Source organism: Atractosteus spatula, unplaced genomic scaffold, assembly GCF_055471065.1.
Source record: "Atractosteus spatula isolate fAtrSpa1 unplaced genomic scaffold, fAtrSpa1.hap1 Scaffold_23, whole genome shotgun sequence".
Lineage (NCBI taxonomy): Eukaryota > Metazoa > Chordata > Actinopteri > Semionotiformes > Lepisosteidae > Atractosteus > Atractosteus spatula.
The window spans coordinates 153,559-217,500 of record NW_028296797.1 but is presented as its reverse complement, the minus strand read 5'-3'; the positions used below and the strand labels follow the sequence as shown (position 1 = coordinate 217,500).

The following is a 63,942-nucleotide window of genomic DNA, read 5'->3' as shown; positions in this document are numbered from 1 at the left end:
TACTACTGTTGTATTTATGAAAAAGAAACAAAACAAAAAACATACTAACAACTGTGACATCCTACTCCTTAGTTAATACATTTTATTATTCATAAACAGTTAACATTGTTAGCAAAATATTTTGAATTATATTTAACCCTATTTTTTCTTTAGTTTTGTATTTAACTTATTATATGATAGTCAGACTTAATGTATATTTGAACAATGAAAATATATTTTTACAAGATGTGGGGGAAAGTGCAACAGCTTATTACAGTGCTAAATTTAATATTATTGATTGCTAATAGTTTATGCTAACACCTAACTTTCTTAATTAGATGTATTTAAAACAGTGAACTAAGTGTAACATACTATTCAGAAATACAACCGAAAATAGTTTTGTGGTGTTTGTATGGATGAAACGTTTCTAAAATGTATAACGTAACAAAATTAAAGACGATTAAAATCTGTAATCTTTCCACTTGTAATGTCATTAGACAGAACAACACGTTTCTGGTTTGTTTTAATTAGTATTAGTTAGTAGTTAGTAGTTTTAATTTAATTAGTATTGCAATTCGCACTGATTCCCTTGCGAAGATATGGACTTAAGAATATTCGTGCCTGGTCAAAAAATGGCATTAAGCACTTAAAATTAATATGGTTAATAATAGTAAACTGTAACATGCTGTAACAAGATCGGTTAAACTGCGAAGAAAATGCTTTCAGAGAAAATGTTTCAGGTGTGAAGAACATAGATCTCCAATGCAATTTCAACCAAACCTGTTCCCACACACCCTGCCCCCACTACCATTAGAATATACACAAAGCACTGAAATCTTTCGAGCTAATGATCAGGTGACCCGAGAGAGAGCGAGAGAAACACCAAGGGGTGCATGGAAAACGGGCGATCTCCCCAGACTGTCCGCCCGTTTCACTGTTACCTGGATACCTCTTTATTTAGAACTCACTAACACTGATTTTTAGTTTCGAAGGATTCAAGTAGGGTTTTAGATGAAAGGCAGCGACCTTAATCAAGCCCAAATCATAATTGAACCCATTCAGAGCCTACATTACATTTTAGCGTTTCATTCTGAGCAGAAGACCCTCACACCTGAAGAAGGCTTGCATTTTCTCTCTTCTCTTTTAAGCATGTGTACAATGTGTAATACAATTACAATGTGTAATTACAATGCTGTAATACAATGTAGCGGCGAGGCTTAATAATAAGGCAGAATTAAGTGTTTCTGAGCTTCCCAAATGAGGCCCCATTTCTCTGTTCATCTCTGTGGTGCAGCCACAGAGAGACCATTAGTGAAGGGTGATTTAAGGTTTCCTAGGACAGCTCCCAAAGGGGGATGCACTTAGCTAAGTCTGGCTATCATGATCAATGGTCATCCATTGGCGCCTATCTGTCTAGGGAGTGCCAGTTGGACATCTGGACTGCATTACTAAGTGTCAGGAGTAAGTGACTCATATCTCACCTTGATCAACCAATCAGGGACTGGTAGGGCTGAGTAACCCACGTGGGACTCTGATGCCCATGGAACTTTCAGCCAATCAACGAGCTGAAGTTCCTCCAGGTAAAAACAGGCAACACAGGCCTGGAGATTCAGAAGGGGAGATTCAGTAAGATTCAGTAAGATTCTGGAGAGGATTCTGTGGACTGTTCTAAAGGGAATTCAAAGGAGAATTCCAGGGCAGGACGGCCCAGGAGCAGAAGGCTCCCAAGGGCAGGACATTCTCGCAGCGCGCCTCCTGACCATCCTGAGACTCAGCCCGGACAACCACGGAACGGCCAGTGTGTCCGAGTGCCAGAACTTTCCTTTGTTCTAAGAGTCTAGAGTGGAGGTTGCCAGAGAGTAACCAGCAGCAGGCCTCGTGAACAGGTCAGAACTGTGGACAGCTGAATCACTATTCAGAACTAGCTCTTCGTCAGGAGCGAACCGGTCCTCTTCCTGACTTGCTGGGACCCACAGTCATCTTTTCTCCTGTGCACAAACTTTGCTAGTTAAAACCAACACTAACTAGCCGGTCAGTGAGCATCAGCAGCGCACCGTCGCGAGCCGCACAGCACAACCTGGCACCGAGCCAGACAGCGCGGATTGGACAGCAACAGCCTGCAACTGTTTCTTTGTGCCCGCAGGAGATCTGAATCCCCAGAAATTGGATGAGTATTCAACTTCAATGCATTACAGCTCGAGAATTCAATTGTTATCCCAACCAGTTGATATCAATTTAATTCCTAAGAGTTATGTACTTGTTTTGGGTATCTAATGTAGAAGTTGTAACCAAGTTCACTTTACGAAACGGTCTTAATGAATGATATACTGAACGTATGTCCTCTTGATATATGTAACTCTTTGTAACTGATTGAATATATACCTTTTGTATTCTGATAACCCTCTCGATAAGATCTGTTAGGTTTACATGCATATTCTATGTATTAATAAATGTATCCTCGTGTATTAGTACCTGTGCGTGTGCGTTGTTTGAGTTATGTCGCATGGTTGGATTCTAAAGCCATCAAAAGAATCAACTTTGTGATTTACTGCTACAATTGATAATTGTCACAGTAAATGCCCAATCCCTACAGAACTGGTGCCTTCAGAGAGCCACTATGATTACATATTTGGCGTCCCTGAACGGCTATGAAACACTACATATTTGGCGTCCCTGGACCGGCGTGGCAAGACTGAAATGAATCAACCAAGCGGAATAATTCATATAAAACGCCGCGGGTTTCATACACGACAATACAGTGTGCTGAAAGCCGAAAGGAAAAAAGTTCCCCTTGCTCTTTAAGCAGTGCTTGATTGTTTTGTGATCTTTTGCAATCTACCGGGTTGATTGCATACTTGATCTTGTGGTTTTCTGTGGTAAAACTGTGATTTCGTACTGAAAAGTAATACTCTTTAAGTTTAACGATGGTTGCTAAAAGGTCTGAATTCGAGTCGCTATTAAGCACTCTCTCTAGCAGTGACAAGTCTGACCACGATCTCCGTCATATCTCCGTCAGCGGAGAAGCTAGGAGAATAAACCTCCATTCTCTGAGAGAGCTAGCGAAGGACATAGAGAGATTTGACCCCGCAGTGTCAGAGAATAATATCGAGAGTTATATTCAGGACCTCAGGTATACCCTGCAGTACCTGCCAAACGCCACAGAACAGGAGAAAGTGTTTCTGGTCAGGAAAACTACCAGCAGAGCCGTACATGAGTGGATGGCTAGGCAGATGAAAGAAGTCTGTAATGACTTTGAAGAGCTGTGTCAAGCACTTATCGAAGAATACAGTGCGTTTATTGACCCGACTGCCGCGATAGCCGCCGCCCTTAACATTAAGCACGAGAGAGCAGAGTCCCCTCGCGAATATTACGAGAGACTTAGACGAACTTATTTTGCAGGGCGAAATGATGAGGGTTGCGAAGAGAACACACATTTCAAGGGTTTATTCATTGCGAATCTCCACCCATCAGTCAGAAAGATGATCTTAATGCATAAAGATGCACAGACCATGAAAATGACTGATATTAAGAGATTCGTGCAGAAAGCCTGGGAGTATGATGTCCAAAGTCGCTCTGAGCAAAAAGCTGCTAAAGCGACTGTGTTCGCCGTCAGAGCCAGCAGGGTTAATTCCCCCCTGCTCGAAGGAGCACAGGCTCCTGAGCTGGCTAAGCCCCGTTCCAAAGCAGGCACACAGGACCGCACCCAGCGTCCTAAGTGCCATGAGAGCACCGGGGGAGGGAAAGGGCTAGAAAAAGCTGAACAAAAGGATTCAGTAGCCACCCGCCTGGCCAGGCTTGAACAAGCTTTATTAGGACAGGGACAACCGCTCCCCAAGGCTGCCGGAAGCGTGAATGAGCTGATACTCTCCACTGGAGGAGGCGGAGACCCGCCCCCTCCCACTCCCTCAGTCTATCTGATTGAGCGGAAGGGTTCCTGCCTGGATGAGGCCAGCCACTCCCAAGCGAGTGCTGACTCCACCCCTGAAGTCACAGAGCAGGCAGTAAAACACAGAGGAAAAGCAGGAAGCTTTTACCTCAAGGCTGCCATGGGAGATGTCTTACCCAGTGAGACACTGATTGACACTGAGGTTGAAAGGTGTTTGATGTCACACGGCAAGCTCAAACGGGTTGAAAAAGAAAAGGGCATGTGACTCAGAGTGGAACCTTTGGTGGATCACCAGAAAGGCAAAGTGTGGAAACAGGTCAAGGCTCCTAAGCCTTCTGTACAGAAGGAAAGGGGGGCCAAGAGGCAGACTGTGCTCACACAGTGCCCACCGAACACAGAAGCCTATGCGGAGATTCCTTCTGTTCCCTCTGGACAAGAAATAAAAATATTATCTTGTTTCCCAGATATACAGGGAAGTCGTGCCCTGGCCAAGGTCACAACAGCCTCCATGCCACAGGAGCGGTGCTCCAAGCAGCCGCCTGATCCACCAGGTAAAGCACACCCCTTTTACATCCCTAAAGAGGAGCAGATCTCCCCACCTGGCGATGAAAAGGAGCTTTCCCTGTGCACCCTGGCACCCAAGAGGGGTCAGGACCACCACCCCGCAGTGGTGGAAGGGATCCAGATGGCAGGAGAGCAGGTTGGTGATGTAGCCCTCACCCTTAGCCCTGAGAGGTCCTCTATTAGTGAGGATCTGCTTGAGCAGCTGTCACAGGGCCACCACCAGGTGCCCCTGGTGCAACATTCACAGGTTAGACAGGAGGTCCAGCTGGACGCTGAGACTACTGCGCTGTGGACACACCTGATCCCAGATGCCGATTCCCTCTGCTGTGACCCAGGGAACCTGCAGTCAGGTAACATTATTTCTCACAACTACCAGGTAGTGAGTGAGACTGACCTGATTGTTCCTGCCTCAACGGCAGGGTTGCCAACACACCCAGTCCCCCAGAAGGGACAGGGAATGAAAGCCGAGCCGGTTTTCTTACAGCCACCAGCTCAGTCTGTCAGTCTGAGTCTGACCAACAGTGGTTCAGCCAGACTGGAGCTGGATGGTCAAGTCACCCGCCTGCCAGTGCAGGACATCGCAAAGAGGGGTGTCAGAATCCCTGCCTGCACTGACATGGGCCTGGTGGGTGATAGTAAGTTCAAAGACAATGAACTAGCTATCCCAGTGCTGGGGCAGCTCCCTGAACCCCTAGCGAGGGAAGGGGGGAGCGAGCAGGTGTCCTACACCCACGCCCAGCGAACGATTGTAAACATGCCGATAGAGGGATTCCTCAATCAGGAAGTGTGCAGGGTGGACCTGAACAGTGAGAATGGGGTAACAATCCCAGATCACTCAGGTGCTCCAGATGACCACTCAGCCAAGGGTCAGGCATGCTCCACCGCTGCACCGCCCCCTGCAGGTTTCCTAGAGCACAGGCATGAACAAATCGAAAAAGCAGATGCCCTGGAAATGGAGGAGCAGCATCAGCCGCTGCGTCAGATCTCCCCAGATTTCCAGGATGTTGGTGCCCAAGATGCCACATGGCATACTGAGAAAGACACCATGTACATGCTGCGCCAGCTTAGAAAGACAACAGTCACTCAGAAGGAGATGACTGGGGTCAGCCACCCGAAAAGACTTTTGGGAGGACTGATTGCTGCCGCCACTGTTGCACGTTTGCTTTTTCTGGTAGGTTTGTGTGCTACTGGCACTCTCACCCTGACTGCCCCAAGAAGGCAGGTGTCAGAGATGCCAGAAGGTAGTGACAGACTGTATCAACAGCAGCAAAAGTTGGAAAGCTTAGGGAAAATCCTACAGGCAACTTCCTATGCAACAGGGTTAAACCTTATTCCCCAACCAGTGGACATGATTGTTGGTGTTATACAGTGGGTTTATGCTTGTGTGCAACAGGCCAGAATGTTGACACAAGACCTGTTAAGGGAGCTTGGTGCCACTGTAGCCAGTCTAACCACGGCACAAAATCCCAACCCACTTGATTCCACTCTTCTCAGTAGAGGAGTATGTGACATTAACCCCATCGCTCATAGCTCACCCAGAAGGCAATCCAAGATTGAATTTGGTTCCAAATCTTGAGATGGGTATGGCTACCAAAGCTATCCATTGGCTGTGTCTAAACGATTCACCAATGAAGGGTGTAAAGCTACTAACTAGCAGAGGGAGGTTAATGAACCCCATGAAGAGCAGGTGGGAAGTAAATGGCTGGTCAGCACACCACATTTAACTGACACTATGACTTGTGACAGGTATGATACAGCTACCACAAAGCAGCTACCTAACCAAACAGTTTCCTGTAAGTTCCCGAGGAGGCCATAGTACAGCTTGGTGACTTAACACTGTACTGTCTGGAACCAGACAACATAAGACCATACTTGAGGTCATGGATACCTTCAGGTGCCACACTATTGAATTGGATAGAAATCCAAGAAACAGTAGGCCCTGAAGAGGTACAGGTAGTTGAGTTTGCTTTAATGGAACAAACCTCCAAACCACCCTGGCAGGTGCCCAACACAGGTGTTGTGGTTCATCAGGGGGGCTGGGAACAGGAACCGGTGTTATTGTAACACTGCTGCTGGGAAGCTGGATAATGACTGACAGTGTACTCTGAAAGCTGTACTCTTACATCAAGATGTACTCTGGGTAGCATGAATGAGTCAAAGGTAGCATGTCAAAAGAAAGGAAGTGACTTCTCCCCAAATATCTACTACAGAGGTATCAGATATTGACAGTGAGCTTCCTGATGTGTAATTCCTAGACTTAGATAATGTCTCCTACCGTGTTTATACATACTCCAGATGTTATTCATCCTGTTTGTATCCAATGCTGGTTCTGGTATGAATTCTCGAGGAGTAATGTGGACATTTAAGATTAATGTTCTAATGGCAAGGGACATCACTTAACTCTGTTTTGTTTTGAAGGCAACAATGCCTCAGGACCTCGTGACCTTCAAAAAGGGGGGATATGTAGCGGCGAGGCTTAATAATAAGGCAGAATTAAGTGTTTCTGAGCTTCCCAAATGAGGCCCCATTTCTCTGTTCATCTCTGTGGTGCAGCCACAGAGAGACCATTAGTGCAGGGTGATTTAAGATTTCCTAGGACAGCTCCCAAAGGGGGATGCACTTAGCTAAGTCTGGCTATCATGATCAATGGTCATCCATTGGCGCCTATCTGTCTAGGGAGTGCCAGTTGGACATCTGGACTGCATTACTAAGTGTCAGGAGTAAGTGACTCATATCTCACCTTGATCAACCAATCAGGGACTGGTAGGGCTGAGTAACCCACGTGGGACTCTGATGCCCATGGAACTTTCAGCCAATCAACGAGCTGAAGTTCCTCCAGGTAAAAACAGGCAACACAGGCCTGGAGATTCAGAAGGGGAGATTCAGTAAGATTCAGTAAGATTCTGGAGAGGATTCTGTGGACTGTTCTAAAGGGAATTCAAAGGAGAATTCCAGGGCAGGACGGCCCAGGAGCAGAAGGCTCCCAAGGGCAGGACATTCTCGCAGCGCGCCTCCTGACCATCCTGAGACTCAGCCCGGACAACCACGGAACGGCCAGTGTGTCCGAGTGCCAGAACTTTCCTTTGTTCTAAGAGTCTAGAGTGGAGGTTGCCAGAGAGTAACCAGCAGCAGGCCTCGTGAACAGGTCAGAACTGTGGACAGCTGAATCACTATTCAGAACTAGCTCTTCATCAGGAGCGAACCGGTCCTCTTCCTGACTTGCTGGGACCCACAGTCATCTTTTCTCCTGTGCACAAACTTTGCTAGTTAAAACCAACACTAACTAGCCGGTCAGTGAGCATCAGCAGCGCACTGTCGCGAGCCGCACAGCACAACCTGGCACCGAGCCAGACAGCGCGGATTGGACAGCAACAGCCTGCAACTGTTTCTTTGTGCCCGCAGGAGATCTGAATCCCCAGAAATGAGATGAGTATTCAACTTCAATGCATTACAGCTCGAGAATTCAATTGTTATCCCAACCAGTTGATATCAATTTAATTCCTAAGAGTTATGTACTTGTTTTGGGTATCTAATGTAGAAGTTGTAACCAAGTTCACTTTACGAAACGGTCTTAATGAATGATATACTGAACGTATGTCCTCTTGATATATGTAACTCTTTGTAACTGATTGAATATATACCTTTTGTATTCTGATAACCCTCTCGATAAGATCTGTTAGGTTTACATGCATATTCTATGTATTAATAAATGTATCCTCGTGTATTAGTACCTGTGCGTGTGCGTTGTTTGAGTTATATCGCATGGTTGGATTCTAAAGCCATCAAAAGAATCAACTTTGTGATTTACTGCTACAATTAATAATTGTCTCAGTAAATGCCCAAACCCTACAGAACTAGTGCCTTCAGAGAGCCACAACGTTACATATTTGGCGTCCCTGAACGGCTATGAAACATTACAACAATTTGAATCGTATGAGGGTGGGGGGGAGGTGTCTTTCGCTGGAAATCTCGCCTGCTTCTACTTTACGAGTACAACCCCCTCTCTGCCGGAGTGCTGGCTGTGACGAATTAAACCGGTTTCACAGGTTTCAATCACAGACCATGTGACATGGGAGTCAGGAAACTAACACACAGCGCCACCGGATTTGATAACACTATAAAAACGCTATAAAATAATGTGACTAGGCACAGAACAAGTTTACAGCACAGTACAATAATAAATGCTGACCATAACTTTAGAAGCATAAATTGCCTTACACTCAATTTAAACACAAGCTGTCTTTAGCCCTCTAAGCTGGTTCATACAGAAATGTAGAGATCCAGGCTCAGAACACACAGCTTCATTAGCGAATACATATGCAGGACAACTAGAGAAGACGTTTTACAGAGGATGGATTTTTAGAAACATCCCATCAGTGACATCACTGAAGTCAACTCCTAGGTCCTGTAACTGTCATGTGGATAGTTTCACAAGAATCAGACAAAGGTTTAAGCATCGCTTGTTCTAGATAAAACTGCAAAAAAAACAACAACAACCCATAATGTACTTCTTTGCGGCTCTGTTTGCCCAAATCATATATTCACAACGTGAAATCTAGAAAATAATATTACGTAACCAAAATCCGCAATATGGAAACAGAACCTGTGTAATTGTTGATAGATGATGTACTCGTAACATTTTTTCAAGACGAACTACAACATTTAAAAAATGACTTGTATGTACTTGATATCTCTAATCAATCCACGGGTCCCAGCACAAAACGAAACTAAAACGCATACCGTTTCGCGCTTCTTATTAGTTGCTCAAAAGTAATTTGACCGTATGAAATGCATAATATAAACCTAGAAACATATACGTGAGCAGTACTTAAGCACTGTAGTATCGGTGTTAAGACATACCTCTCAAATACTGTAAATCAAGTTAAAAATATATCAAGACCGATTCTGGTCATAATGAAACCATGTTTCGTGTATGTTTTCTTTAAAGTACCGAGACCAGCCATATACTGTATGTTTATGTTCCAAAATTAATATCGTTTATGGCCTTCACACGCGTTGCAGTATGCTCCTATTCTTTTTATGCTCAGCTACTAAGATTTCCCTTCAGTGGTAAAATCAGATATGAATATTCAATACTTAAACGGGCACAGTTAAGACATTAAATATACATATACATACTGTATACAGTACAGTTTTCATACGGTAATATGTTTATGTTCCTAAATCAATCTCTTTTATGAGCATGTGAAAGGCATGGTGAATCGATTCTCAAAAATTACTGTACTTTGCATGATTGGAAACAAATGCGTGATTGCGAAATGCTGTGGTGTTACTTTTACAAAGACGGTCAATGAAAAAAAGAATGTTGACCAGGGCAATACTTTGAGTTTACACTTACAGCTTGTCCAAGGTCATTCATTATTAATACTATTAGTAATATCTTCGTTAAAGACTTTGATGGCCACAGCTCAAACATGAGAGGTTGAGCTTTATTAGCTCCACCTTGCGGAAATTCCGGATACTATTATTTTGCTTGTCGTATTATAGGAGAATTTACGGTAACTCGCGGTATTTACCGGTAGCTTGTGGTAGACTGCGTACAGCGTACCGCAAAATAATGCGGTATCGCCCACGCATTTTGAATGGCTGCATCTGTAGGCTGCCAAAAGTCTCCGAAACCAAATTTTGATAGCAGAAAATTCTCACTCGTCCAGAAGTTCCCTTGGGACCCAACATCCAGCTCAGAGTGGTAAAAAAGCGTCTTTTTTGTAGATGCTTGCAGCGTGCATTGGTGGTTCAGTGGTAGAATTCTTGCCTGCCACGTGGGAGGCCCGGGTTCGATTCCTGGCCAATGCAGTGGCTTTTGCAGCGAGCGGCTCCATCACTTGCATCCCCTTTCAACTCGCAACTGAAAACCCACTGAAGCTTAGAAGCTGTGAGCCAGGTCAGTACCCGGATGAGGGTGACCTACAGGGAAAAGCAAAGCTTACAGCTTGAAGCGGTGTTAATGGAGCCAGCGGTGGGGTGCTCACCCTGAGGTCTGTGCGGGTCCCAATGCCCCAGTATAGTGACGGAGACGCTGTGTGGTAAAAAGGCGCTGTCTTTTGGATGAGATGTAAAACCGAGGTCATAGCTCTCTGTGGTCATTAAAAGTGACCACCAAAACCTTTGACAAAAGCTCTTGGTAATTGATGGTCTTCAATAATGCTTCTCCTTTAGGTACATTTGAAATCAGCTGAAAAATGCTGTGAAATGGGGGGGCACTTCAGGCCAGTGTAGGATTTGGTTTACAAGAACCATTAAACAGCACGAGAAAGCCCGTACACTGAATCGCAGGGCTTTCTATTCAAAGAAGGACAAAAGAAACTTCCCTGAATTCCATTTTTTGCAGCACAGAGAGGACAGTGGGCACGAGGCCTGTTAGCTCAGTTGGTTACAGCGTGGTGCTATTAACGCCAAGGTCGCGGGTTCAATCCCCGTTCGGGCCAGGTAGTCTCCTCCTGTCTTGCCAAAACCCGTTGCTTGCTTGCCGTGGTGAGATTGGTGGTAATGCAAAGATGCCACATACTGCCGACAGACGAGAGTGTTGCGGGAGAAGAGAGAAGTGATTGAAGAGTGTCCTAGGTGGAGCCAAGATGAAGTGTCACAATTGCCTAGGGGAGGATTTCAAATGCTTAAGATGGTAAAAATAACCGGAAGTGATCCCCCAGTCCGGTGCAGTCTGATGTACTTCTGTCATATAAAGTGAAACTAGATGTCGAACTGGAGCCTCACTTATGTAAATTTGCAATATTTGCATAAGTGAGGCTCCAGTTATACATCTAGTTTCACTTTAAATGACAAAACTGAAGAGACTTAAAAGAGCTGGAGAGGATTTCTTACAACTTTTGAGCCGGCACAGTTTTCGAAAACGTTTTCTTCACGCTGCACTATACAACACAGACAGCCAAGAGTCTCCAAAACAAAACGAATTGACAGATAGGAGAAAAGTCCCACTCGTCCTAAAGTTCCCAAAATCCAGCACTGAGCGTAAACAAAGTGTTCAAGTAGCGTGGGAATGCTACCCCTAATCCTAGCTGGAGTTTGAGCGTCTGGTTCAGAGTTTGCTCAAGAGTTTACCTTTCACAGATGCGCAAAGATGAATGTTGAGGGTGCACGCTTCAAGGCGCCTTACAGTGCAGGGAGTGATTAGAGACGATTCGTGACGTGTGCTCATTCCCATATACCGTACGCCCCGGGTTGCAGTGCTAGGATGACGTCCAATACCGCTTCGGCACGTAACGGCATTATATTCAAGTGCAGGACATAAGGGTTTTATTTTGTTCATTTTGTTCTGCTCTGCTTTGCTTTGTTTTGCTTTCCATGGCGTTCGTAAGAGCGTCAATAAAAAGGCGATTCCTGCGTCTAACACGAATGTAAGAGCTATTTCAAGTGTGGCTTCTAAAATGCTTGTAGACATTTGTCTGTTGTTGATTGTTTTTTTGTGTCTAACAAAGTGCCATTTTCCTGTCCGGACGGGGAGACTTTATCATTCCCACATGAAGCAACCCTTAATTCCTCGGAGGCGTGTCTGTCTGCAAGGTTTGTATTTTGGAAAGGTTTTTTTTTTTAACGGAGAACGACTTTGAAAAAGATTTACGCCGGCGTCTCGCGATCCATGTGAGATTGTAGCAAGAATGCAGCAATAGCAGCGTTTGCTGTAGTCGTGGCTGAGTGGTTAAGGCGATGGACTACTGATACATTGTGCTCTGCATGCATGGGTTCAAATCACACACTTGTCGCTCTCCATGTCTGACACGTGTGGTACTAGAGCAGTACGTTTTCCAGCGGTGGCTGAACATGGTATAGTAGGCTAACGTTGGTATCAAGCAGTGACAATAACAGTGGTTAAGTGCTGCTACTGCCAAGTGACTCTGGGTTGAGACTGTGTTTCCATTTACTTGCAACGCAAATGGAGAAAGAGATTTTTGACAGTCTCTCGAGAGACTGCGCTAGGTGTTTAGAGATAGACTTTGTCAGTTCCCCCTGGAATCATGGCCTCTCAAATAGTTTGTGATTCCTCTAGACGTTTATACAGTAGAAGCATGGTTCGTGGCTTAAATTCAAGCTGACCAAGACTTAGGAAACGAGTTAGAGGTCTGATGCAGAACTGCGAATTCAGTGAACGGGAACACTACAGTACATTGCACTGCATGTGTGAGGAAAGCTGCCCACTTCAGTGGCAAGCTCACCGTAGTCGTGGCCGAGTGGTTAAGGCGATGGACTCGAAATCTGGTGGGGACTCCCCACGCAGGTTCAAATCCTGCCGTCTACGGCGGCTGCTGCACGTTGTAGTGTGCCTGTGCGGCAGAGGCGAAGTGCCGCTTCTCCTTTTCTGGTACTATAAAAACGCTAAATCGCTTGGACCCGCTGCCATGGAAATCAATTCTTCAGATAACCACACATTTTGCGTTCGCACGTCTGGTGCTCTACTTATGCCTTTGAAAATCAGATCAATAAAGCTCAAAGAACCGACAAGATAGGTGCTCGTAAAGCACGCAGTAAAGAATTCTTATCAGCGAGGGTTTCAGTGGGTTAACTGAGGAGAAGGCGTGATCGCTAATTGTTGAGTTTTTATTTGGTGTTAGAAACACTCTTACTGTGCATGAAGTGCAACAAATGTAGCCACAGAAATTGCATCGTGCTTTCATTTATGCTATTGCAGACACCAACGTTGCCTAGATAGAAAACCGAAAAAGCCGTGGGTTTGCTTGCCAGTCTGAAGGATCTCTCTTCGAATCTCTATCATTTGTCAATGGAAGTAAAAGGCGCTGCAATCTGATACGTTCACATTCAAACCCTCAGCTGTTGTTCGACTTTATTTCTTGACTAATTACAACTGAGTGTCGCATGAGCAGTTACGTAAACTTGTCTGCTATATTTGAACACAAATGCCGTTCTTCAATTAAAACTAACAGTACATTGTCAGGGACATTCAGTTATATACAAACAAGAGACAGACAAGAGAATATTTCTACCTTTCATGTGGACTACGTGTTGACTTACTGATCGGAATAATTGAAATGTTCGGGTTCATAGCCGATGCAGTGCGTGCTAATTAGAACAGCAACGCTGGGCTCTCAGCACCGTACTGAGCCCAGGTGCAGTTCATTTACATGAAGGAAATCTCGTACTGGGTACGATTACACCCACATACAGTAAGTAGCACAGGCTACTTAGGGAGTAGCCTGATGCGTTTAAAAGTGACCCGAGCCAGGCAGGAGTCGAACCTACAATCTCCTGATCCGTAGTCAGACGCGTTATCCATTGCGCCACTGGCCCTGGTGTCACACTGCACGACTGCAACCCAGTGAGCTCAGCACTGCAACTAGTAAAACATTACCCCCGGTCCATTCTTTTCCAAAAGTGAGAAACACCTGTTTTCTACATTGTGTCTGTTTAAAACCATATCTCTTTAAACCAAACCAAGAGTTTGTCCTTTGCACTGATATTCTGATTCATTTCGATTTCAAAGAAAAAAAAAACACTTTCTTCCAAAGCATCATAAAATTGTCCCTTCTTCCAGACTCTACTTCTCTCTTGTAGTAGTACAGCAGACCTTTCCAGGTGAGCAGATCACAGAGTCCGAAATGAGCTTCCTCCATCCAGCAAAGTACCTGAACATGACTCTGTCATCATAAAAGCACCCCTGTAGTAAAGCAATTAAATCCGAAATCAAGAGGGCAATTGCCTACTGAAGTTCAAGAAGTCATCAATTTTAACCTAGCAACACATTAAAGGCTGCATCTATACAAGTACGATTCTAGAAATGCTCACCAGATTACGTTTTAAGAAGGAACTGCGGCTCAGGTTCCGCCGAGATCTAAACTCGGATGGCAGGATTCAGAGTCCAGAGTTTGGACGGGTGGCGCACAGAGGGTCCATATACTGTAGATCCCTCAGTGATCTTCCGCGTGTTCAAACCGCCAGCGTGTGACTCCCCTGTCCCCGTGACCTCATTGCTCTGCTCTCGCCTGTGTGCAACCGAGCCCGACTCACGGTAAAGTGGAAAAAAAATGCCCTCAACGTGTGATTTACTCTGGAGTGAGGACAGATGTCACCTTCTTATCATTGAACAGGATGTATGTGATGTGGCGACTAGGTTCAATTTTTTATCCTCTTTAAAAGATTAAGGACTGGGTGAGCCTGATTTACCACCCTTTCAGCTAAGAACCCGACGTGCGGACCGTTTAAGCTACGTAGACTCGGTCGTTTAACTCTTCTCCATTAGCAGGGTTAAGGTTAAAGAAAAAACATTGCTGACTTCTTTTTTGTTTTCCAGCCGCGAGCGCTGATTAGCAAGGTTTGCATTTCATGTTTTGCAAGTTGCATTCTAAGAAAAACAAGTCGTTCAAGACAGGAAATGAATACTTGCATTTAATTAAGTCTAGCCGTAGGCGGTTGTCCATAATGACCAGTCCTGTTCGAGAAGACAGAACAAAAAAAGGAACCGCTGGGATTCGGACCCGGGATCTCCTGTTTACTAGGCAGGCGCTTTAACCAACTAAGCCACAGCGCACCAGGAGCGCTGTCCTTTTGCAGCCACTTGGACACACAACTCAGACACATCTGCATTCGCTGTGCGCTCCGCCTGCTCGCTGAGCAAGTTGCCACCTTTACATACAATAGCAACATCGACACCAAGAGAAAGGATGACAAATGGCTTTTAACTGGAACTTTTCATGTCCAAGGAGCTCAATGTGCTTTCCGTGTACAACAGGGCCACTGAACTCCACACCGGCCACTGAAGCACAGCAGTGGCTTGCTGGCTTGACATCTCCCAAGGAAGATGTTGAAATTGCATGTGGAACAGGAAAATGACCCTCGAGTACGAGGGAAAAAAAAGAAAAAGAAAATCTGGAGCGCGCCAACTCATGTCCGGACAGCCTGGTTTCCTTGGCGAGGTGGCCGAGTGGTTAAGGCGATGGACTGCTAATCCATTGTGCTCTGCACGCATGGGTTCGAATCCCATTCTCGTCGCTCTCCATGTCTGACGCGTGTGCCTGTTCAAAGTCGGCCCTCGGTACTAGAGCAGTATGTTTTCCAGCGGTGGCTGAACATGGTATAGTAGGCTAACGTCGGTATCAGTAGTGCAGTGACAGAAACAGTATTTATGTGCTGCTGCTGCCAAGTGGCTCTGGGTTGAGACCGCGTTTTCACTTACTTGCAACACAAACGGCGAAAGCGTTTTTTGACAGTCTCTCGAGAGACTGCGCTAGGTGTTTAGAGATAGACTTTGTCAGTTCCCCCTGGGATGATGGCCTCTCAAATAGTTTGTGATTCCTCTAGACGTTTATACAGTAGAAGGATGGTTCGTGGCTTAAATTCAAGCTGACCAAGACTAAGGAAACGAGTTAGAGGTCTGATGCAGAACTGCGAATTCAGTGAACGGGAACACTACAGTACATTGCACTGTATGTGTGAGGAAAGCTGCCCACTTCAGTCCCTTGTCGACCGAACAGAGAACTGTAAAGGATACCGCCAATAAACTTTAGGATGCTGGTTGGAATCCAACTCCAAAGAAGCCCCTTTGGGTGTTATGTCATCAAAAAGTAAGAACAACGAATCTCCCTTTGATCAAAAGCGCAACAAAACTGTTTTCTGTGGAGCAGGTTTCAGACCCGTAGACCTGTTTTATTTGTAGGGCAGGGCGCATTCCCAAATGCGAATCTCCTGTTTTAGAAATGCTTTGGGCGGCGTGAAGTGAAAATAAGAAATTAACTCCAGATGCACATGGAAGCAATCAAGTGTTTCATCCGAGCTGTTTCAAAGACTGCTCAAGAGCTTTCCTTTCACAGAGGCGCAACGATTAATGATGGCGGTGCACCCTTCAATGCGCCTTACAACTCTAGGGAGTGATTGAGACGATTCGTAGTGTGTGCTCGTTTCCCTATATTCCCCGTGCTGCAGTGGTAGGATGACGTACGTTACTGCTTCGACACGTAACGGCATTATATTCAACTGCAGGAGCTGAGGGCTTTCGTAAGCGCGTAAACCAAAGGCAATTCCTGCGTCTAACACTAATTTAAATGCTTTTCAAAGTGCAGTGTGGTGCAGCTTGTAAAATCCTTGTCCACATTTGTGGTTTGTTGATGTTTTTTCTGTCTGCCAAAGTTGCATTTTGACATCAGGACGGGGAGACTTTATCCTTTGAACGTGAAGCCACCCTTAAACCCTCGGAGGCGTGTCTGTCTGCCGGCACGTATTTTGTCAAAGGTATTTTTTTTTAACGGGGAGCGACTCTGAAAAGGTTTCCCCAGCCACCTCGCACTCGTGTTAGATTATAGGAGGAATGCGGCAGTGGTGAGCTCGCCGTAGTCGTGGCCGAGTGGTTAAGGTGATGGACTCGAAATCTGGTGGGGACTCCCCGCACAGGTTCAAATCCTGCCGTCTACGGCGTCTGCCGCACGTTGTAGTGTGCCTGCGCGGCAGAGGCGAAGTGCCGCTTCTCCTTTTCTGGTACTATAAAAACGCTAAATCGCTTGGACCCGCTGCCATGGAAATCAATTCTTCAGATAACCACACATTTTGCGTTCGCACGTCTGGTGCTCTACTTATGCCTTTGAAAACCGGATCAATAAAGCTCAGAGAACCGACACGATAGGTGCTCGTAAAGCACGCAGTAAAGAACTCTTATCAGCGAGGGTTTCAGTGGGTTAACTGAGGAGAAGGCGTGATCGCTAATTGTTGAGTTTTTATTTGGTGTTAGAAACACTCTTACTGTGCATGAAGTGCAACAAATGTAGCCACAGAAATTGCATCGTGCTTTCATTTATGCTATTGCAGACACCAACGTTGCCTAGATAGAAAACCGAAAAAGCCGTGGGTTTGCTTGCCGGTCTGAAGGATCTCTCTTCGAATCTTCCATTTGTCAATGGAAGTAAAAGGCGCTGCAATCTGATACGTTCACATTCAAACCCTCAGCTGTTGTTCGACTTTATTTCTTGACTAATTACAACTGAGTGTCGCATGAGCAGTTACGTAAACTTGTCTGCTATATTTGAACACAAATGCCGTTCTTCAATTAAAACTAACAGTACATTGTCAGGGACATTCAGTTATATACAAACAAGAGACAGACAAGAGAATATTTCTACCTTTCATGTGGACTACGTGTTGACTTACTGATCGGAATAATTGAAATGTTCGGGTTCATAGCCGATGCAGTGCGTGCTAATTAGAACAGCAACGCTGGGCTCTCAGCACCGTACTGAGCCCAGGTGCAGTTCATTTACATGAAGGAAATCTCGTACTGGGTACGATTACACCCACATACAGTAAGTAGCACAGGCTACTTAGGGAGTAGCCTGATGCGTTTAAAAGTGACCCGAGCCAGGCAGGAGTCGAACCTACAATCTCCTGATCCCTAGTCAGACGCGTTATCCATTGCGCCACTAGCCCTGGTGTCACACTGCACGACTGCAACCCAGTGAGCTCAGCACTGCAACTAGTAAAACATTACCCCCGGTCCATTCTTTTCCAAAAGTGAGAAACACCTGTTTTCTACATTGTGTCTGTTTAAAACCATATCTCTTTAAACCAAACCAAGAGTTTGTCCTTTGCACTGATATTCTGATTCATTTCGATTTCAAAGAAAAAAAAAACACTTTCTTCCAAAGCATCATAAAATTGTCCCTTCTTCCAGACTCTACTTCTCTCTTGTAGTAGTACAGCAGACCTTTCCAGGTGAGCAGATCACAGAGTCCGAAATGAGCTTCCTCCATCCAGCAAAGTACCTGAACATGACTCTGTCATCATAAAAGCACCCCTGTAGTAAAGCAATTAAATCCGAAATCAAGAGGGCAATTGCCTACTGAAGTTCAAGAAGTCATCAATTTTAACCTAGCAACACATTAAAGGCTGCATCTATACAAGTACGATTCTAGAAATGCTCACCAGATTACGTTTTAAGAAGGAACTGCGGCTCAGGTTCCGCCGAGATCTAAACTCGGATGGCAGGATTCAGAGTCCAGAGTTTGGACGGGTGGCGCACAGAGGGTCCATATACTGTAGATCCCTCAGTGATCTTCCGCGTGTTCAAACCGCCAGCGTGTGACTCCCCTGTCCCCGTGACCTCATTGCTCTGCTCTCGCCTGTGTGCAGCCGAGCCCGACTCACGGTAAAGTGGAAAAAAAATGCCCTCAACGTGTGATTTACTCTGGAGCGAGGACAGATGTCACCTTCTTATCATTGAACAGGATGTATGTGATGTGGCGACTAGGTTCAATTTTTTATCCTCTTTAAAAGATTAAGGACTGGGTGAGCCTGATTTACCACCCTTTCAGCTAAGAACCCGACGTGCGGACCGTTTAAGCTGCGTAGACTCGGTCGTTTAACTCCTCCATTAGCAGGGTTAAGGTTAAAGAAAAAACATTGCTGACTTCTTTTTTGTTTTCCAGCCGCGAGCGCTGATTAGCAAGGTTTGCATTTCATGTTTTGCAAGTTGCATTCTAAGAAAAACAAGTCGTTCAAGACAGGAAATGAATACTTGCATTTAATTAAGTCTAGCCGTAGGCGGTTGTCCATAATGACCAGTCCTGTTCGAGAAGACAGAACAAAAAAAGGAACCGCTGGGATTCGGACCCGGGATCTCCTGTTTACTAGGCAGGCGCTTTAACCAACTAAGCCACAGCGCGCCACGAGGTCTGTCCTTTTGCAGCCACTTGGACACACAACTCAGACACATCTGCATTCGCTGTGCGCTCCGCCTGCTCGCTGAGCAAGTTGCCACCTTTACATACAATAGCAACATCGACACCAAGAGAAAGGATGACAAATGGCTTTTAACTGGAACTTTTCATGTCCAAGGAGCTCAATGTGCTTTCCGTGTACAACAGGGCCACTGAACTCCACACCGGCCACTGAAGCACAGCAGTGGCTTGCTGGCTTGACATCTCCCAAGGAAGATGTTGAAATTGCATGTGGAACAGGAAAATGACCCTCGAGTACGAGGGAAAAAAAAGAAAAAGAAAATCTGGAGCGCGCCAACTCATGTCCGGACAGCCTGGTTTGAACAAAGTGTTCAAGTAGCATGGGAATGCGACCCCTAATCCTAGCTGGAGTTTGAGCGTCTGGTTCAGAGTTTGCTCAAGAGTTTACCTTTCACAGATGCGCAAAGATGAATGTTGAGGGTGCACGCTTCAAGGCGCCTTACAGTGCAGGGAGTGATTAGAGACGATTCGTGACGTGTGCTCGTTCCCATATACCGTACGCTCCGGGTTGCAGTGCTAGGATGACGTCCAATACCGCTTCGGCACGTAACGGCATTATATTCAAGTGCAGGACGTGAGGGTTTTATTTTGTTCGTTTTGTTCTGCTCTGCTTTGCTTTGTTTTGCTTTCCATGGCGTTCGTAAGAGCGTCAATAAAAAGGCGATTCCTGCGTCTAACACGAATATAAGAGCTATTTCAAGTGCGGCTTCTAAAATGCTTGTAGACATTTGTCTGTTGTTGATTGTTTTTTTGTGTCTAACAAAGTGCCATTTTCCTGTCCGGACGGGGAGACTTTATCATTCCCACATGAAGCAACCCTTAAGTCCTCTGAGGCGTGTCTGTCTGCAAGGTTTGTATTTTGGAAAGGTTTTTTTTTTTTAACGGAGAACGACTTTGAAAAAGATTTCCGCCGGCGTCTCGCGATCCGTGTGTGATTGTAGCAAGAACATGGTGCGGCTTCTTAAATGCTTGTGGACATTTGTCTGTTGTTGATTGTTTCTTTGTGTCTAACAAAGTGCCATTTTCCTGTCCGGACGGGGAGGCTTTATCATTCCCACATGAAGCCACCCTTAAGTCCTCTGAGGCGTGTCTGTCTGCATGGCTTGTATTTTGGAAAGGTTTTTTTTTTAATGGAGACTGACTTTGAAAAATGTTTCCGCCGACGCCTCGCGATCCATGTGAGATTGTAGCAAGAACGCAGCAACAGCGGTGCTCGCTGTAGTTGTGGCCGAGTGGTTAAGGCGATGGACTAGAAATCCATTGGGGTCTCCCCGCGCAGGTTCGAATCCTGCCGACTACGGTGTCCTCCTCACATCGTTGTGTGCTGGCGCAAGCACGGAAAAGTGCCTTTCTTCTTTTCCTGGTGGTTTTAAAACGCGAGATCGCTTGTACCCGCTGCCTTGGAAAGAAATGTCTACATGTTTACTTGCACATTGTCTATTGTTTGTACATTGTCTTGATGCACTGTTTGCACTTTGTCTTGTTTTTTACACTTGTTTTACAATCGAGAGACCTTCTGTAAGTAAGAATTCCATTGTACCAGTACCGGTTACATATGGCAATAAAGTTCAAGTTCAAATGCTTCAGCGTCCGCAAATGGCATTTTGCAGCTGGAAGCAGATGGCGACGCTTTTTGCGGTCGCGTGTCTTGTGCCCCATTTCCGGCCTTTAACATCGAATCAATAAAGCTGTTAGAACCGACACCATAGGTGCTTTTCTTACAACTTTTGATCTGACTCAGTTTCGGAATGCAATTCCTGAACACTGCGAGAGACAACCTACAGATGCAGCCATTCAAAATGAGCGGTAAAAACCCGTAGTACAGTAACAAACCCGCAGGGCACCGTAGGGCACCGCGGTAAGTGATTGGCTGGTCAAAATGACCGACAGGGGCACTCGTGGTGCCTTTACTGTGCACCTTTACTAATGTCTTTACTGTGAACATTTCAATCCGCTTAGTTTTGAATATTTATATGGAATTTTACCACTAAAGGGAAATTTTAGTAGCTGAGCATAAAAAGAAGAGGAGCATAACGCATGTGAAGGTCATAAACGATATTAATTTAGGAACATAAACATTACTGTATGTACATAAACTGTACTGTGTATGGCTGGTCTTGATAGTTTAAAGAAAAAATACACACCAGTCTTCCATTTCTCCCTAAACATTTTAAGCATGAAAGTTTTATGAAACAGTACCCAAATATGTGATTGCTGTATAGAATGAATTTTAATTTTTAAAAATTATTTAACATGAAAATTAAGCTGTTTACATCTTCCGCCTGAGAACAGTCACCCGTTGCTACCCAGCGCAGAAACACAGCCACTAACTAGCAAAGAGAGGACATTAGCTAGCCAATATGATAAAGAAATAAATGATTATTTTATTTCTTTTGCACATTTATTTGAACATTTCCATCGATTGTACAAGCACTTGGAAACTGTCCAATCCCTAGTTCATCAAGCATTTACCGGTCTGGTGCCGGTCTGTGTCTTCTAGGATATAATGCCAGCGAACTCTTGTTTTTATGTCCACTATAACTACGCTGGGCAAACGTTCCGAGGTCAAATTCTTCCAGCACGGGGGTACCTTTAAAGCGGAGACGACGGCACCGAAATTTTTTGGCGCGCCTTCTCTTTAAAGCCCTGGCCAAATATGAAGACAGTACGTACAGTTATAATTCAAACGGAATTAAAAACTACACATCCCAGTTACCATGGTGGTGCTTGTGATCATTGCGTTTAACCAACGAAACAGGGCGAAAAATCAGTCACATGACTTTGGGGCAGAGTTTCGAAAGCTTAACCTATCAGCAACAAAGCGAAATTTACACGATAGGCTACCTCAATCTGTCAGTTACACGACTGTGTATGTCGCTTAAGCCACTCCTATTTGGCATTTTAGTTATGGAGGCGAGAAGACGCCCCCCCCCTCCCCCCTCTGGGTGTCTGATTTGCCGCCATCTTTAACTGTTCGGTGTCTGAATCGGAGTAGCTACGCGTACGAAATGAAGTTAATCCTAGCTACAAAACATATATTTTTGTGGTAAGAGGGCGCAAAACATCAGTATTTACTGCTATTAATTACTGTACGATTTATAGTTGAAATCTGAGCCTAGATATAAAGTTAGATATAAAGTTAAAATCTCGACAAAGCAATGTAGGAAATACAGAGAAAATAAATCCTTTCTGACATCTAAAATCAGTTTCGATCGAGGTCTCTAAAACGAACAAGAAAAAGAGGATTTCCGGAGGGCAATTACGCTGTGTTTATATAGAATAACTGATTTATGAGCAATCTAATTTCTTGTTCGTTTAAAACAGTGAAATGTCAGCTGCAAAAGATCGCACCAGAAACAGCACTCTCTCTGCCTGTCATAGACGTTCAGGAAAGGCTGAATGAAGTCATGTCAAGTACAATAATTCGGTGATCAATAATAACAGTTGTAGGACAGTATATAAGGAGGATAAGGATTTTGAAGTTGACTCGAAATCTGATAGGTAACCAGTGCAAGGACTTGAAAACAGGTGTAATGCATCCCTGATAGGATTCTTGCCGTCATATTCTGAACATATTGAAGATTGCTCAGTGTGGATTTAATTTCCCCAGTGAACAGGATGTGCATTTATTAATTCTAGAAAAAAAGCCTTTCTTGATTTCTCTAGTTCCCTTTAAAATAAACTATTATTCCACAATGCAGAGTATTACATGCCCAGTATTTACACATGATATTTGTGATTTAAAGAAATTAACACAAGCAGCTTTTGGAGATTTAAGTGTTGGCTGAGTTATTGCAGGATAAATGACTAGAGATGTTGGCAAGAAGAAGATAATTTGGGGAAAGCTGAGGAATACACTTATAACAAGAACACTTCCTAATGGGGTTAGGCATACTTTTGATGAAGATGATGAAGTTAACAGACTATATGTTTACATAGATACTGAAATAAGGATTGTATTTTAGATTATGTGTAGTTGCTGGCATTGAACTGTGTGTTGGATGTACATGAATTGAAGGAATGGGCAAACATAGCTGATGCGGATCCACAGAGCCAGCATATTAAGATGTTTATAATTAGAGGCAATTTGTTTAAATAACTAGGTATGGATACTGATGTGCAAGAGAGGTGGAAAGGTGGAAAGGTTTCCTTAAGCCAGCACTATAAAATATTTTATTCTCAGTGAGATGCTGCCATTTCATCGTGGGTTTCTAACACTGTGTATAGTTCCATCCACACAGTGCCTTTACTTCCATCCATTTCTAATCTCTTTATCCAGTACAGAGGATTTGGAGCCTATCCCAGTAAGCAAAGGACACAAGGCAGAATACACCCTGGACATAGCGCCAGTCCATCACAGGACAGACAGACACAAACACACACACGCCAGGGCCAGTTTTCCCATAAACCAATTAACTTACCAGTATGTTTTGGAGTGCGAGAGGGAGTCATATCACACATATGGAGAAAAACCATCTAACCCAGAGAGAACATGTAAACCCCTCACACACAGGATGGCAGGAATTGAACCTAGGACCCCAGTGCTGTGTTGTAACAGAAGAAATAAGGTTCTTGATCCTGAGATGAAGTAAAACAGATGAGTTTATTGCATGCAAGGAACAATAAAGCCGAAGTCTTGTTTCCCGCAAGAAACAACAAAACCGAAGTATTGTTCAACGTACTGTTACAAACTTTTGGGTTATATAGTGTTTTCTTCTCCGTTTCTGACGTCACTCGGTCTGATGGTAAAGAGGGGGGTTCATGGTATTTGGCCAGTTTACGATGTTCTGGGCAAATGGTCAGTTTAACATTACACCCAGGGGGGTTCCTAGCTTGCATCTGCAATCCTTATCAGTTAACCCCCTTTCCTGCCATAAACCCCAGCTTGTGACTTAGAAGTCTAAACCCCCTACAGAAAGGATTAAATTCAAACCCCCGTCTTCACATCTTTCTTCATTCCCCCCTTATAAAATATGGCATACGTCAGTGTAGCCTATTTTTATACATACAATGTCAGGGCAGATCTTTCCTTTCTTGGCGAACAGGTATGTATTGCCATGTCATTGTACGTTCCACGGTTATAGCAAGATGTGATACATGTTTTTGTGAATGTGATGATTACAATTATACATATAAACAATACTACTCCTACAGATACACACTATAAAAAGGTTCCACCCCAGGCCCCAAACACAGACTTTACCCAAGACCCAATTCCCCAATTTTCAGTATAATAGTCCTGATATTTCTGTCCCTCATTGTAAATGTGTTGGGCCAGATCTGAGACGTGCTCAGAATTATCAGGAATATATGTGCAGCATTCAGTGTCAATTACTGCACAAGTTCCTCCTTGGGCCGCCAGTACATAATCTAAAGCTAGTCGGTTCTGCATGGCCACTGTTCTGAGGGCTACCATCTCATCATTAACAGCCTTCAGACTAGATGAGGTAGAATTTGCTAATTCTTCTAAAGTCGAGGCCATTTGAATTAACTCTCGACTCAGAAAGTTCATGCCGGCTTGTGGAAATATTATACCTAAATAATATTCCCAATCAGCCAATTTTCTTTGTGGTCTGTGGTTAGGTCCGAAGGGGCTGTGGATTTGAACACGGATATGAGGAACCACATATCCTAAATAACATGAGCCAGACCACTGGGCTGGCAACCATGGGTAGGCTCGTTTTCCACAAATGAAAGATGTTCCGTTTGGCGCTCCCCATGCCTCTGAAAATAAGAAGCTTATACTGAATTGTGGGGTGTGCCGATCCCATCCTGGAATTTGGAAGGTAGAGGTGGATATATTTGCAGCGATGGTAAGGTTGCAACGACTCCATCCAACCAAGTGCAGACCAATTAGTGTGCTGAAAACATATGTTTCCCTCACGTTCCTTATTGAGAGTCAGGTATGGTGGTGTATGGCTTCTGTTATATTTAGGAGCGTAAGAGCCTGTGAAACTCGTGGGCTCTAAGCCTCGCTCCTGTAGATATTGTAATGTTGTGCAGGTTAAAGTCGTGTTATGGCAACCCCCCATAGTTTGTCATATTAAAATCTCCTAAATTATCCCTCCAAATGATCATGCCTATGACTTCCTCGAGACGCCAAGGAATGGCTCCCATAGGAAGTCCTCCCTGTACATATTTGGGTAATGTGGCACACACCCAGCAGGCACTTTGGTTGGTTTTCTTAGCTGTCAGATAGGAGAGGCCTAAAAAGGAATTAATTCCATGTTCTCCTTTGTGGGAGAGATGATCATTAATTCCTGCGGAACATAGTCCTACAGCAACAATTATTCTTATAAACAGAAATGATTTCTTTCTGAGTCTGTAAATGGGGATGAGGCTCGTCGGCAGTGTGGCGCGTGGATCCAGCGATCTTTTCCTTCCACTCGAACCGCAGACTCGGTTGTCAACAGGATCTGGTAGGGTCCGTCCCACCTGGGCTGGAGAACCTGTGAAGGAAATTTCCTGATCCACACCCACTCTCCTGGGATGAGGTTGTGCCCTCCTTCAGGTGGTGGTCCCCACGCCTCCAGGACCTGCTCGCGGGCTCCTTGGGTGGCCTCTGTCAGCAACTTGCAATAATACAAAGGAATGGTTGATCCATCTGAGGAAACCCCAGTCTCAGCACCTGTAAGAGAACTTGTTTCAAATTATTAAAGGCGGCTTTTGCTGCGGGAACCAAGGCAATCTTGTCCTTGTACTGCACTCCCCCCTTAAGCAGATCTGTTAAGAGTTGTGCTCACCCTGTAAAAAACATTGCACCCAGGCCCTGTTAAAATTTCACAATGCTAGACACAAAAGGGCCTTATCATAACTGCTTCTATTAGACACTCTAAAGCTGAAGCAACTCAGACTTGTGGGTTTCCTCATCAGGGGAAGCACTCAGAATACCATCAACATACTGAGTGATCACAGCCAGTTGAAGCTACGTGATACCCTGTTCTGCATAGTCATTCTTTGTAATGCATAATATTCCAACCCAATAGATCTGGAATAAAACCACCCATTAAAATCTGGTACTCGGCAAGTAAAACTTGCTGTCCCAATACTCCTGTGGCCTCCTGCCATCTTCCCCTATACATTGCTCTATAGTACACTGTTGAACAGAGGAGTGAAACAAGCAGGACAGTAGTGCTCCAGTATCCCCTAACAGAGAAACCAACACTCCATTAACAGTACATTTTTATCCACTGGACTGGGACAGACTTAGGGAGGCTACAAGGGATTTACAGGATCTAATCGTTAGGTAAACAGATTTTCTCACAAGACGTTATTCTCCCCAGTCTCGATTCTAAACCTACAGCGTTTCAGCATGTCTGGTTTCGAGACATTCGAATAAAACCAAATTGTTTCCACTATTGCAACTAATTGTGTAAATTACAATTTATAATAATTTATAATAATACAAAAACTGTTTAACTACTTTTACGTCCACCTGTACTGTACTTATACGTTTCAGACGCTCTTATATTTTCCAATCTCCTTAAGTTGATTTTCGTCAAGTCTCTTTAGTTACGTCTCTAGCCAGTCCCGCTGGCTAAACACACTCACACCGTCATTTAGTATACCAAAACTCACAGTTACACACATACATGCCGGCACACAAATTCATAAAACACACATACACATCGAGAATATATTTTTCTCTTCGTAATACAATGTGCTGTATTCTTGTTTTACTTCTACATGAATCCTTTTAATTCCTGAAGCGCACTCCAGGTTCGCTGCATTTCTAATTTCGGGTGCGGTACTTTAGCCCACCGGTCAATATCTTACGGTTTTGGATTTGATCGTATGGGGGAAATCAGGGAAGGTAGGTGCGATTGCAGACCCCCTCGACGGGGTGCGAGACAGTGTTAGAGTGGCGCTGTCATCAACGGCGCCAGCCCCTGCTACATCAAGTCCTTTCCCACTTCGAGTGAGAGTACAGATCTGCGGGCGCCCTCCCTCTAACAGGGGAGACCCTGATCCGTCTTTATCACACTCATACCAAGTGTTATCCCAATCAGACCCCCCTTCTCCATATGGCCACTGAGGGAATTGATCCCAATTATTTTCGTTTCCTGCCTGTTTGTTCCCCTGTGGGAGAGCAGGATATAACTTAGTCGCTGGCTGCAGCACATTAACCAGTGCAGCGTGACCAGAAGTTAATTCCTTCTTTAGTTTCTCATTCTCCTGTACTGCCTCTTTTAGCTTTTTTTTTTATACTCTTTCGTAGCGAGTAAAGTATATTTTCTTCCGGGTTTTTATTTTCCCCGTAAACACACTTTTAAGTCACATCCCAATTTCTTTCTTTTTCGTCATGTATCTGCCACTACTGGTGCCGGCCGTGCACCAGGGTGGGAGCTACATGCTTGTGCTTTTGCCAATCAATACTCATATGCTTTCTTTACAGGCGTCTTCGCCCCAAATTCCCTCTGACAAACTCAGCTTTTTCCATATTTTTCTCCTTCTTTTCCGTCAACTTACACTTTTCCGATATTTAAACGGACCCTTCCACCACTTTCTCAAACCATCAGTTAGCGCACATGTTCGGTCTCTTTAAGATTTACTTTTGTCGTGTGTGAGGTAACAGCTCATTCAGTAGGGGGATGCTTTCACTTGAAAAACCTGTGCATTCCTGCACTCATTCAGCCAAAGGCGTCTGTTACCTCCAGATCTAAATACCTCTCAGAGACTTTAGAGAGGTTTTACACCGCACTGTTCACAGGTAAGAAACGAGACCTCGAAAACCCCCTTTCTTGATCAGTAATTCACCATCCCCAGAACGCCAGCATCGCTGCTTTTGCCCCGGGGTGGACTTACGCACTGAGCTCAATCAGGGCGATTCTCGGGTCTCAACGTCCTTTAAATCCTGCTACTTAATGCTTTGCTCTTTTATTATGAGGTGTGTTTATGTTAGTGTCGTGCGTGTGTATATGTATTTCACAAACAAGGAAAACACCAAAAACATACATGCATATATCTCTTCTACTCCTGTTTCCTTTAAAACAAAAAAACCCACGCCACGCCAGAAACCACGCCACTCCAATCTGTGCACGATCAAGGCGTAGCTAATCTCAGGACCCCGGGCGTAATTAAAGCCCACACCAATCCTGGATTATACGTGCATTTAATGCACCACTCAGCTCCAGAACCCCGGGCGCAATTAAGGCCCACACCGATCCCGAGCCACAGAACTCCGGGTGCAATTAAGACCCACACCAGTCCTGAACTACGTGCATTTAATGCACCACTTGCTCTAGAACCCCGGGCGCAATTAAGGCCCACGCCGATTCTGAGCCTCAGAACTCCGGGTGCAATTAAGACCCAAACCAGTTCTGACCTTCAGAACTCCGGGTGCAATTAAGACCCACACCAGTCCTGAACTTCACGGTAAGGGTCCAAAACCCGTTCAAAACTCCACGCGCAATTAAGGCATACACCAGCTTCGAACGCCTGTACACAATACCGCGGAACCCCTGCCAGACCAAATTCTGGGCTTACAGCAACCAACCCATTACATACACCGGTGCCTTCCCCGGGCCAGAGGAATTCAGAAACTCACGTTTACTCCGTCATCTCGGGCGATTCTCGCAGGGAGCAGAGATTTCCCAATCGGTCAGAGAGAGTCGGGACTTTTAAATAAAAGAGGAGTCCTTACCTCTTAGTTATGTGCGCGCTGACCGTCTCTCCTGCCGATGGGAAGTTCTGCGCCTTCTGGAGCATCCGCCGACTACGCCAAATTTGTTGTAACAGAAGAAATAAGGTTCTTGATCCTGAGATGAAGTAAAACAGATGAGTTTATTGCATGCAAGGAACAATAAAGCCGAAGTCTTGTTTCCCGCAAGAAACAACAAAACCGAAGCATTGTTCAACGTACTGTTACAAACTTTTGGGTTATATAGTGTTTTCTTCTCCGTTTCTGACGTCACTCGGTCTGATGGTAAAGAGGGGGGTTCATGGTATTTGGCCAGTTTACGATGTTCTGGGCAAATGGTCAGTTTAACATTACACCCAGGGGGGTTCCTAGCTTGCATCTGCAATCCTTATCAGTTAACCCCCTTTCCTGCCATAAACCCCAGCTTGTGACTTAGAAGTCTAAACCCCCTACAGAAAGGATTAAATTCAAACCCCCGTCTTCACATCTTTCTTCAGCTGCAAGATAGCAATGCTAACCACTTCGCCACCATTATAAATGGATGGATATTGAAGTGGAAATCTAATAAGTAAATTGATTCTTAAAAATGTAGAGAGCTTTGAAAAAAATATATTGGTGCTTTTAGATAATATATTTCAAGGATGTAACTGCTGTGCTACAGTGCGTGCAGAATTTTAGAAAACAGTTCGTCAACAAAGTACACTGTTTAGGTTAGTTTAGAAGACAATGTACCAAAACAATATATGCTGTCTGGGTCATTAGAATTAGCTGAAAGTAACCGATAAGCTTTGAATAACAAATCTAGTTTTTCTTCTCTCGCTCTATGATGTAATCTGTTTTCTCTTAGAGAAAGGGGAAGTTTTAGAAGGGACCAAGTGCTGAACTTTTTTACAGCGCAACGTCTTATAAAAACCCTGTACTGCTTGTAACAAATTGAGTCTCTGGTTGCACTTTGCGAAGTGGCAGCAGGGCTCCCAATATTGCAATATTGAAATAAAGACCTTACTCAGGTGAGAACTCTCTTTTGTGGCTTCCTTGATAGTTATATTTCCATGACAATATCTTAGTTATCTTTCTAGTTCACAGGTTTGCATGCATGATTTAATTTTGAAAGCCACTGAGACATCAGGTACTACTGTTGTATTTATGAAAAAGAAACAAAACAAAAAACATACTAACAACTGCGCCATCCTACTCCTTAGTTAATACATTTTATTATTCATAAACAGTTAACATTGTTAGCAAAATATTTTGAATTATATTTAACCCTATTTTTTCTTTAGTTTTGTATTTAACTTATTATATGATAGTCAGACTTAATGTATATTTGAACAATGAAAATATATTTTTACAAGATGCGGGGGAAAGTGCAACATCTTATTACAGTGCTAAATTTAATATTATTGATTGCTAATAGTTTATGCTAACACCTAACTTTCTTAATTAGATGTATTTAAAACAGTGAACTAAGTGTAACATACTATTCAGAAATACAATCGAAAATAGTTTTGTGGTGTTTGTATGGATGAAATGTTTCTAAAATGTATAACGTAACAAAATTAAAGACGATTAAAATCTGTAATCTTTCCACTTGTAATGTCATTAGACAGAACAACACGTTTCTGGTTTGTTTTAATTAGTATTAGTTAGTAGTTAGTAGTTTTAATTTAATTAGTATTGCAATTCGCACTGATTCCCTTGCGAAGATATGGACTTAAGAATATTCGTGCCTGGTCAAAAAATGGCATTAAGCACTTAAAATTAATATGGTTAATAATAGTAAACTGTAACATGCTGTAACAAGATCGGTTAAACTGCGAAGAAAATGCTTTCAGAGAAAATGTTTCAGGTGTGAAGAACATAGATCTCCAATGCAATTTCAACCAAACCTGTTCCCACACACCCTGCCCCCACTACCATTAGAATATACACAAAGCACTGAAATCTTTCGAGCTAATGATCAGGTGACCCGAGAGAGAGCGAGAGAAACACCAAGGGGTGCGGAACCAGGGAACTATTTACATGGAAAACGGGCGATCTCCCCAGACTGTCCGCCCGTTTCACTGTTACCTGGATACCTCTTTATTTAGAACTCACTAACACTGATTTTTAGTTTAGAAGGATTCAAGTAGGGTTTTAGATGAAAGGCAGCGACCTTAATCAAGCCCAAATCATAATTGAACCCATTCAGAGCCTACATTACATTTTAGCGTTTCATTCTGAGCAGAAGACCCTCACACCTGAAGAAGGCTTGCGTTTTCTCTCTTCTCTTTTAAGCATGTGTACAATGTGTAATACAATTACAATGTGTAATTACAATGCGAATCGTATGAGGGTGGGGGGGAGGTGTCTTTCGCTGGAAATCTCGCCTGCTTCTACTTTACGAGCACAACCCCCTCTCTGCCGGAGTGCTGGCTGTGACGAATTAAACCGGTTTCACAGGTTTCAATCACAGACCATGTGACATGGGAGTCAGGAAACTAACACACAGCGCCACCGGATTTGATAACACTATAAAAACGCTATAAAATAATGTGACTAGGCACAGAACAAGTTTACAGCACAGTACAATAATAAATGCTGACCATGACTTTAGAAGCATAAATTGCCTTACACTCAATTTAAACACAAGCTGTCTTTAGCCCTCTAAGCTGGTTCATACAGAAATGTAGAGATCCAGGCTCAGAACACACAGCTTCATTAGCGAATACATATGCAGGACAACTAGAGAAGACGTTTTACAGAGGATGGATTTTTAGAAACATCCCATCAGTGACATCACTGAAGTCAACTCCTAGGTACTGTAACTGTCGTGTGGATAGTTTCACAAGAATCAGACAAAGGTTTAAGCATCGCTTGTTCTAGATAAAACTGCAAAAAAAACAACAACAACCCATAATGTACTTCCTTGCGGCTCTGTTTGCCCAAATCATATATTCACAACGTGAAATCTAGAAAATAATATTACGTAACCAAAATCCGCAATATGGAAACAGAACCTGTGTAATTGTTGATAGATGATGTACTCGTAACATTTTTTCAAGACGAACTACAACATTTAAAAAATGACTTGTATGTACTTGATATCTCTAATCAATCCACGGGTCCCAGCACAAAACGAAACTAAAACGCATACCGTTTCGCGCTTCTTATTAGTTGCTCAAAAGTAATTTGACCGTATGAAATGCATAATATAAACCTAGAAACATATACGTGAGCAGTACTTAAGCACTGTAGTATCGGTGTTAAGACATACCTCTCAGTCTCCTCCTCTCTTGCCAAAACCCGTTGCTTTCTTGCTGTGGTGAGATTGGTGGTAATGCAAAGACGCCACATACTGCCGACAGACGAGAGTGTTGCGGGAGAAGAGAGAAGTGATGGAAGATTGAAGAGTGTCCTAGGTGGAGCCAAGATGAAGTGTCACAATTGCATAGGGGAGGATTTCAAATATTTAAGATGGTAAAAATAACCGGAAGTGATCCCCCAGTCCGGCGCAGTCTGACGTACTTCTGTCATATAAAGTAATACTAGATGTCGAACTGGAGCCTCACCATTTGCATAAGTGAGGCTCCAGTTATACATCTAGTTTCACTTTAAATGACAAAACTGAAGAGACTTAAAAGAGCTGGAGAGGATTTCTTACAACTTTTGAGCCGGCACAGTTTTCGAAAACGTTTTCTTCACGCTGCACTATACAACACAGACAGCCAAGAGTCTCCAAAACAAAACAAATTGACAGATAGGAGAAAAGTCCCACTCGTCCTAAAGTTCCCAAAATCCAGCACTGAGCGTAAACAAAGTGTTCAAGTAGCGTGGGAATGCTACCCCTAATGCTAGCTGGAGTTTGAGTGTCTGGTTCAGAGTTTGCTCAAGAGTTTACCTTTCACAGATGCGCAAAGATGAATGTTGAGGGTGCACGCTTCAAGGCGCCTTACAGTGCAGGGAGTTATTAGAGACTATTCGTGACGTGTGCTCGTTCCCATATACCGTACGCCCCGGGTTGCAGTGCTAGGATGACGTCCAATACCGCTTCGGCACGTAACGGCATTATATTCAAGTGCAGGACGTGAGGGTTTTATTTTGTTCGTTTTGTTCTGCTCTGCTTTGCTTTGTTTTGCTTTCCATGGCGTTCGTAAGAGCGTCAATAAAAAGGCGATTCCTGCATCTAACACGAATGTAAGAGCTATTTCAAGTGCGGCTTCTAAAATGCTTGTAGACATTTGTCTGTTGTTGATTGTTTTTTTGTGTCTAACAAAGTGCCATTTTCCTGTCCGGACGGGGAGACTTTATCATTCCCACATGAAGCAACCCTTAATTCCTCGGAGGCGTGTCTGTCTGCAAGGTTTGTATTTTGGAAAGGTTTTTTTTTTAACGGAGAACGACTTTGAAAAAGATTTCCGCCGGCGTCTCGCGATCCGTGTGAGATTGTAGCAAGAACATGGTGCGGCTTCTTAAATGCTTGTGGACATTTGTCTGTTGTTGATTGTTTCTTTGTGTCTAACAAAGTGCCATTTTCCTGTCCGGACGGGGAGACTTTATCATTCCCACATGAAGCCACCCTTAAGTCCTCTGAGGCGTGTCTGTCTGCAAGGCTTGTATTTTGGAAAGGTTTTTTTTTTAATGGAGAACGACTTTGAAAAAGGTTTCTGCCAGCGCCTCACGATCCATGTGAGATTGTAGCAAGAACGCAGCAACAGCAGTGCTCACTGTAGTCGTGGCCGAGTGGTTAAGACGATGGACTAGAAATCCATTGGGGTCTCCCCGCGCAGGTTCGAATCCTACCGACTACGGTGTTCTCCTCACGTCGTCGTGTGCTGGCGCAAGCAAGGAAAAACGCCTTTCTGCTTTTCCTGGTGGTTTTAAAACGCGAGATCGCTTGTACCCGCTGCCTTGGAAAGAAATGTCTACATGTTTACTTGCACATTGTCTATTGTTTGTTTGTACATTGTCTTGATGCACTGTTTGCACTTTGTCTTGTTTTTTACACTTGTTTTACAATCGAGAGACCTTCTGTAAGTAAGAATTCCATTGTACCAGTACCGGTTACATATGGCAATAAAGTTCAAGTTCAAATGCTTCAGCGTCCGCAAACGGCATTTTGCAGCTGGAAGCAGATGGCGACGCTTTTTGCGGTCGCGTGTCTTGTGCCCCATTTCCGGCCTTTAACATCGAATCAATAAAGCTGTTAGAACCGACACCATAGGTGCTTTTCTTACAACTTTTGATCTGACTCAGTTTCGGAATGCAATTCCTGAACACTGTGAGAGACAACCTACAGATGCAGCCATTCAAAATGAGCGGTAAAAACCCGTGGTACAGTAACCAACCCGCAGGGCACCGTAGGGCACCGCGGTAAGTGATTGGCTGGCCAAAATGACCGACAGGGGCACTCGTGGTGCATTGGTTGGTAGTGAAAAGATTTAATCATCTAATGTCTTTACTGTGCACATTTCAATCTGCTTAGTTTTGAATATTTATATGGAATTTTACCACTAAAGGGAAATTTTAGTAGCTGAGCATAAAAAGAAGAGGAGCATAACGCATCTGAAGGTCATAAACGATATTAATTTAGGAACATAAACATTACTGTATGTACATAAACTGTACTGTGTATGGCTGGTCTTGATAGTTTAAAGAAAAAATACACACCAGTCTTCCATTTCTCCCTAAACATTTTAAGCATGAAAGTTGTATGAAACGGTACCCAAATATTTGATTGCTGTATAGAATGAATTTTAATTTTTAAAAATTATTTAACACGAAAATTAAGCTGTTTACATCTTCCGCCTGAGAACAGTCACCCGTTGCTACCCAACGCAGAAACACAGCCACTAACTAGCAAAGAGAGGATATTAGCTAGCTAATATGATAAAGAAATAAATGATTATTTTGTTTATTTCTTTTGCACATTTATTTGAACATTTCCATCGATTGTACAAGCACTTGGAAACTGTCCAATCCCTAGTTCATCAAGCATTTACCGGTCTGGTGCCGGTCTGTGTCTTCTAGGATATAATGCCAGCGAACTCTTGTTTTTATGTCCACTATAACTACGCTGGGCAAACGTTCCGAGGTCAAATTCTTCCAGCACGGGGGTACCTTTAAAGCGGAGACGACGGCACCGAAATTTTTTGGCGCGCCTTCTCTTTAAAGCCCTGGCCAAATATGAAGACAGTACGTACAGTTATAATTCAAACGGAATTAAAAACTACACATCCCAGTTACCATGGTGGTGCTTGTGATCATTGCGTTTAACCAACGAAACAGGGCGAAAAATCAGTCACATGACTTTGGGGCAGAGTTTCGAAAGCTTAACCTATCAGCAACAAAGCGAAATTTACACGATAGGCTACCTCAAACTGTCAGTTACACGACTGTGTATGTCGCTTAAGCCACTCCTATTTGGCATTTTAGTTATGGAGGCGAGAAGACGCCCCCTCTCTGGGTGTCTGATTTGCCGCCATCTTTAACTGTTCGGTGTCCGAATCGGAGTAGCTACGCGTACGAAATAAAGTTAATCCCAACTACAAAACATATATTTTTGTGGTAAGAGGGCGCAAAACATCAGTATTTACTGCTATTAATTACTGTACGATTTATAGTTGAAATCTGAGCCTAGATATAAAGTTAGATATAAAGTTAAAATCTCGACAAAGCAATGTAGGAAATACAGAGAAAATAAATCCTTTCTGACATCTAAAATCAGTTTCGATCAAGGTCTCTAAAACGAACAAGAAAAAGAGGATTTTCGGAGGGCAATTACGCTGTGTTTATATAGAATAACTGATTTATGAGCAATCTAATTTCTTGTTCGTTTAAAACAGTGAAATGTCAGCTGCAAAAGATCGCACCAGAAACAGCACTCTCTCTGCCTGTCATAGACGTTCAGGAAAGGCTGAATGAAGTCATGTCAAGTACAATAATTCGGTGATCAATAATAACAGTTGTAGGACAGTATACAGATGCAGCCATTCAAAATGAGTGAGGTATTTCGCGGCATACCCCGGTGGGCGTGTCGCAGTATCACGCAGTATGACGCAGTTAACGTGGTGTCACGTGGTTAACTATCCGGCGTCGCCTTGTAAAACCGCCAGGGGGAGCTTAACCTCTCATGTACAGCATTTGAGCCTTTAATTTTGAACTGTGTATTACAGCATGTTAATCATCAGTCATTAAAATGTTGGTATATTTTATGAAAGCAAGATTGCTCAGTTGGACAAAAGTACACAACCTACCTTTATCAGAAATATTTATGCATCAAAGCCTTTACTGAAGATATTACTAATAGTATTAATAATGGATGACTTTGGACAAGCTGTATACTCAAAGTATAATTTCTTTAGCACATTTGTACAAGCACTTGGAATCTGTCCAAGCCATACTTTGTCAGGCATTTTGTTTTACTTCAACGGGCATAAAAACTTCCTTGCTTTTAACAGGGCGTTTCATAATTTCTAACTACGAAAATGATTTAAAATGCGACACCTATCATTCAACTAGAGCTTAAAATATCACAAGGATCCTCAAGAGCACAGCAAAGAGTGTATTAAAAGACACTTGTATTTATCAACGCTTTCTTTTCCGTATACCAGATTTTATGGAACCACTTCAGAGGGGTGTCAGCCAGTCAGATTCCAGGAATCGGCACTTTAAAGGAAAAATACACACCAGTATTCCATTTCTCCCTAACGATTTTAAGCATCGAAGTATTTAACTAGCATGTGAAATAGTGTGTGAAAAAGTGGTAGTTTTAAGCTTTTCTGCTAATATAATATGGAATCGCGTATCTAAAGAATTTAATAACGGTATTCGTGTGCTGCGACAGGGCTGTGTAGGGCTGTTTCGCCTGTTTGTTCATGCGTGCTATCTTGTAGCCGACTGGTCTAGGTGCGTGACTACCAGCTGGCAGGTTGTGTGTTTGAATCCAGCTGGTGCTAGACTTTTCTTTTAACAAACATTTCTTCGAAAAAATAGAATAGCGATATTATGGACAATCAATTGACTTTTATATTTCAAAATATCGCAACATGATCGATATTTGCGATATTTTGAACATATCTTCCCTTCTGACAGTGGTTCCTGCTTCTATTGTGTGTGTGTGTGCAACAGAGTAAATTTTTATAGAGAAATGGAGGCTGGACAGTATGTGTTACAATATAAACATTTATATTGATTTAAATCGTGTTCTGATTTAAATCGCAAACGCGTGTTTAATTATATGTGTTTTTTAATCATAATCAGGCAAATGCAACATAAATTGATAGAGTATCTTTGTCTTCTAAGTATCTTAATAAACTTTCAGCATAGCTTTCTACCCATCAAGATTTATATTTCTTGGGATTTTGGGATCAAATGTGGAAGGATTAGATTATAATCGTTTTTATTTGTCAAATACGTGATTGTATTTCTGAATGTTATGTGACACCTACAGTAGTTCACTGCTTTAAATACATCGAATTAAGAAAGTTATGTGTAGCACTTTAGAACTTTTTTCTGAACCAGGGAAAATCTGATCATGTTTCTCTATAACAATAATAAAAAACTTTATTTTACATATCGCCTTTAAAAGTGGCATCTCAAAGCAATACAGTAGATCGAAAAACAGTTAAAAGGGACCAAATTAAATACCAGACAATCGCAAACGCGTTTTCAATAAAATTATTTTATTCATTCAGCAGTTTGTGAGAGGGACATCCAGCAGGGAGAGACACACACACCGGTTTTCATTGACAAAATTGTTTTTTTTCAATTCCTCTTGTCTAACAGGAATGTTTTGTTTGTGGACAGACTGTTAGACAAGAGGAAAAGACCGCCTCCTCCTACGAAGCATTAATCGCGTATCTAAGGAAAATTGCAGTATACCTTTGTTCATGCACATCATTATACAGTACAGTATCTCAATTTGTATTTCGATTAAAAAAAATCGTTTGCCCAGCCACTACTGTTGTTATTGTTTTTATCCTGTAAAGCGTTTCCTTTTTCTGCGTTTTCCATTTCCTTTTTCTGATCACTCGCTTTCTGGATACACATCTCACCTGTCCTGTTCTTTGTTTTCCTGGTTTGCTGATTATGCCTGCTGCGGTCCACTCCTACCCTCACACCTAAAGAATACTATTTTAAATTTCTTGGCGCAGTTCATTAACCCTTGTATGTGCTGTCCGCGCTGAAAATGCAATTAAAAAAAAGTCAAAAAACGCGCTCAAAATACAATTTATAGCTTAATAAGATACACTCCACAGGCAAAATTAAAGACAAAATTAAAGACGATTAAAATCTGTAATCTTTCCACTTGTACTGTGAGTCATCGGACAGTTTCTGCTTTGTGTAAGGATGGTGAGAAAGCTGTGCTCAATGTATTTAAGGGACTTAAAAGTTAAAGGAGATGCTTCATATTGCTTGACTAATTTTAAAAACCAAGTTATAAATGCAGACGCTCCCTCGGTGCCGCGCCGGGTGTAAATATCAAAGTATACATTCCCAACAAGAATTGTACCCATCTGTCATGCAAATAAAACACCTTGAATTGAATTGAATTGAGGGAGAGAGGGGGGTAGTGGGACAGAGATACTGTAGACAGACTCAAGGCAAATAAAATACTTATGGGTACGCAGGCATTCACGACAGCAACATACGAAACGTTTGCACGTACTGTATAGTTAAGTTATTACTTGGTTTTCAAAATGCAACGAAATACAATATTGTTGTTGCTGCTGTTCTGGTTGTTTTTATCCCGTAAAGCGTTTTGAGAAGCCACCTTTAAAGGCGATATATACTGTAAAACCGCTGATTCTTATGGAATGTGTTCCGCAGGAGATTTAAATTTTTATTTATTTATTTTTTAATCACGTATCTTAGGAAATCTCAGTATAACTTTGTTCATGAACAGTGGCATGTTACATTATCATTCGTTTTTTAACAAGGCTCGCCAGCTAATGTGAATCGAAACCTGTCTTGCTAGCTTTTAAAGTCGTGCATGTGTAAACTGTACTAGAGGGCATGCAAGTTACTCTGCCCCTTTCAGCTGCAGGGAGTCCCTCTGCTGCAACACACAGCAGACAGAACGGGAGACTATTGCCTTTCATATCTGACTCCAGTGAAGTAAAAGGGGTGTCTAAAGGGGTGATTTCAGACCACATTCTAGTTACTTTATTTTGTTTACTTTTAACATTTTTGTAATTTACAGTAGATGTCACAATAGAAGCCCGAAGCCTATTATACTCAGTCTAGCCTTGGATCCTCTGAGTCCCATGACTCAGTCTTGTCTGCTTTCCTAGAATAAAACCAGTTAAGTCTTGTGTACTATGCAATTTATATTTTCCGATTCCATGCATTCCCTTAATGTTTAGAGTTTACTATATTCTCCAGACTCAAACACATAAGTACTAATAGCTCTGTCCCTTTAGGAGACTCTTTGCAGTACTGTGTCCCACTACCCCCATGAATTCTTTAGGTTGGGTCTAATATTTTCCAGTAATATACTGAATGGGATACAAAATGCTGTCAGGCAGGTAACAGAAAAGAGAAAAATATAAATATTTCCATTTTACAGACGTTCACACATTTATAACATTTTGGCTCAATAAAAAGCTAACCCAATAATTAAATGTGATAAAGTATAGTTTGGATGTTTATACATTCATGTTAATCGTATTCTTGATTTATTTCATGTTTCATTTGCTAACTTAGAGCATATTGTGCAATGAAGAATAAAATAGCTGCATGACAAGTGACTTCCTTCTCTCAGTGGAAATTAAAAGATAGCCTGATAAATTATAATAAGACAGTAAGAAAGGTTCCAATCAGGAGGAGACAATTCTTTCCATTTTTTTGTTTGATTGCTGGTAGCAAACTGATCTGAGGATCTACTCCAGCTCTTTCTCTTTTTATCATACAGTAAATCTTATTTTCTTGCTTTCTGAAACACAATATAACAAAAAATAACCTCACAAAATCAAAGAAAAAATCCTTGCTCCCCCCCCTTCCCTTGGCAGTACTTCCTCCCATGCTTTTAACTAAGGGCATCTAAAATACTGTCAAACAGCTACAATGGTATCTCTGTACAAGGCTTTGACTGTGTCAATCACAGCACCTACCATTCCCTTACCAGCAACAACATGGATTCTAACACTCAGACATTAAAAAAAGTCAGGCCAAGAGAGAAAATACCGAGCTTTACAACATGCGGTACCAGTAACATTTTACCCACAGTAGACTCACCAACCAGATGTGTTTCAGTTTCTGTGATAAGCCTAGATTAATCATATCCTCTCCTCTAGTAGGAGCACCAAGTGTAAACATGTAACGCCCCTATTAAAAATAATGGCAAAACAGAAGTTCACTCTTTCTAGAACATACCTTCCTATGGACACTCCTAAAATGTATAAAATAGTGTCCACAGCATCTCATAATAGAGGCAAATGGGGAACTTCAAACTCATTTCATACAATGCCATCCATGAGGGGTTAAATACACCCTGAGAGAAATTAATTTCTGGATAATTCAACGGCTGTGATTTCTGGAATATGTATTATCCCAAATATTTTCAAAAGAAATTGAATCATTTCAATGAATCTGTGCCATTCAAGTACCTGCTCCAGACAGTAACCACTGCTAAGGGTTTATATGAAGCTTGCATTAAAAGACTTTAAAAAAATGTCATGTTCCCATAAAAAAGTCATGCCTTGGAGTATAGACCCCCAAAGGAATGCCATAGACTCAAACTGCAAAATAAACACATACAGAAAGAAAGTATTTGTATTGTGATTGCAAATCCTGGTATGAGTGATTGGTATGACTTTCCTCATTACAAATCTCTTATTAGAATTTAAATTTCTCTGTAACTCCAGGTCAGAACAGAGAAAATGTAACTGCCTTAAGGAGTTTACAATTATGAAAAATAATTTAATTTAATTTAAAATAAAGGATAAGCATGATACGTATGTCTTCTGTCATTTTCTAAGTCATGTTACTGAGCACCAAATCTTATTGAGAATATGAATCCATTTAAGGTTTATACCATTAAAGTAAAGGTTTATTCCATGCTGAAAATGTTTGTACCAGACTTTTTTGAGCCCTGTTTAATTGTGTCTGAAGTCTGATGTTGTAAATTTTATTGTTAAAAAGATCCATGAAAATGTCACTACTAAAGTTAGCTGGTACTGTTGGTATTGTAAGTGGCAAGTAGAGCTCATATTTTAGATTTTGTGTAGTTGCTAGCTTTGAACTGTGTGTTGGATGCACATGAATTGAAGGAATGGGCAAACATAGCTGATGCGGATCCACAGAGCCAGCATATTAAGATGTTTATAATTAGAGGCAATTTGTTTAAATAACTAGGTATGGATACTGATGTGCAAGAGAGGTGGAAAGGCTGTTTCCTTAAGCCAGCCCTATAAAATGTTTTATTCTCAGTGAGATGCTGCCATTTCATAGTGGGTTTCTAACACTGTGTATAGTTCCATCCACACAGTGCCTTTACTTCCATCCATTTCTAATCTCTTTATCCAGTACAGAGGATTTGGAGCCTATCCCAGTAAGCGACGGACACAAGGCAGAATACACCCTGGACATAGCGCCAGTCCATCACAGGACAGACAGACACAAACACACACACACCAGGGCCAGTTTAAATCTAACCTCAGAACCTTTCTTTTCAGAAGACTTAGTGTCTGTATCTGCTTCATTTTCTAATTTTGGTAGCACCTCTAAGTGCTTGTCTTTCTTATATGCATTTACTTTGTAATCTGTGGTCCTTTTATCTGTTTTTACATCTACTGTATTGCTTTGAGATGCCACCTTTAATGGTGATATATCAAATAAAGTTTTTTATTATTGTTATAGGGAAACATGATCAGATTTAAAAAGATCTAAAGTATACTAGTTTGTCACTCATCTCATTCCCTTTGCTAAATGACTTTTCATACTAGTCTGATCAATCTAACTGCCAGTTTTCTGTGCTTTCTCTATCCTGCTAGATTTGCAATTATTCTGAAAATTTTCATCTTGAAATAACTCATTTCTAAATACCTTTTTCACTGTTAACATCTTGCAGCAACTCTGCGACAAAATATACACTCTGACAGTTCATCCTGCTACCAACATTAAATAAAACAAATCTTAAGATTTCTAGATTTATGTCTTTATTTAGTGGTTTCATTAGTGACAAAGGCTAAACTTTCTTGGAAAAATGTCTTTTATGTGTTGCGGAAAAAACTGACTCGCTTTAACAAAATATGTTTACAAATCCTTTCACCTGGCATTTTCGTAGTTAGAAATTATGGAACGCTCTGTTAAAGGCAAGGGAGTTTTTATGTCCGTTGCAGTTCTTTTGCAACATGAATATAATTATATCGTTATTAATTTCTTGAGATATGCGATTCCATATTATATTCCCTTTTAATCAAATTCTAAAAGTATGCTTGTTGACTCCGGTATCGCGTTAGTTAAAGACTTCGATGCTTAAAATGTTTAGGGAGAAATGGAATACTGGTGTGTATGTTTTCTTTAAAGTACCGAGACCAGCCATATACTGTATGTTTAAGTTCCAAAATTAATATCGTTTATGGACTTCACACGCGTTGCAGTATGCTCCTATTCTTTTTATGCTTAGGCACTAAGATCTCCCTTCTGCTTTGTGTAAGGATGGTATCAAAAGCAATCTTAAGTGATGACAAACCACTACAATAACAACAGTAGTGGCTGGCTCAATGTATTTAAGGGACTTAAACGTAAAAGGAGATGCTTCATATTGCTTGACTAATTTTAAAAACTAAGTTATAAATGCAGACGCTCCCTCAGTGCGCTCCTCTGGTGCGCCGGCTCTTACACAGTGCCTGTCTGCCGAAAGCATTACAATATACATACCCAACACTGCTTGTACCCATCTGTCATGCAAATATAACACCTTGAATTGAATTGAATTGAGGGGAGAGGGGGGGAATACTAAAGACAATACTGGCTCAATACCAATACGGGCTTTGACGTGCTAATGCGTTGGTTTAACAGTCCGGGTGTGGCAGGCTTCCAATGTCAACTCGACTCGATTGGAAGACAATGAACGTATTTTAGCCCTAAATGAATTAATAGCAAACATGGTTTACATAAAATACATTTTTCCAAGAAAGTTTATAATAATACGATCTATAGTTGAAATCTGAGCCTACTTTAAAAATAAAGGAAAAGCATTTTCAGAGAGCAATCACGCTGTGTTTATGTAGAAAAAGCGATTAGGTTTATGAGCAATCTAATTACCTATTCGCATAAAACGCTATATAAAATAAAGTTTATTTAGAGATGAATGATCAGTGTCGCAGTTTAAATAATGGGAGTCAGGAAACTAACACACAATTAATTTTGCCTGTGGAGTGTATCTTATTAAGCTATAAATTGTATTTTGAGCGCGTTTTTTGACTTTTTTTTAATTGCATTTTCGGCGCGGACAGCACATACAAGGGTTAATGAACTGCGCCAAGAAATTTAAAATAGTATTCTTTAGGTGTGAGGGTAGGAGTGGACCGCAGCAGGCATAATCAGCAAACCAGGAAAACAAAGAACAGGACAGGTGAGATGTGTATCCAGAAAGCGAGTGATCAGAAAAAGGAAATGGAAAACGCAGAAAAAGGAAACGCTTTACAGGATAAAAACAATAACAACAGTAGTGGCTGGGCAAACGATTTTTTTTAATCGAAATACAAATTGAGATACTGTACTGTATAATGATGTGCATGAACAAAGGTATACTGCAATTTTCCTTAGATACGCGATTAATGCTTCGTAGGAGGAGGCGGTCTTTTCCTCTTGTCTAACAGTCTGTCCACAAACAAAACATTCCTGTTAGACAAGAGGAATTGAAAAAAAACAATTTTGTCAATGAAAACCGGTGTGTGTGTCTCTCCCTGCTGGATGTCCCTCTCACAAACTGCTGAATGAATAAAATAATTTTATTGAAAACGCGTTTGCGATTGTCTGGTATTTAATTTGGTCCCTTTTAACTGTTTTTCGATCTACTGTATTGCTTTGAGATGCCACTTTTAAAGGCGATATGTAAAATAAAGTTTTTTATTATTGTTATAGAGAAACATGATCAGATTTTCCCTGGTTCAGAAAAAAGTTCTAAAGTGCTACACATAACTTTCTTAATTCGATGTATTTAAAGCAGTGAACTGCTGTAGGTGTCACATAACATTCAGAAATACAATCACGTATTTGACAAATAAAAACGATTATAATCTAATCCTTCCACATTTGATCCCAAAATCCCAAGAAATATAAATCTTGACGGGTAGAAAGCTATGCTGAAAGTTTATTAAGATACTTAGAAGACAAAGATACTGTATCAATTTATGTTGCATTAGCCTGATTATGATTAAAAAACACATATAATTAAACACGCGTTTGCGATTTAAATCAGAACACGATTTAAATCAATATAAATGTTTATATTGTAACGCATACTGTCCAGCCTCCATTTCTCTATAAAAATTTACTCTGTTGCACACACACACACAATAGAAGCAGGAGCCACTGTCAGAAGGGAAGATATGTTCAAAATATCGCAAATATCGATCATGTTGCGATATTTTGAAATATAAAAGTCAATTGATTGTCCATAATATCGCTATTCTATTTTTTCGAAGAAATGTTTGTTAAAAGAAGAGTCTAGCACCAGCTGGATTCGAACACACAACCTGCCAGCTGGTAGTCACGCACCTAGACCAGTCGGCTACAAGACAGCACGCATGAACAGGCAGGCGAAACAGCCCTACACAGCCCTGTCGCAGCATACGAATACCGTTATTAAATTCTTTAGATACGCGATTCCATATTATATTAGCAGAAAAGCTTAAAACTACCACTTTTTCACACGCTATTTCACATGCTAGTTAAATACTTCGATGCTTAAAATCGTTAGGGAGAAATGGAATACTGGTGTGTATTTTTTTCTTTAAAGTACCAAGACCAGCTATATACTGTATGTTTATGTTCCAAAATTAATATCATTTATGGCCTTCACACGCGTTACAGTATGCTCCTATTCTTTATATGCTCAGCTACTAAGATTTCCCTTCAGTGGTAAAATTCAATATCTACAACGGGCACAGCAAAGACGTTTACTGTACTGTAAGTCTTTCTACGACAGACCAACGGACCACGAGTGCCCCTGTTGGTCAACCAATCACGTACTGCGGTGCCACGCGTCATCTTGCGTCACACTGAGCGACGCCACCTGCGGTACGTGTCTGTAACGCGCACTTTGAATGGCTGCATCTGTATAAGGAGGATAAGGATTTTGAAGTTGACTCGAAATCTGATAGGTAACCAGTGCAAGGACTTGAAAACAGGTGTAATGCATCCCTGATAGGATTCTTGCTGTCATATTCTGAACATATTGAAGATTGCTCAGTGTGGATTTAATTTCCCCAGTGAACAGGATGTGCATTTATTAATTCTAGAAAAAAAGCCTTTCTTGATTTCTCTAGTTCCCTTTAAAATAAACTATTATTCCGCAATGCAGAGTATTACATGGCCAGTATTTACACATGATATTTGTGATTTAAAGAAATTAACACAAGCAGCTTTTGGAGATTTAAGTGTTGGCTGAGTTATTGCAGGATAAAAGACTAGAGATGTTGGCAAGAAGAAGATAATTTGGGGAAAGCTGAGGAATACACTTATAACAAGAACACTTCCTAATGGGGTTAGGCATACTTTTGATGAAGATGATGAAGTTAACAGACTATATGTTTACATAGATACTGAAATAAGGATTGTATTTTAGATTATGTGTAGTTGCTGGCATTGAACTGTGTGTTGGATGCACATGAATTGAAGGAATGGGCAAACATAGCTGATGCGGATCCACAGAGCCAGCATATTAAGATGTTTATAATTAGAGGCAATTTGTTTAAATAACTAGGTATGGATACTGATGTGCAAGAGAGGTGGAAAGGCTGTTTCCTTAAGCCAGCACTATAAAATATTTTATTCTCAGTGAGATGCTGCCATTTCATCGTGGGTTTCTAACACTGTGTATAGTTCCATCCACACAGTGCCTTTACTTCCATCCATTTCTAATCTCTTTATCCAGTACAGAGGATTTGGAGCCTATCCCAGTAAGCAACGGACACAAGGCAGAATACACCCTGGACATAGCGCCAGTCCATCACAGGACAGACAGACACAAACACACACACACCAGGGCCAGTTTTCCCATAAACCAATTAACTTACCAGTATGTTTCGGAGTGCGAGAGGGAGTCATATCACACATATGGAGAAAAACCATGTAACCCAGAGAGAACATGTAAACCCCACACACACAGGATGGCAGAAATTGAACCTAAAACCCCAGTGCTGCAAGATAGCAATGCTAACCACTTCGCCACCATTATAAATGGATGGGTATCTTAGTTATCTTTCTGGTTCACAGGTTTGCATGCATAATTTAATTTTGAAAGCCACTGAGACATCAGGTACTACTGTTGTATTTATGAAAAAGAAACAAAACAAAAAACATACTAACAACTGTGCCATCCTACTCCTTAGTTAATACATTTTATTATTCATAAACAGTTAACATTGTTAGCAAAATATTTTGAATTATATTTAACCCTATTTTTTCTTTAGTTTTGTATTTAACTTATTATATGATAGTCAGACTTAATGTATATTTGAACAATGAAAATATATTTTTACAAGATGCGGGGGAAAGTGCAACAGCTTATTACAGTGCTAAATTTAATATTATTGATTGCTAATAGTTTATGCTAACACCTAACTTTCTTAATTAGATGTATTTAAAACAGTGAACTAAGTGTAACATACTATTCAGAAATACAATCGAAAATAGTTTTGTGGTGTTTGTATGGATGAAACGTTTCTAAAATGTATAACGTAACAAAATTAAAGACGATTAAAATCTGTAATCTTTCCACTTGTAATGTCATTAGACAGAACAACACGTTTCTGGTTTGTTTTAATTAGTATTAGTTAGTAGTTAGTAGTTTTAATTTAATTAGTATTGCAATTCGCACTGATTCCCTTGCGAAGATATGGACTTAAGAATATTCGTGCCTGGTCAAAAAATGGCATTAAGTACTTAAAATTAATATGGTTAATAATAGTAAACTGTAACATGCTGTAACAAGATCGGTTAAACTGCGAAGAAAATGCTTTCAGAGGAAATGTTTCAGGTGTGAAGAACATAGATCTCCAATGCAATTTCAACCAAACCTGTTCGCACACACCCTGCCCCCACTACCATTAGAATATACACAAAGCACTGAAATCTTTCGAGCTAATGATCAGGTGACCCGAGAGAGAGCGAGAGAAACACCAAGGGGTGCGGAACCAGGGAACTATTTACATGGAAAACGGGCGATCTCCCCAGACTGTCCGCCCGTTTCACTGTTACCTGGATACCTCTTTATTTAGAACTCACAAACACTGATTTTTAGTTTCGAAGGATTCAAGTAGGGTTTTAGATGAAAGGCAGCGACCTTAATCAAGCCCAAATCATAATTGAACCCATTCAGAGCCTACATTACATTTTAGCGTTTCATTCTGAGCAGAAGACCCTCACACCTGAAGAAGGCTTGTGTTTTCTCTCTTCTCTTTTAAGCATGTGTACAATGTGTAATACAATTACAATGTGTAATTACAATGCGAATCGTATGAGGGTGGGGGGGAGGTGTCTTTTGCTGGAAATCTCGCCTGCTTCTACTTTACGAGTACAACCCCCTCTCTGCCGGAGTGCTGGCTGTGACGAATTAAACCGGTTTCACAGGTTTCAATCACAGACCATGTGACATGGGAGTCAGGAAACTAACACACAGCGCCACCGGATTTGATAACACTATAAAAACGCTATAAAATAATGTGACTAGGCACAGAACAAGTTTACAGCACAGTACAATAATAAATGCTGACCATGACTTTAGAAGCATAAATTGCCTTACACTCAATTTAAACACAAGCTGTCTTTAGCCCTCTAAGCTGGTTCATACAGAAATGTAGAGATCCAGGCTCAGAACACACAGCTTCATTAGCGAATACATATGCAGGACAACTAGAGAAGACGTTTTACAGAGGATGGATTTTTAGAAACATCCCATCAGTGACATCACTGAAGTCAACTCCTAGGTACTGTAACTGTCGTGTGGATAGTTTCACAAGAATCAGACAAAGGTTTAAGCATCGCTTGTTCTAGATAAAACTGCAAAAAAAACAACAACAACCCATAATGTACTTCTTTGCGGCTCTGTTTGCCCAAATCATATATTCACAACGTGAAATCTAGAAAATAATATTACGTAACCAAAATCCGCAATATGGAAACAGAACCTGTGTAATTGTTGATAGATGATGTACTCATAACATTTTTTCAAGACGAACTACAACATTTAAAAAATGACTTGTATGTACTTGATATCTCTAATCAATCCACGGGTCCCAGCACAAAACGAAACTAAAACGCATACCGTTTCGCGCTTCTTATTAGTTGCTCAAAAGTAATTTGACCGTATGAAATGCATAATATAAACCTAGAAACATATACGTGAGCAGTACTTAAGCACTGTAGTATCGGTGTTAAGACATACCTCTCAAATACTGTAAATCAAGTTAAAAATATCTCAAGACCGATTCTGGTCATAATGAAACCATGTTTCGTGTATGTTTTCTTTAAAGTACCGAGACCAGCCATATACTCTATGTTTATGTTCCAAAATTAATATCGTTTATGGCCTTCACACGCGTTGCAGTATGCTCCTATTCTTTTTATGCTCAGCTACTAAGATTTCCCTTCAGTGGTAAAATCAGATATGAATATTCAATACTTAAACGGGCACAGTTAAGACATTAAATATACATATACATACTGTATACAGTACAGTTTTCATACGGTAATATGTTTATGTTCCTAAATCAATCTCTTTTATGAGCATGTGAAAGGCATGGTGAATCGATTCTCAAAAATTACTGTACTTTGCATGATTGGAAACAAATGCGTGATTGCGAAATGCTGTGGTGTTACTTTTACAAAGACGGTCAATGAAAAAAAGAATGTTGACCAGGGCAATACTTTGAGTTTACACTTACAGCTTGTCCAAGGTCATTCATTATTAATACTATTAGTAATATCTTCGTTAAAGACTTTGATGGCCACAGCTCAAACATGAGAGGTTGAGCTTTATTAGCTCCACCTTGCGGAAATTCCGGATACTATTATTTTGCTTGTCGTATTATAGGAGAATTTACGGTAACTCGCGGTATTTACCGGTAGCTTGCGGTAGACTGCGTACAGCGTACCGCAAAATAACGCGGTATCGCCCGCGCATTTTGAATGGCTGCATCTGTAGGCTGCCAAAAGTCTCCGAAACCAAATTTTGATAGCAGAAAATTCTCACTCGTCCAGAAGTTCCCTTGGGACCCAACATCCAGCACAGAGTGGTAAAAACGCGTCTTTTTTGGAGCCCCTTTCAGCGTGAATTGGTGGTTCAGTGGTAGAATTCTTGCCAGCCACGCGGGAGGCCCGGGTTCAATTCCCGGCCAATCCAGTGGCTTTTGCAGCGAGCGGCTCCATCACTTGCATCCCCTTTCAACTCGCAACTGAAAACCCACTAAAGCTTAGAAGGTGTGAGCCAGGTCAGTACCCGGATGAGGGTGACCTACAGGGAAAAGCAAAGCTTACAGCTGGAAGCGGTGTTAATGGAGCCAGCTGTGGGGTGCTCACCCTGAGGTCTGTGCGGGTCCCAATGCCCCAGTATAGTGACGGAGACGCTGTGTGGTAAAAGGCGCCGTCTTTTGGATGAGATGTAAAACCGAGGTCATAGCTCTATGTGGTCATTAAAAGTGACCACCAAAACCTTTGACAAAAGCTCTTGGTAATTGATGGTCTTCAATAATGCTTCTCCTTTAGGTACATTTGAAATCAGCTAAAAAATGCTGTGAAATGGGGGGGCACTTCAGGCCAGTGTAGGATTTGGGTTACAAGAACCATTAAACAGCACGAGAAAGCCCGTACACTGAATCGCAGGGCTTTCTATTCAAAGAAGGACAAAAGAAACTTCCCTGAATTCCATTTTTTGCAGCACAGAGAGGACAGCGGGCACGAGGCCTGTTAGCTCAGTTGGTTAGAGCGTGGTGCTAATAACGCCAAGGACGCGGGTTCGATCCCCGTTCGGGCCAGGTAGTCTCCTCCTCTCTTGCCAAAACCCGTTGCTTTCTTGCTGTGGTGAGATTGGTGGTAATTCAAAGACGCCACATACTGCCGACAGACGAGAGTGTTGTGGGAGACGAGAGAAGTGATGGAAGATTGAAGAGTGTCCTAGGTGGAGCCAAGATAAAGTGTCACAATTGCATAGGGGAGAATTTCAAATGTTTAAGATGGTAAAAATAACCGGAAGTGATCCCCCAGTCCGGCACAGTCTGATGTACTTCTGTCATATAAAGTGAAACTAGATGTCGAACTGGAGCCTCACTTATGTAAATTTGCAATATTTGCCTAAGTGAGGCACCAGTTATACATCTAGTTTCACTTTAAATGACAAAACTGAAGAGACTTAAAAGAGCTGGAGAGGATTTCTTACAACTTTTGAGCCGGCACAGTTTTCGAAAACGTTTTCTTCACGCTGCACTATACAACACAGACAGCCAAGAGTCTCCAAAACAAAACGAATTGACAGATAGGAGAAAAGTCCCACTCGTCCTAAAGTTCCCAAAATCCAGCACTGAGCGTAAACAAAGTGTTCAAGTAGCGTGGGAATGCTACCCCTAATCCTAGCTGGAGTTTGAGCGTCTGGTTCAGAGTTTGCTCAAGAGTTTACCTTTCACAGATGCGCAAAGATGAATGTTGAGGGTACACGCTTCAAGGCGCCTTACAGTGCAGGGAGTGATTAGAGACGATTCGTGACGTGTGCTCGTTCCCATATACCGTACGCCCCGGGTTGCAGTGCTAGGATGACGTCCAATACCGCTTCGGCACGTAACGGCATTATATTCAAGTGCAGGACGTGAGGGTTTTATTTTGTTCGTTTTGTTCTGCTCTGCTTTGCTTTGTTTTGCTTTCCATGGCGTTTGTAAGAGCGTCAATAAAAAGGCGATTCCTGCGTCTAACACGAATGTAAGAGCTATTTCAAGTGCGGCTTCTAAAATGCTTGTAGACATTTGTCTGTTGTTGATTGTTTTTTTGTGTCTAACAAAGTGCCATTTTCCTGTCCGGACGGGGAGACTTTATCATTTCTACATGAAGCAACCCTTAATTCCTCAGAGGCGTGTCTGTCTGCAAGGTTTGTATTTTGGAAAGGTTTTTTTTTTTAACGGAGACGATTTTGAAAAAGATTTACGCCGGCGTCTCGCGATCCATGTGAGATTGTAGCAAGAATGCAGCAATAGCAGCGTTTGCTGTAGTCGTGGCTGAGTGGTTAAGGCGATGAACTACTAATACATTGTGCTCTGCATGCATGGGTTCAAATCACACACTTGTCGCTCTCCATGTCTGACACGTGTGGTACTAGAGCAGTACGTTTTCCAGCGGTGGCTGAACATGGTATAGTAGGCTAACGTTGGTATCAAGCAGTGACAATAACAGTGGTTAAGTGCCGCTACTGCCAAGTGACTCTGGGTTGAGACTGTGTTTCCATTTACCTGCAACGCAAATGGAGAAAGAGATTTTTGACAGTCTCTCGAGAGACTGCGCTAGGTGTTTAGAGATAGACTTTGTCAGTTCCCCCTGGAATCATGGCCTCTCAAATAGTTTGTGATTCCTCTAGACGTTTATACAGTAGAAGCATGGTTCGTGGCTTAAATTCAAGCTGACCAAGACTTAGGAAACGAGTTAGAGGTCTGATGCAGAACTGCGAATTCAGTGAACGGGAACACTACAGTACATTGCACTGCATGTGTGAGGAAAGCTGCCCACTTCAGTCCCTTGTCGACCGAACAGAGGACTGTAAAGGATACCACCAAGAAACTTTAGGATGCTGGTTGGAATTCAGCTCCAAAGAAGCCCCTTTGGATGTTATGTCATCAAAAAGTAAGAACAACGAATCTCCCTTTGATCAAAAGCGCAACAAAACTGTTTTCTGTGGAGCAGGTTTCAGACCCGTAGACCTGTTTTATTTTTAGGGCAGGGCGCATTCCCAAACGCGAATCTCCTGTTTTAGAAATGCTTTGGGCGGCGTGAAGTGAAAATAAGAAATTAACTCCAGATGCACATGGAAGCAATCAAGTGTTTCATCCGAGCTGTTTCAAAGACTGCTCAAGAGCTTTCCTTTCACAGAGGCGCAACGATTAATGATGGCGGTGCACCCTTCAATGCGCCTTACAACTCTAGGGAGTGATTGAGACGATTCGTAGTGTGTGCTCGTTTCCCTATATTCCCCGTGCTGCAGTGGTAGGATGACGTACGTTACTGCTTCGACACGTAACGGCATTATATTCAACTGCAGGAGCTGAGGGCTTTCGTAAGCGCGTAAACCAAAGGCAATTCCTGCGTCTAACACTAATTTAAATGCTTTTCAAAGTGCAGTGTGGTGCAGCTTGTAAAATCCTTGTCCACATTTGTGGTTTGTTGATGTTTTTTCTGTCTGCCAAAGTTGCATTTTGACATCAGGACGGGGAGACTTTATCCTTTGAACGTGAAGCCACCCTTAAACCCTCGGAGGCGTGTCTGTCTGCCGGCACGTATTTTGTCAAAGGTATTTTTTTTTAACGGGGAGCGACTCTGAAAAGGTTTCCCCAGCCACCTCGCACTCGTGTTAGATTATAGGAGGAATGCGGCAGTGGCGAGCTCGCCGTAGTCGTGGCCGAGTGTTTAAGGCGATGGACTCGAAATCTGGTGGGGACTCCCCACGCAGGTTCAAATCCTGTCGTCTACAGCGGCTGCCGCACGTTGTAGTGTGCCTGCGTGGCAGAGGCGAAGTGCCGCTTCTCCTTTTCTGGTACTATAAAAACGCTAAATCGCTTGGACCCGCTGCCATGGAAATCAATTCTTCAGATAACCACACATTTTGCGTTCGCACGTCTGGTGCTCTACTTATGCCTTTGAAAATCGGATCAATAAAGCTCAAAGAACCGACAAGATAGGTGCTCGTAAAGCACGCAGTAAAGAATTCTTATCAGCGAGGGTTTCAGTGGGTTAACTGAGGAGAAGGCGTGATCGCTAATTGTTGAGTTTTTATTTGGTGTTAGAAACACTCTTACTGTGCATGAAGTGCAACAAATGTAGCCACAGAAATTGCATCGTGCTTTCATTTATGCTATTGCAGACACCAACGTTGCCTAGATAGAAAACCGAAAAAGCCGTGGGTTTGCTTGCCAGTCTGAAGGATCTCTCTTCGAATCTCTATCATTTGTCAATGGAAGTAAAAGGCGCTGCAATCTGATACGTTCACATTCAAACCCTCAGCTGTTGTTCGACTTTATTTCTTGACTAATTACAACTGAGTGTCGCATGAGCAGTTACGTAAACTTGTCTGCTATATTTGAACACAAATGCCGTTCTTCAATTAAAACTAACAGTACATTGTCAGGGACATTCAGTTATATACAAACAAGAGACAGACAAGAGAATATTTCTACCTTTCATGTGGACTACGTGTTGACTTACTGATCGGAATAATTGAAATGTTCGGGTTCATAGCCGATGCAGTGCGTGCTAATTAGAACAGCAACGCTGGGCTCTCAGCACCGTACTGAGCCCAGGTGCAGTTCATTTACATGAAGGAAATCTCGTACTGGGTACGATTACACCCACATACAGTAAGTAGCACAGGCTACTTAGGGAGTAGCCTGATGCGTTTAAAAGTGACCCGAGCCAGGCAGGAGTCGAACCTACAATCTCCTGATCCGTAGTCAGACGCGTTATCCATTGCGCCACTGGCCCTGGTGTCACACTGCATGACTGCAACCCAGTGAGCTCAGCACTGCAACTAGTAAAACATTACCCCCGGTCCATTCTTTTCCAAAAGTGAGAAACACCTGTTTTCTACATTGTGTCTGTTTAAAACCATATCTCTTTAAACCAAACCAAGAGTTTGTCCTTTGCACTGATATTCTGATTCATTTCGATTTCAAAGAAAAAAAAAACACTTTCTTCCAAAGCATCATAAAATTGTCCCTTCTTCCAGACTCTACTTCTCTCTTGTAGTAGTACAGCAGACCTTTCCAGGTGAGCAGATCACAGAGTCCGAAATGAGCTTCCTCCATCCAGCAAAGTACCTGAACATGACTCTGTCATCATAAAAGCACCCCTGTAGTAAAGCAATTAAATCCGAAATCAAGAGGGCAATTGCCTACTGAAGTTCAAGAAGTCATCAATTTTAACCTAGCAACACATTAAAGGCTGCATCTATACAAGTACGATTCTAGAAATGCTCACCAGATTACGTTTTAAGAAGGAACTGCGGCTCAGGTTCCGCCGAGATCTAAACTCGGATGGCAGGATTCAGAGTCCAGAGTTTGGACGGGTGGCGCACAGAGGGTCCATATACTGTAGATCCCTCAGTGATCTTCCGCGTGTTCAAACCGCCAGCGTGTGACTCCCCTGTCCCCGTGACCTCATTGCTCTGCTCTCGCCTGTGTGCAACCGAGCCCGACTCACGGTAAAGTGGAAAAAAAATGCCCTCAACGTGTGATTTACTCTGGAGTGAGGACAGATGTCACCTTCTTATCATTGAACAGGATGTATGTGATGTGGCGACTAGGTTCAATTTTTTATCCTCTTTAAAAGATTAAGGACTGGGTGAGCCTGATTTACCACCCTTTCAGCTAAGAACCCGACGTGCGGACCGTTTAAGCTACGTAGACTCGGTCGTTTAACTCTTCTCCATTAGCAGGGTTAAGGTTAAAGAAAAAACATTGCTGACTTCTTTTTTGTTTTCCAGCCGCGAGCGCTGATTAGCAAGGTTTGCATTTCATGTTTTGCAAGTTGCATTCTAAGAAAAACAAGTCGTTCAAGACAGGAAATGAATACTTGCATTTAATTAAGTCTAGCCGTAGGCGGTTGTCCATAATGACCAGTCCTGTTCGAGAAGACAGAACAAAAAAAGGAACCGCTGGGATTCGGACCCGGGATCTCCTGTTTACTAGGCAGGCGCTTTAACCAACTAAGCCACAGCGCACCAGGAGCGCTGTCCTTTTGCAGCCACTTGGACACACAACTCAGACACATCTGCATTCGCTGTGCGCTCCGCCTGCTCGCTGAGCAAGTTGCCACCTTTACATACAATAGCAACATCGACACCAAGAGAAAGGATGACAAATGGCTTTTAACTGGAACTTTTCATGTCCAAGGAGCTCAATGTGCTTTCCGTGTACAACAGGGCCACTGAACTCCACACCGGCCACTGAAGCACAGCAGTGGCTTGCTGGCTTGACATCTCCCAAGGAAGATGTTGAAATTGCATGTGGAACAGGAAAATGACCCTCGAGTACGAGGGAAAAAAAAGAAAAAGAAAATCTGGAGCGCGCCAACTCATGTCCGGACAGCCTGGTTTCCTTGGCGAGGTGGCCGAGTGGTTAAGGCGATGGACTGCTAATCCATTGTGCTCTGCACGCATGGGTTCGAATCCCATTCTCGTCGCTCTCCATGTCTGACGCGTGTGCCTGTTCAAAGTCGGCCCTCGGTACTAGAGCAGTATGTTTTCCAGCGGTGGCTGAACATGGTATAGTAGGCTAACGTCGGTATCAGTAGTGCAGTGACAGAAACAGTATTTATGTGCTGCTGCTGCCAAGTGGCTCTGGGTTGAGACCGCGTTTTCACTTACTTGCAACACAAACGGCGAAAGCGTTTTTTGACAGTCTCTCGAGAGACTGCGCTAGGTGTTTAGAGATAGACTTTGTCAGTTCCCCCTGGGATGATGGCCTCTCAAATAGTTTGTGATTCCTCTAGACGTTTATACAGTAGAAGGATGGTTCGTGGCTTAAATTCAAGCTGACCAAGACTAAGGAAACGAGTTAGAGGTCTGATGCAGAACTGCGAATTCAGTGAACGGGAACACTACAGTACATTGCACTGTATGTGTGAGGAAAGCTGCCCACTTCAGTCCCTTGTCGACCGAACAGAGAACTGTAAAGGATACCGCCAATAAACTTTAGGATGCTGGTTGGAATCCAACTCCAAAGAAGCCCCTTTGGGTGTTATGTCATCAAAAAGTAAGAACAACGAATCTCCCTTTGATCAAAAGCGCAACAAAACTGTTTTCTGTGGAGCAGGTTTCAGACCCGTAGACCTGTTTTATTTGTAGGGCAGGGCGCATTCCCAAACGCGAATCTCCTGTTTTAGAAATGCTTTGGGCGGCGTGAAGTGAAAATAAGAAATTAACTCCAGATGCACATGGAAGCAATCAAGTGTTTCATCCGAGCTGTTTCAAAGACTGCTCAAGAGCTTTCCTTTCACAGAGGCGCAACGATTAATGATGGCGGTGCACCCTTCAATGCGCCTTACAACTCTAGGGAGTGATTGAGACGATTCGTAGTGTGTGCTCGTTTCCCTATATTCCCCGTGCTGCAGTGGTAGGATGACGTACGTTACTGCTTCGACACGTAACGGCATTATATTCAACTGCAGGAGCTGAGGGCTTTCGTAAGCGCGTAAACCAAAGGCAATTCCTGCGTCTAACACTAATTTAAATGCTTTTCAAAGTGCAGTGTGGTGCAGCTTGTAAAATCCTTGTCCACATTTGTGGTTTGTTGATGTTTTTTCTGTCTGCCAAAGTTGCATTTTGACATCAGGACGGGGAGACTTTATCCTTTGAACGTGAAGCCACCCTTAAACCCTCGGAGGCGTGTCTGTCTGCCGGCACGTATTTTGTCAAAGGTATTTTTTTTTAACGGGGAGCGACTCTGAAAAGGTTTCCCCAGCCACCTCGCACTCGTGTTAGATTATAGGAGGAATGCGGCAGTGGTGAGCTTGCCGTAGTCGTGGCCGAGTGGTTAAGGTGATGGACTCGAAATCTGGTGGGGACTCCCCGCGCAGGTTCAAATCCTGCCGTCTACGGCGTCTGCCGCACGTTGTAGTGTGCCTGCGCGGCAGAGGCGAAGTGCCGCTTCTCCTTTTCTGGTACTATAAAAACGCTAAATCGCTTGGACCCGCTGCCATGGAAATCAATTCTTCAGATAACCACACATTTTGTGTTCGCACGTCTGGTGCTCTACTTATGCCTTTGAAAACCGGATCAATAAAGCTCAGAGAACCGACACGATAGGTGCTCGTAAAGCACGCAGTAAAGAACTCTTATCAGCGAGGGTTTCAGTGGGTTAACTGAGGAGAAGGCGTGATCGCTAATTGTTGAGTTTTTATTTGGTGTTAGAAACACTCTTACTGTGCATGAAGTGCAACAAATGTAGCCACAGAAATTGCATCGTGCTTTCATTTATGCTATTGCAGACACCAACGTTGCCTAGATAGAAAACCGAAAAAGCCGTGGGTTTGCTTGCCGGTCTGAAGGATCTCTCTTCGAATCTTCCATTTGTCAATGGAAGTAAAAGGCGCTGCAATCTGATACGTTCACATTCAAACCCTCAGCTGTTGTTCGACTTTATTTCTTGACTAATTACAACTGAGTGTCGCATGAGCAGTTACGTAAACTTGTCTGCTATATTTGAACACAAATGCCGTTCTTCAATTAAAACTAACAGTACATTGTCAGGGACATTCAGTTATATACAAACAAGAGACAGACAAGAGAATATTTCTACCTTTCATGTGGACTACGTGTTGACTTACTGATCGGAATAATTGAAATGTTCGGGTTCATAGCCGATGCAGTGCGTGCTAATTAGAACAGCAACGCTGGGCTCTCAGCACCGTACTGAGCCCAGGTGCAGTTCATTTACATGAAGGAAATCTCGTACTGGGTACGATTACACCCACATACAGTAAGTAGCACAGGCTACTTAGGGAGTAGCCTGATGCGTTTAAAAGTGACCCGAGCCAGGCAGGAGTCGAACCTACAATCTCCTGATCCGTAGTCAGACGCGTTATCCATTGCGCCACTGGCCCTGGTGTCACACTGCATGACTGCAACCCAGTGAGCTCAGCACTGCAACTAGTAAAACATTACCCCCGGTCCATTCTTTTCCAAAAGTGAGAAACACCTGTTTTCTACATTGTGTCTGTTTAAAACCATATCTCTTTAAACCAAACCAAGAGTTTGTCCTTTGCACTGATATTCTGATTCATTTCGATTTCAAAGAAAAAAAAAACACTTTCTTCCAAAGCATCATAAAATTGTCCCTTCTTCCAGACTCTACTTCTCTCTTGTAGTAGTACAGCAGACCTTTCCAGGTGAGCAGATCACAGAGTCCGAAATGAGCTTCCTCCATCCAGCAAAGTACCTGAACATGACTCTGTCATCATAAAAGCACCCCTGTAGTAAAGCAATTAAATCCGAAATCAAGAGGGCAATTGCCTACTGAAGTTCAAGAAGTCATCAATTTTAACCTAGCAACACATTAAAGGCTGCATCTATACAAGTACGATTCTAGAAATGCTCACCAGATTACGTTTTAAGAAGGAACTGCGGCTCAGGTTCCGCCGAGATCTAAACTCGGATGGCAGGATTCAGAGTCCAGAGTTTGGACGGGTGGCGCACAGAGGGTCCATATACTGTAGATCCCTCAGTGATCTTCCGCGTGTTCAAACCGCCAGCGTGTGACTCCCCTGTCCCCGTGACCTCATTGCTCTGCTCTCGCCTGTGTGCAGCCGAGCCCGACTCACGGTAAAGTGGAAAAAAAATGCCCTCAACGTGTGATTTACTCTGGAGCGAAGACAGATGTCACCTTCTTATCATTGAACAGGATGTATGTGATGTGGCGACTAGGTTCAATTTTTTATCCTCTTTAAAAGATTAAGGACTGGGTGAGCCTGATTTACCACCCTTTCAGCTAAGAACCCGACGTGCAGACCGTTTAAGCTGCGTAGACTCGGTCGTTTAACTCCTCCATTAGCAGGGTTAAGGTTAAAGAAAAAACATTGCTGACTTCTTTTTTGTTTTCCAGCCGCGAGCGCTGATTAGCAAGGTTTGCATTTCATGTTTTGCAAGTTGCATTCTAAGAAAAACAAGTCGTTCAAGACAGGAAATGAATACTTGCATTTAATTAAGTCTAGCCGTAGGCGGTTGTCCATAATGACCAGTCCTGTTCGAGAAGACAGAACAAAAAAAGGAACCGCTGGGATTCGGACCCGGGATCTCCTGTTTACTAGGCAGGCGCTTTAACCAACTAAGCCACAGCGCGCCACGAGCTCTGTCCTTTTGCAGCCACTTGGACACACAACTCAGACACATCTGCATTCGCTGTGCGCTCCGCCTGCTCGCTGAGCAAGTTGCCACCTTTACATACAATAGCAACATCGACACCAAGAGAAAGGATGACAAATGGCTTTTAACTGGAACTTTTCATGTCCAAGGAGCTCAATGTGCTTTCCGTGTACAACAGGGCCACTGAACTCCACACCGGCCACTGAAGCACAGCAGTGGCTTGCTGGCTTGACATCTCCCAAGGAAGATGTTGAAATTGCATGTGGAACAGGAAAATGACCCTCGAGTACGAGGGAAAAAAAAGAAAAAGAAAATCTGGAGCGCGCCAACTCATGTCCGGACAGCCTGGTTTGAACAAAGTGTTCAAGTAGCATGGGAATGCGACCCCTAATCCTAGCTGGAGTTTGAGCGTCTGGTTCAGAGTTTGCTCAAGAGTTTACCTTTCACAGATGCGCAAAGATGAATGTTGAGGGTGCACGCTTCAAGGCGCCTTACAGTGCAGGGAGTGATTAGAGACGATTCGTGACGTGTGCTCGTTCCCATATACCGTACGCTCCGGGTTGCAGTGCTAGGATGACGTCCAATACCGCTTCGGCACGTAACGGCATTATATTCAAGTGCAGGACGTGAGGGTTTTATTTTGTTCGTTTTGTTCTGCTCTGCTTTGCTTTGTTTTGCTTTCCATGGCGTTCGTAAGAGCGTCAATAAAAAGGCGATTCCTGCGTCTAACACGAATATAAGAGCTATTTCAAGTGCGGCTTCTAAAATGCTTGTAGACATTTGTCTGTTGTTGATTGTTTTTTTGTGTCTAACAAAGTGCCATTTTCCTGTCCGGACGGGGAGACTTTATCATTCCCACATGAAGCAACCCTTAAGTCCTCTGAGGCGTGTCTGTCTGCAAGGTTTGTATTTTGGAAAGGTTTTTTTTTTTTAACGGAGAACGACTTTGAAAAAGATTTCCGCCGGCGTCTCGCGATCCGTGTGTGATTGTAGCAAGAACATGGTGCGGCTTCTTAAATGCTTGTGGACATTTGTCTGTTGTTGATTGTTTCTTTGTGTCTAACAAAGTGCCATTTTCCTGTCCGGACGGGGAGGCTTTATCATTCCCACATGAAGCCACCCTTAAGTCCTCTGAGGCGTGTCTGTCTGCATGGCTTGTATTTTGGAAAGGTTTTTTTTTTAATGGAGACTGACTTTGAAAAATGTTTCCGCCGACGCCTCGCGATCCATGTGAGATTGTAGCAAGAACGCAGCAACAGCGGTGCTCGCTGTAGTTGTGGCCGAGTGGTTAAGGCGATGGACTAGAAATCCATTGGGGTCTCCCCGCGCAGGTTCGAATCCTGCCGACTACGGTGTTCTCCTCACATCGTTGTGTGCTGGCGCAAGCACGGAAAAGTGCCTTTCTTCTTTTCCTGGTGGTTTTAAAACGCGAGATCGCTTGTACCCGCTGCCTTGGAAAGAAATGTCTACATGTTTACTTGCACATTGTCTATTGTTTGTACATTGTCTTGATGCACTGTTTGCACTTTGTCTTGTTTTTTACACTTGTTTTACAATCGAGAGACCTTCTGTAAGTAAGAATTCCATTGTACCAGTACCGGTTACATATGGCAATAAAGTTCAAGTTCAAATGCTTCAGCGTCCGCAAATGGCATTTTGCAGCTGGAAGCAGATGGCGACGCTTTTTGCGGTCGCGTGTCTTGTGCCCCATTTCCGGCCTTTAACATCGAATCAATAAAGCTGTTAGAACCGACACCATAGGTGCTTTTCTTACAACTTTTGATCTGACTCAGTTTCGGAATGCAATTCCTGAACACTGCGAGAGACAACCTACAGATGCAGCCATTCAAAATGAGCGGTAAAAACCCGTAGTACAGTAACCAACCCGCAGGGCACCGTAGGGCACCGCGGTAAGTGATTGGCTGGTCAAAATGACCGACAGGGTCACTCGTGGTGCCTTTACTGTGCACCTTTACTAATGTCTTTACTGTGAACATTTCAATCCGCTTAGTTTTGAATATTTATATGGAATTTTACCACTAAAGGGAAATTTTAGTAGCTGAGCATAAAAAGAAGAGGAGCATAACGCATCTGAAGGTCATAAACGATATTAATTTAGGAACATAAACATTACTGTATGTACATAAACTGTACTGTGTATGGCTGGTCTTGATAGTTTAAAGAAAAAATACACACCAGTCTTCCATTTCTCCCTAAACATTTTAAGCATGAAAGTTTTATGAAACAGTACCCAAATATGTGATTGCTGTATAGAATGAATTTTAATTTTTAAAAATTATTTAACATGAAAATTAAGCTGTTTACATCTTCCGCCTGAGAACAGTCACCCGTTGCTACCCAGCGCAGAAACACAGCCACTAACTAGCAAAGAGAGGACATTAGCTAGCCAATATGATAAAGAAATAAATGATTATTTTATTTCTTTTGCACATTTATTTGAACATTTCCATCGATTGTACAAGCACTTGGAAACTGTCCAATCCCTAGTTCATCAAGCATTTACCGGTCTGGTGCCGGTCTGTGTCTTCTAGGATATAATGCCAGCGAACTCTTGTTTTTATGTCCACTATAACTACGCTGGGCAAACGTTCCGAGGTCAAATTCTTCCAGCACGGGGGTACCTTTAAAGCGGAGACGACGGCACCGAAATTTTTTGGCGCGCCTTCTCTTTAAAGCCCTGGCCAAATATGAAGACAGTACGTACAGTTATAATTCAAACGGAATTAAAAACTACACATCCCAGTTACCATGGTGGTGCTTGTGATCATTGCGTTTAACCAACGAAACAGGGCGAAAAATCAGTCACATGACTTTGGGGCAGAGTTTCGAAAGCTTAACCTATCAGCAACAAAGCGAAATTTACACGATAGGCTACCTCAATCTGTCAGTTACACGACTGTGTATGTCGCTTAAGCCACTCCTATTTGGCATTTTAGTTATGGAGGCGAGAAGACGCCCCCCCCCTCCCCCCTCTGGGTGTCTGATTTGCCGCCATCTTTAACTGTTCGGTGTCTGAATCGGAGTAGCTACGCGTACGAAATAAAGTTAATCCTAGCTACAAAACATATATTTTTGTGGTAAGAGGGCGCAAAACATCAGTATTTACTGCTATTAATTACTGTACGATTTATAGTTGAAATCTGAGCCTAGATATAAAGTTAGATATAAAGTTAAAATCTCGACAAAGCAATGTAGGAAATACAGAGAAAATAAATCCTTTCTGACATCTAAAATCAGTTTCGATCGAGGTCTCTAAAACGAACAAGAAAAAGAGGATTTTCGGAGGGCAATTACGCTGTGTTTATATAGAATAACTGATTTATGAGCAATCTAATTTCTTGTTCGTTTAAAACAGTGAAATGTCAGCTGCAAAAGATCGCACCAGAAACAGCACTCTCTCTGCCTGTCATAGACGTTCAGGAAAGGCTGAATGAAGTCATGTCAAGTACAATAATTCGGTGATCAATAATAACAGTTGTAGGACAGTATATAAGGAGGATAAGGATTTTGAAGTTGACTCGAAATCTGATAGGTAACCAGTGCAAGGACTTGAAAACAGGTGTAATGCATCCCTGATAGGATTCTTGCCGTCATATTCTGAACATATTGAAGATTGCTCAGTGTGGATTTAATTTCCCCAGTGAACAGGATGTGCATTTATTAATTCTAGAAAAAAAGCCTTTCTTGATTTCTCTAGTTCCCTTTAAAATAAACTATTATTCCACAATGCAGAGTATTACATGCCCAGTATTTACACATGATATTTGTGATTTAAAGAAATTAACACAAGCAGCTTTTGGAGATTTAAGTGTTGGCTGAGTTATTGCAGGATAAAAGACTAGAGATGTTGGCAAGAAGAAGATAATTTGGGGAAAGCTGAGGAATACACTTATAACAAGAACACTTCCTAATGGGGTTAGGCATACTTTTGATGAAGATGATGAAGTTAACAGACTATATGTTTACATAGATACTGAAATAAGGATTGTATTTTAGATTATGTGTAGTTGCTGGCATTGAACTGTGTGTTGGATGTACATGAATTGAAGGAATGGGCAAACATAGCTGATGCGGATCCACAGAGCCAGCATATTAAGATGTTTATAATTAGAGGCAATTTGTTTAAATAACTAGGTATGGATACTGATGTGCAAGAGAGGTGGAAAGGTGGAAAGGTTTCCTTAAGCCAGCACTATAAAATATTTTATTCTCAGTGAGATGCTGCCATTTCATCGTGGGTTTCTAACACTGTGTATAGTTCCATCCACACAGTGCCTTTACTTCCATCCATTTCTAATCTCTTTATCCAGTACAGAGGATTTGGAGCCTATCCCAGTAAGCAAAGGACACAAGGCAGAATACACCCTGGACATAGCGCCAGTCCATCACAGGACAGACAGACACAAACACACACACGCCAGGGCCAGTTTTCCCATAAACCAATTAACTTACCAGTATGTTTTGGAGTGCGAGAGGGAGTCATATCACACATATGGAGAAAAACCATCTAACCCAGAGAGAACATGTAAACCCCTCACACACAGGATGGCAGGAATTGAACCTAGGACCCCAGTGCTGTGTTGTAACAGAAGAAATAAGGTTCTTGATCCTGAGATGAAGTAAAACAGATGAGTTTATTGCATGCAAGGAACAATAAAGCCGAAGTCTTGTTTCCCGCAAGAAACAACAAAACCGAAGTATTGTTCAACGTACTGTTACAAACTTTTGGGTTATATAGTGTTTTCTTCTCCGTTTCTGACGTCACTCGGTCTGATGGTAAAGAGGGGGGTTCATGGTATTTGGCCAGTTTACGATGTTCTGGGCAAATGGTCAGTTTAACATTACACCCAGGGGGGTTCCTAGCTTGCATCTGCAATCCTTA

At 42.5% G+C, this 63,942-nt stretch overlaps 14 non-coding genes across 14 annotated transcripts; 10 read left to right on the top strand and 4 right to left on the bottom strand.

Annotated features, from left to right (window-relative positions):
* Window positions 1-10,804: 10,804 nt before the first annotated feature.
* trnan-auu (transfer RNA asparagine (anticodon AUU)) lies at window positions 10,805-10,878 on the top strand. The gene has a single exon. It is a non-coding gene; the product is annotated as a tRNA-Asn (tRNA).
* Window positions 10,879-12,622: 1,744 nt separating this feature from the next.
* On the top strand, window positions 12,623-12,704 carry trnas-cga (transfer RNA serine (anticodon CGA)). The gene has a single exon. It is a non-coding gene; the product is annotated as a tRNA-Ser (tRNA).
* A 934-nt stretch (window positions 12,705-13,638) lies between these two features.
* trnar-acg (transfer RNA arginine (anticodon ACG)) lies at window positions 13,639-13,711 on the bottom strand. Its single transcript has one exon. It is a non-coding gene; the product is annotated as a tRNA-Arg (tRNA).
* A 1,616-nt stretch (window positions 13,712-15,327) lies between these two features.
* Window positions 15,328-15,409, top strand: trnas-gcu (transfer RNA serine (anticodon GCU)). Its single transcript has one exon. It is a non-coding gene; the product is annotated as a tRNA-Ser (tRNA).
* A 1,334-nt stretch (window positions 15,410-16,743) lies between these two features.
* Window positions 16,744-16,825, top strand: trnas-cga (transfer RNA serine (anticodon CGA)). Its single transcript has one exon. It is a non-coding gene; the product is annotated as a tRNA-Ser (tRNA).
* Window positions 16,826-17,757: 932 nt separating this feature from the next.
* On the bottom strand, window positions 17,758-17,830 carry trnap-agg (transfer RNA proline (anticodon AGG)). Its single transcript has one exon. It is a non-coding gene; the product is annotated as a tRNA-Pro (tRNA).
* A 2,528-nt stretch (window positions 17,831-20,358) lies between these two features.
* trnas-aga (transfer RNA serine (anticodon AGA)) lies at window positions 20,359-20,440 on the top strand. The gene has a single exon. It is a non-coding gene; the product is annotated as a tRNA-Ser (tRNA).
* Window positions 20,441-49,891: 29,451 nt separating this feature from the next.
* trnai-aau (transfer RNA isoleucine (anticodon AAU)) lies at window positions 49,892-49,965 on the top strand. The gene has a single exon. It is a non-coding gene; the product is annotated as a tRNA-Ile (tRNA).
* A 2,608-nt stretch (window positions 49,966-52,573) lies between these two features.
* Window positions 52,574-52,655, top strand: trnas-cga (transfer RNA serine (anticodon CGA)). The gene has a single exon. It is a non-coding gene; the product is annotated as a tRNA-Ser (tRNA).
* Window positions 52,656-53,589: 934 nt separating this feature from the next.
* Window positions 53,590-53,662, bottom strand: trnar-acg (transfer RNA arginine (anticodon ACG)). Its single transcript has one exon. It is a non-coding gene; the product is annotated as a tRNA-Arg (tRNA).
* A 1,616-nt stretch (window positions 53,663-55,278) lies between these two features.
* Window positions 55,279-55,360, top strand: trnas-gcu (transfer RNA serine (anticodon GCU)). Its single transcript has one exon. It is a non-coding gene; the product is annotated as a tRNA-Ser (tRNA).
* Window positions 55,361-56,694: 1,334 nt separating this feature from the next.
* trnas-cga (transfer RNA serine (anticodon CGA)) lies at window positions 56,695-56,776 on the top strand. The gene has a single exon. It is a non-coding gene; the product is annotated as a tRNA-Ser (tRNA).
* Window positions 56,777-57,708: 932 nt separating this feature from the next.
* Window positions 57,709-57,781, bottom strand: trnar-acg (transfer RNA arginine (anticodon ACG)). Its single transcript has one exon. It is a non-coding gene; the product is annotated as a tRNA-Arg (tRNA).
* Window positions 57,782-60,309: 2,528 nt separating this feature from the next.
* On the top strand, window positions 60,310-60,391 carry trnas-aga (transfer RNA serine (anticodon AGA)). The gene has a single exon. It is a non-coding gene; the product is annotated as a tRNA-Ser (tRNA).
* Window positions 60,392-63,942: the final 3,551 nt, after the last annotated feature.